At 45.2% G+C, this 71,200-nt stretch overlaps 2 protein-coding genes across 3 annotated transcripts in view; both read right to left on the bottom strand.

Annotated features, from left to right (window-relative positions):
- Window positions 1–26,554, bottom strand: part of DAPK3 (death associated protein kinase 3) — a 26,779-nt gene extending 225 nt beyond the window's left edge. The window contains exons 1-9 of one of the 2 annotated variants that reach the window (XM_070944718.1): window positions 26,435–26,554; window positions 23,175–23,292; window positions 11,960–12,320; window positions 9,850–9,979; window positions 8,503–8,551; window positions 7,203–7,229; window positions 3,653–3,805; window positions 2,692–2,737; window positions 1–1,917 (exon numbers count right to left, since the gene is read on the bottom strand). The exon at window positions 1–1,917 is cut by the window's left edge and continues 225 nt beyond it. In XM_070944718.1, the coding sequence (XP_070800819.1) occupies window positions 1,375–1,917; window positions 2,692–2,737; window positions 3,653–3,805; window positions 7,203–7,229; window positions 8,503–8,551; window positions 9,850–9,979; window positions 11,960–12,320; window positions 23,175–23,236 (1,371 nt within the window). In that variant the 5' untranslated portion in view covers window positions 23,237–23,292; window positions 26,435–26,554 and the 3' untranslated portion in view covers window positions 1–1,374. Of the gene's footprint in view, window positions 1,918–2,691; window positions 2,738–3,652; window positions 3,806–7,202; window positions 7,230–8,502; window positions 8,552–9,849; window positions 9,980–11,959; window positions 12,321–23,174; window positions 23,441–26,434 lie in introns of those variants that run through there. The other variant, XM_070944725.1, reaches the window with a different exon arrangement.
- Window positions 26,555–38,148: 11,594 nt separating this feature from the next.
- EEF2 (eukaryotic translation elongation factor 2) lies at window positions 38,149–68,351 on the bottom strand. The gene is made up of 15 exons (XM_070944707.1): window positions 68,235–68,351; window positions 60,749–60,963; window positions 59,438–59,619; window positions 58,290–58,501; window positions 56,312–56,490; window positions 52,268–52,373; window positions 50,718–50,831; window positions 48,595–48,733; window positions 47,683–47,878; window positions 46,128–46,386; window positions 44,090–44,197; window positions 41,923–42,276; window positions 40,732–40,914; window positions 40,511–40,643; window positions 38,149–39,007 (listed from the first exon to the last, which is right to left on the bottom strand). The coding sequence occupies exons 1-15, from the start codon at window positions 68,235–68,237 to the stop codon at window positions 38,814–38,816; spliced, it is 2,577 nt and encodes an 858-aa protein (XP_070800808.1). The 5' UTR covers window positions 68,238–68,351; the 3' UTR covers window positions 38,149–38,813.
- Between the last annotated feature and the right edge of the window lie 2,849 nt (window positions 68,352–71,200).

The following is a 71,200-nucleotide window of genomic DNA, read 5'->3' as shown; positions in this document are numbered from 1 at the left end:
TTGATAAATACATTAAATAAAAATGAAAACCTGGATGGAGAGGATCTCTCCCCTTGGCTCCCCCAGGACTGCCTCAACTACTATCCCCAGTAAGACCAGTGGCTGGCATTAGATTCAGCCCCACCCGAAGAGTAAACCGAGATGAAGCCAAGTTCACTCAAGGAAGCATTGTGAGATGGGCGTTTTTTTTTCTTTTTCTTTTTTTTTTTACAAAAAGTTTACTCGTGGACCACCGAAAAACCACCTGTTCCCCAGCACAGAAATTAAAATACATAAACTTAAGGAAACGGCCTCTTGCGATCCGTCAGAAGTCCAAAACAACAGAGCAGAAGATAGACAGACTCTCCCCCCACCCTCCTGGTGAAAGGTAAAATCTTAACCTGGTTTTAAATAAATCTGGGTTTGTTCTAAAGGCGCTTGGCAGTTCTGCCCCTGCAGCCCAGCTTAATAGCACTTAGCGACAGCACTTAGACTTATATACCGCTTCGTAGTGCTTTTACTCTCTAAGCGGTTTACAGAGTCAGCCTCTTGCCCCTTAAAAATCTGGGTCCTCATTTTACCGACCTTGGAAGGATGGAAGGCTGAGTCGATCTTGAGCCTGGTGAGAATCGAACTGCCAAATTACAGGCAGTCAGCAGACGTAGCCTGCAGTACTGCACTCTAACCACTGCGCCACTGTGGCTCGTAATGGGAGAAGCTCTGCTATTCTTCATTCCTCTGGAGTGCCTTTGGGTGGCCACAATTCAAGAGAGACATCCCCTCCTAAAATCCTTGTAATGTTGGGAAACGTTAAGCTTTTTCTGGAATGCCCCCCTTTCCCTACCTAGCTTGCCTTCTAGACCCCAGGAATCCTGGTTAATTCTCGGCAAAAGGTGGGCTGCCCTGGAGGAGTTGAGTTAGAGAGTCATACCCCTCTGGGGGTTGAGGATCACATTTGCAGAAACTCAACATCCATGAGAATAGATCTTCCCCCTGACCCTCTGTAGCAGGAAATCTGTTTCGGGGAGAACGGTTTCCAGATTATCTCCAAAATTTGGGGTTCTCAAGAAAGCGGTCAGCCAGCAGGGAAAAGGGGGTATCCCTGGTGGCTGACTGACCCTCTGCTGAGTCCTGGCAGGGTCTGCATTTCATACGCATCCCGTCCCACCTTCAGGTGAAGGAACATGAAAGTTGTCCGCATACACAATTTTTTCCTCCATGCGGGGGGTTACGAGCAGAAGCGTTGCATGATGGAATGTGGAATTTTGGAAACGATTCAATGGAGAGAAGGAGCCAGTGGGTTTTCTGGCTCCAGGACGGGTGGGTAGGAGGATCTAAGATGGGTTGAGTTGACCTAAAGGAGATGACCTTCTCCTACTTGGCCAGAAGGTGCCATTAGCGAATTCCACAGTCTTCTTCTCCACCCTGCAGCTTCTCCAGCTCCACCGAACGGACCAGCTCTTGGACAAACTTCATCTCGGAGGCCATCTGCTTGGCGAGGGCCTCGTAGCGGTTCTCCAGCTTCCGGAGGTGTCGTTTCAGCCGGTTGGCCGCCAACGAGGTGCTCTTGGCCTCTTCCTGAGCTTGCCGCTTGAGGGACTCCGTCTTCTGCATCTCCTGCTGGATTTGACGAAGGTCCTGGCTGATAGCCTGGTTCTCCTCCTTGTACCACAACTCCTTCTCCTCGTAGATGGACCGCAGGGCTTCGATGTCCTCCCGGAAGGACTTCTTACTCTGCTGTAGCTCCCGCAGGCTCTCCTCGGCCACCGCCACCTCCTCCATGACCTTGGAGAAGCGTTCGAAGTTGATGTAGGTGTTATTGGGCGGCATACTGGAGTGAGACTTGATGGTGTATTCCTTCAGCCGCGTGGTCTTTAGGCGCCTTCGTTCCGGCTTCTTGCTGTTGTCTTCGTTGCGGACATTCCGCCTTTTGATCACCTGATTAAAAAAAAAGGGGGGGAGAAATCTCAGGATTGGTGGATATGTTCATCTCTCTCTCCTCCCAGACCACCAAAACCTTGTCAGCTGTTTTCTCAGAAGCTCCATTGCAGATAATCCTCGACTTATGACCACAATTGAGCCCTACATTTCTGTTGCTAAGCAAGACTAGGTTGCTAAGTGAATTTTGCCCCATTTTACGACCTTTCTGGCCATGGTTTTAGTGAATCCCTGTAGTTGTTAAGTAAATCACACGGTTGGTAAGTGAATCCGGCTTCCCCGCTGGTCAAAAGGTCGCAAAAGAGAATCAGTCATCATAAATAGGAGTCCATGGCCAAGCATCTGAATTTTGATCACGTGACCATGGGGATGCTACAACGGTCTTAAATGTGAAAAAACATAGACCCATAGAGTTGGAAGGGGCCTTGGAGATCAAAGAGCTGGAAGGGAAGTGGGAGGTTATAGATTCCTCTGGCCAGAAGGGACCTGGGAGATCACAGACTCATAGGGCTGGAAGGGACCTGGAGGGGTAGGAGGGATCACAGACTCCTAGGGCTGGAAGGGACCTGGAGGGGTAGGAGGGATCACAGACTCCTAGGGCTGGAAGGGACCTGGAAGGGGAGGATATCATAGACTCCTAGGGCTGGAAGGGACCTGGAAGGGGGGGATATCATAGACTCATAGGGCTGGAAAGACCTGGGAGGTCATAGAATCATAGATTCATAAGGTGGGGTAAATAAATGTCAAGACTTTTTTGAGCAACTTAGTTTTTACCTTGATCCATGGATGCTCCAAGCTTTGCTCAATTGTCATCCGTTTCCTGCAATCATTAAAAGGAGCAACAATCAATTCTAGGATCGATGCAAAACGTATAGAAAGAAAGGAGAGTGAAATTCACCGGTTGCAGAGAACCTATCCAAATGTCAGCATTGTTCTGGATCACGGACCATCATCTCTTAGGACCTTTTTGGGAATATTGCCTGCGCACAGTCACCTTCTCAGGAGAGAGAGGGAAGAAAACCCAGCCCAAACTTCTGAGTCAGTTGTCAAGCATCTGAACGGTCGTAAGTGTGAAAAATAGTCCTAAGAAAAAGGAGAGTTGCAACCCAGATCCAAAATTCAGAGGGTCCACTTTGGATGTTAAGCAACGCAGCCACGTCGACAGCCATTTGCAGCTTTTCTTGCCACCGTGGTTAAGTGAATCACTGCAGTTGTTTTAATGAATCATTTGGTCATTAAGCAAACTTAACTTCCCCCCCCCTTTGACTTGGCTTGCCAGAAGGTCGCAAAAGAGGATCGCCTGGGACCAGTGGTGGGCTGATGCCGGTTCGGACCGGTTCTTCAAGCCTTTTTGCCACGGTCATTAAGTGAACTTTATGCAGTCATTAAGCGAATCCGGTTGCCTGCAATGTCTTTGCTTATCTAAGAAAAGTTGTAAATGGCAATCACGTGACCCCAGAGACTGCAACCGTCACGAATACCTGCCAGTTGCCAAGCACCTGAAGATTTATCACATGACTGTTGGCGGAACTGAGATGGTCATAAGTGCGAGGCTCTGTCGTAAGTCACTTTATAACTCCAAACAGCTGCAAAACAAATGGCCGTAAATCGAGAACTACCAGTATCTTTTGATATCGGTTCTCCTGCTGGATTCCGAGAAGGTCTCCTTCAAATTAAAAGCCTCCCACCCTTCCTCACCCCGTTTCCCCCCCCCCCACTGCCGCCCGCCTCTTACTTGGGGTCCTTCACAAGCAGCCTCCGAATGAAATCCTTGGCCAGTTCGCTGGTGTTGCTGAAGTATTCCTCGTCAAAGTCGTAATTCACAGCCGAAATGTTGGTCAGGGTCTCCTGCTTCGTTTCCCCCAAGAAGGGAGAGGCACCGCTGAGGCTGAAAAAGGGAGGGTCTCACATCATTCTTAAGCCCAGAGGCGCTTGTGATTTGACAGTAAGAAGCCTTTGAGCAGGGAATGGGACAACTCGCCATGGCCAACTCACCGCGAACCACTCACCGCGGACAACTCGCCTGTCGAACCCGAAATTGACATATGTGTAGCCATTTTATTTATTTATTTTATTATTCATATTTCTATGCCACCCACTCTCCAAGGACTCTGGGCGGCTTACACCAAAGACAGTATACTAAATAGCATATTGCCCTGAACAATAAAAAAAAAAATTTTTTTTTAAATTTTTTTTAAATTTTTAAATTTTAAACTTGTCTTATGAATTTGGGGTGTTTTAAATTTCGTTTTCCGGGCCAATTATTTAATTGTATTTTAATGGTTTTTTAACATTTATATTATATGTATTTTATTTGGCTGTTCACTGCCCTGAGTCCTTCTCAATAAATAATAATAATAACAACAACAACAACAACAATCTGGGTCCTCATTTTACCCACCTCGGAAGGATGGAAGGCTGAGTCAACCTTGAGCCGGTGAGATTTGATCCGCTGATCTGATGAACTAGCAGTCAGCTGAAGTAGCTGCAGTACTGCACCCTTACCACTGCGCCACCTCGGCTCATTTTAGTTGCCATATTTTTCGGAGTTTAAGACGCACCTACCTTTTTTGGTGAGGAAAAGAAGAAAAAGAAATCTCCCTCTGCCTCTGAGCAATTTTGCCTCCTTGCAGCAAACAGCCTGCTTTACTTTCATTTTCGTTTTCAGCATAGCTTGATTAGCACAAGGAAAAAAAACAAATCTGCTCCCAGCAATTTACCTCTTTGCAGCAAGCAGCAGAGCCCTGCGCAAAACAGCGGAGAGCAAATCAGCGGAGAGTCGGGAGGCCGATCCAATCAACTTGTGCTAATTAGGCTGTGCTGAAGCTGAAAGGAGCTGTTTTTTTCTTGCTGCTTGCTGCAAGGAGGTAAACTGCTGCGAGGCAGAGGCCAAAGGGTGGGGGCCAGTGGGTGGGCAGGGCTACATTCGGTGTAAAAGACGCACCTAAATTTTCACCCCCTTTTAGGGGGGAAAAGGGTGCGTCTTATACTCCGAAACATATGGTAGCTTTATATTATACTCACTTATTCCTTCTCTTTCTCCCTGTTTTGTAATATGGGGGGGGGGGGGTTTCAGGCTCGCCACATTCTTAAGGTGGGAATAGATAGTGAGCATTGTTTTGGCTAGGTGATCTTCTTTCCCGTGGGAACGGCGGCTGTCCTTACAGAGAGCTGGAGGTGGAGTTTGAAGACACCGGGCAATGTTGATTTTGCTTTTATTGGGGAAGGGGCTTTTGTGGGATGTTTCTACATTTCAATTCCGGTTTGTGTCAGATCCGGAATTACAACAGTCTTTGCCAATTCGATGCCTACCTAAATAAAAGAAATTTGTTTTGGAAGACGGACTTTGCCTATTTCTTTTTTTGAATGATGTTAAGAAACGGCTATTGTCTAACTAGTTGGTCAGGCAATATATAAACTATCAATACATATTTGTCAAAAGGTATTACATTGCTTTAAGACTATATTGCATCATCCTGTATCCTGATTGGCGAAACTCTGTAGCCAATGTACTTAAGGGGAAGCCTGAATCATGGCTTGTGGACACAACACCATTTTATCTGCTTATTTGCTGTTACTCTCTACCTGTTCTCTCTGTATGACTACTGTTTGATCATTGCTACTTGTTGCTTTCTACCATTTATTGAATGTTTTAATACTGAACTTGTTCCTGTTTGAAACTCAAGAAGAACTGTTTTATTGCATAATGACAACAACTGGTAAGAAGACTTTGTACTTGGAATATTCCCTGAATTGATATTTTAACTATCGCCTTATCTATGTATGATTTGGATTGTTATTGGACTTTGCTTTACTTTTTTCTAAAAAGTAAAAGACTACCACAACTCAGTGTGTCAGTATATTAACTGTGGTTATTCACTCTCAGCCGCTTTCATGTGCATACTCAAGGGGTACTCTGCTCAATAACCCATAACATCGGTTATGAGCCAAGAATATCCTTAACAAATGGGTTTCATCACTTGGAAACCTGACATCGCCATGGACAACTCACCATGGACAATCGCCACAGGACAACTCACTGATTCAAAATAAATAAAAAATGATTTTAAGTTTGGCCATTCACATTTCATTCTGTCTCTCCTTTTGCATCCTTTCTTTAATGGTTTTATTCCACCATTTCTTTGATAGTAGTATAATTGTCCTGCAGCGAGTTGGCCATGGTAAGTTGGCCATGGTGAGTTGGCCATGGTGAATTGGCCAAGGTGAGATGACCATGGTGTGTTGGCCATGGTGAGTTGGCCATGGTGAGATGGCCATGGTAGATGGCCATGGTGAGTTGGCCATGGTAGATGGCCATGGTGAGATGGCCAAGGTGAGATGGCCATGGTGTGTTGGCCATGGTGAGATTACCATGGTGAGTTGGCCAAGGTGAGATGACCATGGTGAGTTGGCCATGGTGAGATGGCCATGGTGAGTTGGCCAAGGTGAGATGACCATGGTGAGTTGGCCATGTTGAGATGGCCATGGTGTGTTGGCCATGGTGAGTTGGCCATGGTGAGATGGCCATGGTGAGATGGCCATGGTGTGTTGGCCAAGGTGAGATGACCATGGTGAGTTGGCCATGGTGAGTTGGCCATGGTAGATGGCCATGGTGAGATAGCCATGGTGAGTTGGCCAAGGTGAGATGACCATGGTGAGTTGGCCATGGTGAGATGACCATGGTGAGATGGCCATGGTGTGTTGGCCATGGTGAGATGGCCATGGTGAGTTGGCCATGGTGAGATGGCCAAGGTGAGTTGGCCATGGTGAGATGGCCATGGTGTGTTGGCCATGGTGTGTTGGCCAAGGTGAGATGACCATGGTGAGTTGGCCATGGTGAGTTGGCCATGGTGAGATAGCCATGGTGAAATGTCATAGACCCCTTTGAACAAGCCAACCCCCAAGGCCAGCATCTTGACGAAGATCAGGAGCCAAGAAGCATCAAACAAGGGGTAGATTCTTCCGATATGTGAAGGGTTCTAATCATGCTAACTAGATTGCAGAATTATGGAGATGAAAGAGAGTTTGGCCTAGTCTAACATTTCTCAATCCTGGCAAATTTAAGATGGGTGGCCTTCAACTCCCAGAATTCCAGAGTGCCTTTCAATCTGAAGAAGCCAAGGGAGAAACTTCCATCTCTAGGACCAAGGCTTTAGGAACACCTTCCGATCGCCAGCAGCTTTTTGGGGGAAGAATCTTGAACAAGTAAAGGAAGCTGCCCCCACCCCCACCCCCACCCCCCACCCGAACACTGGCAAACAAGTCACTTAGTTCAAAATACTCACAGGATGTAAGTGATGACACCGATGCTCCTAGAGGAGAAAAAAAACTTTTATTACACTGAAGAACCTAAACTGCTCCAAACTCTCTGCTTTAGACTGGAGCAACATTCAACTTCTCTCTCCTCCCTCTCTCCCTCCCTCTCTCTCTTTGATCTCTATATCAGGGGTCTCCAACCTTGGCAACTTTACGACTTGTGGACTTCAACTCCCAGAATTCCTCAGCCAGCACATGCTGGCTGAGGAATTCTGGGAGTTGAAGTCCACAAGTCGTAAAGTTGTCAAGGTTGGAGACCCCTGCTCTATATCATCTCTATTTCTCTATCATCTCTATCATTAGCTATCTCTCTCATCTCTATTTATCATCTCTATCGCTCTATCATCTATCATCTCTCTCATCCCTATCTATCAATCATCTCTATATCATCTCTATCTCTATCATCATCTCTCATCTCTCTCGCTCTATCTCTATCATCTCTCTCTACCATTATCTCTATACCTATCATCTCTATCTCTATCATCTCATCTCATCTCTATCATCTATCATCTCTTTCTCTATCATCTCTATTTACCTATCATATCTATCTGTCTGTTGTCTGTCTATCATCTGTATCTATCATATCTATCATCTCTATCTCTATCATCTCTATCATTATCTCTCTACCTATCATCTCTATCTCTATCATCTCATCTCTATCATCTATCATCTCTTTCTCTATCATCTCTATTTACCTATCATATCTATCTGTCTGTTGTCTGTCTATCATCTGTATCTATCATCTCTATCATCTCTATCTCTATCATCTCTATCATTATCTCTCTACCTATCATCTCTATCTCTATCATCTCATCTCTATCATCTATCATCTCTTTCTCTATCATCTCTATTTACCTATCATATCTATCTGTCTGTTGTCTGTCTATCATCTGTATCTATCATCTGTATCATCTCTATCGATCGATCTGTATCTGTCTAATTCAGGCACTGCCCATCTCACTCTCGGAACGACTCAGGGCCTTTTCAGCTAAAGTTATAATCCATCCATCAACCGTCACAACGCCGGACTTCTTTTCACAGAAGCTGAAACCAAAGCTAAGCATCCAAGAAACCAAGCAAGGATTGCTGAACTTGGCCAATGGCGATCTAGTCCATTCCCAACATGCACCCGACACTAGATGGGAGTTCAGAAAAGACGATTTTGGCTACCGGTGGTCAAATGGAAACTGCGCAGTGGCTTTCACACATGGGGCCTAGATATTACTTTCCTTATGAGCCAGATAAGAAATAGAAGCTTATTTCACTCACCACATATCAGCCTCAAGGCCCAAAGGTTCGTAATTCACTATTTCTGGAGCTGAGGGAGGGAGGGAGGGAGGGAGGGAGAGAGGGAAGGAAGGAAGGAGGAAGGGAGGAAAGAAAGGATATTATTATTATTATTATTATTATTATTATTATTATTATTATTATTATTATTATTATTATTAATTTTGTATACCGCCCTTCTCCCGAAGGACTCGGGGCGGTGAACAGCCAGCAGATAAAATACAGAAAATACAAAAATTAAAACAATATTAAAAACCAATTAAATTAATTTGGCCCACAAACACCCCCATATTAAAAAACCCATAATTTAGCAATTATGGATGAGAAGGAAGGGATGGATGAGAATAAGTGAGGGAGGGAGGAAAGAAGGGATAGATGGATGAGAAGAAAGGGAGGAAGAAAAGAAGGAAGGGAGGGAGGAAGGAAGGATAGATGGATGAGAAGGAAGGGATGGATGAGAATGAGGGAGAGAGGGAGGAAAGAAGGGATAGATGGATGAGAAGAAAGGAAGGAAGGGATAGATGGATGAGAAAGAAAGAAAGAAAGAAAGAAAGAAAGAAAGAAAGAAAGAAAGAAAGAAAGAAAGAAAGAAAGAAAGAAAGAAAGAAAGAAAGAAAGAAAAAGAAAGGGAAGGGAAGGGAAGGGAAGGGAAGGGAAGGGAAGGGAGGGAAGGGAAGGAAGGAAGGAAGGAGAATGAATGAATAAATGAATGAGGGAGGGAGGGAGGGAGGGTGGGAGGGAGTAAAGAAGGGATAGATGATGAGAAGAAAGGAAGGAAGGAAAGAAGGAAGGAAGGGATAGATGGATGGATGAGAATGAATGAATGAAGGTGGGAGGGAGGGAGGTATAGATGGATAAGAAAGAAACAAGGAAGGAAGGAAGGGAAAGAAAGAAAGAAAGAAAGAAAGAAAGAAAGAAAGAAAGAAAGAAAGAAAGAAAGAAAGAAAGAAAGAAAGAAAGAAAGAAAGAAAAGGGAGGGAGGGATGAGAATGAATGAGGGAAGGTGGGAGGGAGGGAAGAAAGGATAGATGGATGAGAAGAAAGGAAGGAAGGAAAGAAGGAAGGGATAGATGGATGAGAATAAATGAATTAATGAATTAAGGTGGAAGGGAGGGAGGAAGGAAAGAAAGTATAGATGGATGAGAAAGAAAGAAAAAAGAAAGAAAGAAGGAAAGAAAGAAAGAAAGAAAAAAAGAGAAGGGAGGGAGGGAGGGAGGGAGACTTTATTAATCATTTTCTTCCACCTGTAAAAATTGTTCCATAAACCTCCCACACGTCAGCCTTCCCATTCCCAACCTTGCAGTTGGGCAACCCTTCCTCTGCACCTACCTACAAATTCTGGAGTGCCAAAGATGTTTTTGAATTCATTTCCCGTCTCAATCTTGTGAGCGATGCCAAAATCAATCAGTTTGATTCGGGGACTGGGGACGTTCTTGTCCAGGAGCATGATGTTTTCGGGCTGAAAGGGCAGGAAGAAAAAGAGAACCGTTGAGTCCATCCAGCAATGGAAGATCGGACGTTTCATCAAGAGGTTTAACGTTCTTGAGAATTTTGAGAGGGCAAAATCGGCAGCGGTGGCGGGAAGTGTGATTTTTCTCCTTGATTCGGCTGCCATTCAGTGTTTGATTGTTTGTCTGAATTGGTATTCCCCAATTCTGACAAAGGCCCCCCTCTAACAGTGGTGGGGCAAGCCACTTATATACTGTATAAACAGAGAGCAAACTCTACTCTTCTAGTACTGAGGATGTTACCCAGTTGGGTTACAAAATGTCTGCAAGAAAACTACCAAGCTCAGAGAGCACCAGGGACCCCACAATCCTTTTCTTCCTCTTCATCCTCCTTCTCTTTCTCTTCCTCCTCCTCCTCCTCCTCTCACAAACCCCATTCCCTTCTAACACTGATGATGTTACCAAGTTGGGTCGTGAAACATCTGCAAGAAAACAAGTAAGTTCAGAAAGCACTAAGGATCTCAGAATCCTCCTCCTCTCCGCAAACCCCACTCATGTCTATAGCACTGGTGAGGTTACCTAATTGGGTCACGAAACGCCTGCAAGGAAACCAGGAACTCAGCACCGAAGACTCCACAATCTCCCCCTTCCCCCCTTCCCCTCCACAAACCCCATTCCCTTCTAGCACTGATGACATCACCTAGTTGGGTCACGAAATATTTGCAAGAAAACTACCAAGCTCAGAGAGCACCAGGGACCCCACAATTCTTTTTTTCCTCTTCCTCCTCCTCCTCTTCTTCTTCCTTCTCGTCCTCCTCTCCACAAACCCCATTCCCTTCTAACACTGATGATGTTACCTATTTGGGTCACGAAAGGTCTTCAAGAAAAACACCAAGCTCAGAGAGCACCAAGGACCGCACAGACCAGCAGATAAAAACATAGAAAACTGACGGTAGAAAAAGACCTAGAGATCCATCAAGTCTACTCTTGAAGGGTTTTTATTTTTTATTTTACTTTTTGAAATTTTTGTCGGATGATGAACAATGGACGTGTATCCATCCCAAGCATGTTTAAACTCGGTTACTGATGACTGACCCATTCCCTCCGCTGGATGTTACTTCCAAGCTTCCACTATGTTGTGGAAGCAGAGCTGGCAGCAGAGTCTGACAGTGAGGAGGTTGGGGAGGAACTTGGGCCAGTCCTGGGGGCTGGGGAAAGCTCGGATGTGGGCTCTGCATCGGAGGCAGAGAGGGAGCCAAGGCCATCTGATAGTTATGTGCAGCCTCCAGAGTCTGACAGCAGCGAGGCAGAAGAACAGTGGGAGCCTGTTCCTAGTGTGCACATGCGTAGAGCTGCCAGACGACAAGAACAATTAAGAAAACAGGGTCGACTTGGGAGTAAGGCTTGGAGACGATTGGCCCCTCCCATAAGACATAAAAGAAGAGCGAACCGGGACGTGAGCTTTTGCAGGAAGCCATTAGTTCATCTGGCCGATTCAAGATTTGAAAATTCTGTTTGTGACTCTGTGCCAAGTTTGGCCTTGCCCTGCGTCTGGCAATTAGCTCTCTGGCAGCGTTCCACGAGAGATAAGGTGGGTGTTGATAACCTTCCTCTGAAAGACTGTTTATTAAGCCTTGCGGACTGTAAATGAAAGTTATTTACAGTCCTATAAATAAAAGAGGTTTTGTGGGACTAAGATCGTGCTTTATACTTTCTAAGGAAGCCTAGGTCAGAACACATTACTCTTCCTGGGAAGTCTTACTTTCTGACATTATTTTTCAACTCTCCTCATTCTCCCCCATTTCCCAGTGACAATTCTCATCATGACCTTAAGAGGTCTTCTCTAGAATTCAGAAAGTGCCTTTGCTGACCCCTTTCCAGAAAGAGACTGAGATCCTCCAGATGAAACGACACTGGAGATTTTGCTACGAAGCCCCCTGTTTTTTTAGTCGTTCGATTATTTATTATCATTATTATTCGGAGGGTCTCACCTTCAGGTCGAAATGGGCGATGTGTTTGGAGTGGAGGTAATGGACCCCGTCCAGGATCTGTTTCAGGAACTGGGTGGCCTCTTCCTCCGTCAGGGATTCCTTCTCTGCCAGGAAATCAAACAGCTCCCCGCCGGAGACCAATTCCAGAATCAGCACCACGTCCGTCTTGTTTTCGAAAATGTCGTGGAGGGTGATGATGTTGGGGTGTTGGATCTCCCGGAGGATGTTGACTTCCCGCTGGATCTCCTCGCGGCTCACCCCTCGGCGGCTTGACGACAGGCGCCGTTTCTTGATGAACTTCGCCGCGTATTCCAGGCCGGTTTTTTTCTCGCGGCACTTCCGCACGATTGCGAACTGGCCGCTGGAGGCCAAAGGAAGAAGAAAAAGCTTGTAAAAATCATCCTTGATTTACGGCCTGTCAGCTATCATATGCTTGGTTGTGCTTCGCAATGCGGTGACAGATTACCATGAACTGTGGGGAAAGAGGGAACGCTTGGGGAAGTGAAAGTAAGCACTGCATCTCCTTGAGAAGCTGCCTCAAGGTCATCCAATTGGAAGAAGAAAGGGGCCACATAGCAAACTACACTTGGACTGACTGACCATTAGGAAAACTTCTTGCCTGAATCTGATTGGTTACACGGGGCTGGACAATGAGAGATAGTTGAGAGAAAAGTAGAAATTAAGGATTTTAGCACGATCTACAGGAGGTATGCTAATAAAATGCAAATATTTAAGTTTAAGTTTACTCTGTCATTGCACCTTATGCAATGAAATTAAATGCCAACTTCGGTGTATATTATACATTAAAAAAATAAAACAAAACACACACCCTTCACATTCTTGGGCATACAAGTCCAACAAATAGAGATAGATAGATAGATAGATAGATAGATAGATAGATAGATAGATAGATAGACAGACAGATAGATATAAATAAATAAATAAATAAATAAATAAATAAATAAATAAATAAATAAATAAATAAATAAATAAATAAATAAATAAATAAATAAATAAAAATAAATTCTATACAATTGAATTGAAAACCCCTGATATTGCATTAATATTGCACAATACAGTAGAATTCAATATAGTTACTGCTCTGGGATAGAAGCTGTTTTTCAGCCTATTTGTCCTTGTTTTTATCATCTTGTACCGTCTGCCAGAGGGTAATAGTTCAAAAAAAAAAAGGGTGCCCAGGATGAGATGGATCCTTAAGAATGTTTTGAGCTTTCTTAAGGCAGCAGGAGCTATAAAGCTCTTCCGAGGAGGGGAGAGGGCAACCCATGATCCTCTGGGCAATGAGGTTGACCCTCTGGAGTGCTGTCCTATCTGCCACTGTGCAATTGGCAAACCATACAAAGGTAAAGGTTCCCCTTGCACATTTGTGCTAGTCGTTCCTGACTCTAGGGGGCGTTGCTCATCTCCGTTTCAAAGCCGAAGAGCCAGCACTGTCCGAAGACGTCTCCGTGGTCATGTGGTCGGCATGACTCAACGCCGAAGGCGCACGGAACGCTGTTACCTTCCCACCAAAGGTGGTCCCTATTTTTCTACTTGCATTTTTTACCTGCTTTCGAACTGCTAGATTGGCAGAAGCTGGGACAAGTAACGGGAGCTCACCCCGTTACACGGCACTATTATTTTATTTTATTTTATTTTATTTTATTTTATTTTATTTTATTTTATTTTATTTTATTTTATTTTATTTTATTTTATTATTTTATTTTATTTTATTATTTTATTTTATTTTATTTTATTATTTTATTTATTTTATTTATTTTATTTATTTTATTTATTTTATTTTATTATTTTATATTTTATTATATTGTATTATATTATATTATATTATATTATATTATATTATATTATATTATATTTTTATATTTTATTATTTTATTTTATTATTTTATTTTATTTTATTTTATTATATTTTATTTTATTATATTATATTATATTTATTTTATTTTATTATATTTTATTATATTTTATTATATTTTATTTTATTTATTTTATTTATTTTATTTATTTTATTTTATTTTATTTATTATTTTATTTATTATTTTATTTTATTTTATTTCTATACTATACCGCCCTACTCCCGAAGGACTCAGGGCGGTGAACAACCAACAGTAAAATCCATACATACAAAATTTAAAAGCAGAATTAAAATCAAATTAAATATCAAATTAAACTAGGGATTCGAACCGCTGAACTGCCAACTTATCAATCGACAAGCTCGGCGTCTTAGCCACTGAGCCACCGCGTCACACAGGTGCAGTAACTTAAAATACTGGTGCAACGGTAGAAGGTCACCAGCAGTTTTTCATTCAGTTGTTGTTTCCTGAGAAGTCTCAGGTAGCATAATCTCTGCTGGGCCCTTTTGACCAGTGCTGCAATTTGTAGCTCTGTAAGGTTTACATCCACCTCAGCTCTGAAATTAAGTGTTCAAATCACTTCCTGCTCATTCTGGTCTTTTTCTCTTGAGCTTGCAAAGTGAGACTTACCTTAAGGGAGGATTGCTGTAAGAGCATCTATACAACGGAGGCTAAATATTCACAGCATTTAACATACATTATCTAAGTAAAAGTTACAACAGCCTTTAGAAAAAGACTCAAAGGTGCTATTTTTTTTTAATCAAGAGGCAACCGGACTTTCTGGTTTTTCTTTGAAGACGTTTCACTTCTCATCCAAGAAGCTTCTTCGGCTCTGACTGGATGGTGGGGAACGGAAGGATTTATACTCCTTGTAGACAGCTGGTCATTTGCACCCTTTTAGAGAGTCATTGAGGCTACTTGGAGGTTTATCTGTGTCTTTAGGATCACCTGAGTAGTGCAAATGGGTGTGGAGCCTTCTTGGAACTGTTGAAAGGACTGTGTTGTAGACTGGAGATAGATGATGTCTTATCCCTTCCCCTCTGTTGAGGTTCTCCAAGTGGCCTCAAGGACTCTCTAAAAAGGATGCAAATGACCAGCTGTCTGCAAGGAGTATAAATCCTTCCATTCCCCACCATCCAGTCAGAGCTAAAGAAGCTTCTTTGATGAGAAGCGAAACGTCTTCAAAGAAAAAGAAGAAAATCCAGTTGCCTCTTGAAAAAGCACCTTTGGGACAACCATGACCTGCATGACTGAGAATCTCCATAGACTTTTAGATATAAATTATATCATCTCCTCTAGTATAATATCTTTCATCAGGTTCTTTCATCAGGTTCACCTGATCCGCCAGTTGTGTCCCTTTCTGGATCGGGACTCCCTACACACAGTCACTCATGCCCTCGTTACCTCCCGCCTGGACTATTGTAACGCTCTCTACATGGGGCTCCCCTTGAGGAGCACCCGGAGGCTCCAACTGGCGCAGAGTGCGGCCGCACGGGTGGTTATGGGAGCAACATGGCGCTCCCGTGTGACACCTCTCCTACGCGAGCTGCACTGGCTCCCGGTGGTCTTCCGGGTGCGCTTCAAGGTTTTGGTTACCACCTTTAGAGCGCTCCATGGCTTAGGACCTGGCTACTTACGGGACCGCCTACTACCACAAACAGCCTCCCACCGGCCGGTACGCTCTCATAGAGAGGGGCTCCTCCGGGTGCCGTCAGCCAAACTATGTCGACTGGCGGCCCCTAGGGAGAGGGCCTTCTCTGTGGGGGCACCTACTATCTGGAACGAGCTCCCCCCGGAGATATGGAGGATCCCGGATCTGCGCACTTTCCGCCGTGCTTTGAAGACACTCCTATTCCAGCAGGCCGGCCTGGCCTAATTTTTTCCCCTTCTTTTAAATTTTTAAACTCAAATTTTAATTCGTTTTAAATTATTGGGAGTTTTAAATTGTCTCGGGCAAAAATTATTTAATTGGGTTTTAATCATGTTTTAACTTTCGTATTTATGTGTTTTATTTCATTGCCTGTTCACCGCCCTGAGTCCTTCGGGAGTAGGGCGGTATACAAATTTAATAAAATGAAAAAAAAAAAGAAAAATAATATACTAGCACATGATATAAATTATATTATCTCCCCTAGTATAATATACTAGCACATGATACTCAAAACACCAAGCCCGTTTCTCTCACAAGGCAAGAACCGAACATCTAATTAATTATGGCTTGTTCAAATGCCACGTAGTCCTCGGTTTACGACCATTCATTAAATGACGGTTTGAATTTACGACAGCCTCAGACAAAGCAGTTGCAGAATCACCCTCAAAGAAACCATCTCAAATGCCGACCATTGGTGGACAACAACAGAGCAGCTAAGGAAGATTGTAGGGAGTCCTCGACTTATGACCACTATTATTATTATTATTATTATTATTATTATTATTATTATTATTTATTCAATTTATATACCGCCCTTCTCCTATTGGACTCAGGGCGGTGCACATCCAAGGATAAAAAACATACCAATACAAAATTTAAAATCAATTGAGCCCAAAATTTCTGTTGCTAAGCAAGACAGTTGTTAAACGTGTTTTCCCCCATTTTACGCCCTTTCTTGCCCCTTGTTAAGTGAATCACCGCAGTTCTTAAGTTAGTAACATGGTTGCTAAGTGAATCTGGCTTCCCCATTGACTTTGCTTGTCAGAAAGTCGCAAAAGGGAATCACATGACTCCGGGACACTGCAACCGTCATAACTATGAGTCATTGACAAGCACCTGAATTCTGATCACACGACCACAAAGATGCTGCAACGGTCGTAGGTATGAAATACAGCTGTAAGTCACCATTATAACTTCAAACAGTCACTAAAACAACTGTTGTAAGTTGAGGACTACCTAAGTTTCCTTCCAACTCTTCTATTATTCTGTATTTGGGGAACTTGCAAATTCTTTGATATATTTTCCCGTCAGGATTCCGAGGGATCCATTAGCTTTTCAATTAATTTCCCTTTTTAGCTCTAGAGGCGAGGATCCCATCAACCTCATTGTCGAAAGTTTTGTGACAAGGAAACGGACATATTGTAAAACTGTTTTCTACAATATTTTTGTGACATGGAAACTGACATTGTAAAATGGTTTTACAATAGTTTTGTGACAAGAAAACTGTCATATTGTACAACGGTTTTACAATAGTTTTGTGACAAGAAAATTGACATATTGTATAATAGTTTTACAATAGTTTTGAGACAAGAAAACTGACATATTGTAAAACGGTTTTACAATAGTTTTGTGACAAGAAAACTGACATATTGCAAAATGGTTTTGCAATAGTTTTGTGACAAAAAAACGGACATATTGTAAAACAGTTTTACAATAGTTTTGAGACAAGAAAACTGACATATTGTAAAATTGTTTTCTACAATAGTTTTGTGACAAGAAAACCGACATATTGCAAAACAGTTTTCTACAATTGTTTTGTGACAAGAAAACGGACATATTGTACTACAGTTTTACTATAGTTTTGAGACAAGAAAACTGACATATTGTAAAATTGTTTTCTACAATAGTTTTGTGACAAGAAAACTGATATATTTTAAAACAGTTTTACAATAGTTTTGGGACAAGAAAATTGACATATTGTATAATAGTTTTACAATAGTTTTGGGACAAGAAAATTGACATATTGTATAATAGTTTTACAATAGTTTTGTGACAAGAAAACTGACATATTGTCAAACGGTTTTACAATAGTTTTGAGACAAGAAAACTGACATATTGCAAAACAGTTTTCTACAATTGTTTTGTGACAAGAAAACGGACATATTGTAAAACGCTTTTCTACAATAGTTTTGTGACAAGAAAATGGACATATTGTAAAACGCTTTTCTACAATAGTTTTGAGACAAGAAAACTGACATATTGTAAAATGGGCAAATCCTTTGAAGCAAGCCCCAGGCATGGAGACATTTAAAGATGGGTTGTTATTTACATTTTTCGACAGTGAGATCATGCCGGCTGGCTGCGGGGGTTTCCATATAAGGTTGTAGCTACACAACCCCCTCCAAATAGAAATTCCACACTCCTTCCAGCTCGGTAACCAGCAGAAAATAGAAATAACTCAACGCCACTAATTTTCAATTCCTTCATTTTTAAGGAAAAGAATTTACGGGTTGTGCTAGACTTATTACAACTGAGGCCAGAATTTCTGTCGCTAAGCGAGACAGTTGTTAAGTCCCATTTTACGACCTTTCTTGCTATATTGGTTAAGGGAATTGCCTCAGTTGTAAAGTGAGTCACACGGTTGTTAAGCGAATCGGGCTCCCCCGTTGACGCTGCTTGTCGGGTGGTCGGCAAAGGTGTTCGTGTAACCTCAGGACACGTCATAAATATGAATCAGTTGCCAAGCGTCTGAATTTTGATCACATGACCACAGGGATGATGCCGCTGGCTCTTCCTTCAATCATAGGATACAGGTAGTCCTTGACTTATAACCACAACTGAACCCAAAATATATGTTGCTAAGCGAGCCAACGGTTAAGTGAGTTTTGCCCCATTTTACGAACTTTCTTGCCACTGTTGGGATGGTACAATGGTCGTAAAAGTGAATCATGGTCGTAAGTCACTTTTATGGGTACCATAAAAGTGTAACATCGAACGGTCACTAAACGAACGGACGTAAATCGAGGACTGTCTGTAATTCAGAATTTATTTCTCCTAATCTGGAGAAAGATTTCGCAGCCTCTTGAACCCGAAATTGTGACAGTGATGGGCGCTCACAACAGGAAGAAGGACAAAATCTCAGCCCCAGCAAACTTTCTTTCCACACAATTCAGGAAAGAGCATCTTACCCCACCGGGTGACACAAAGATTACTCACACAGGATGTGCACGTCATACAATTTTGCCCGCTGTGAACTACAGGCTAAAATAGCTACTTCCCTCAGTGCCGAGCCTTTTAACTTAAGAAATTTTTATTAGGAAATTATAGCTGGCAAAAGCTTGTTTACTGTGATCTCAGAGAAGTATATATAGGCCAAGGGTCAGCAACCTGCAGCTCCGGAGCCAAATGCAGCTCTTTGGGCCCTCTGCTGTGGCTCCCTCCCTCTCTCACCATTGGCTGGCCCCGCCCCTCGCTCTCCCCTCCTAGTCATTCCTTGCCTGGCCTGAGAAGGTAAGGGTGACAGCGGGGGATGGAGAAGTGACCAGGGCAGAGACAGTGAGATACAGAGAGAGAGGGAGAGAGACACACATAGAGAGATACAGAGAGAGAGGGAGAGAGGGAGGGAGGGGAGAGAGAGATATGTCAAAAGGATTGTGTGGTTCCCGGTGTTTTTTAACAACTGGTTCTCTGCCCTAATGACCGGCTGGGTAGGCATGGCTAGGAGGTGGTCATGTGACTGGTGGAAGTGAGTGACATTGAGTTGGCCACGCCCACCCAGGTTTTGAGGCTCCCGGTGTTTTCTTTTCTGTGGGAAACGGGTCCAAATGGCTCTTTGAGTATTTAAGGTTGCAGACCCCCGATATAGGCTGTCCTCGACTTACAACTGTTCGTTTAGTGGCCAGTTGTGAAGTGACAACGGCACGGAGAAAAATGTGACTTCTGATGGAGTTTTGACCGTCCTCATGGTCGCGTGATCAAAATTGGGATGTTTGGCATGTATTTATGATCTGTCCTGAAGTGGTGGGTTTCACTTACCTTTGCTACCGCTTCGCTCGTGCATGCGCAGAAGCTTCTGCACATGTGCAGAGCATATTTGATGACGTCCGGGTGGGTGGGCGGAGCTTCCCGCCACCGCTACTACCAGTTTGCCCGAACCGGGGCGATCTGGTAGCAACCCACCACTGCTGCTGTCCTGAGGTCATGGATTCGCCATTTGTTACCACCTTCCTAGCTGATAAAAGTCAAAGGAGGGGAGCCAGATTCGCTTAATGACCAAATGATTCACTTAACAAGCGATTCACTTAACAACTGTGATCATAAATTGGGGCAAAACTCACGGAGAAACGGTCTTGCTTAGCAATGGAGATTTTGTGCCGAGACTGTCACTGGTCATGGGGTCTCCTTGCTTGAGCAGGGGGATGGACCATCCCCCTTCCAGCTCTGATTCCGATTCTGCTTAATTGAGGTTGTATGTTGAGGACTACTTTGTCAATGAAACCACAGCCAGCAATTTCAGTTTATCCCCCCAAAAATCTCTTTTTAAGATTCATAACCTGCATCCAATCCTTTTCCCCACACAGTAAAACCATTTATCATCCATTTGGAGTTATAACTCCAACTGGCGACCCCCAGGGGAAGAGCCTTCTCTGTGGGGGCACCTGCCCTCTGGAATGAATTGCCCCCGGAGATACGGATGATCTTCATGGTGGGTGTCAGTTTGCTTCATGTATGGATTGGAGGGGTTTAAAGTGGCTATTGATGCAGCTGTGGTCTGGCTTCTCGTTTGTGGTCGTGCCTCATCATCAGTGTGGGTTTGAGTTTGCTTTCTGCGTGGATGTGTGGTGGTGGATGTGTGGTGCTGACACCCACCATGAAGACGTGGCACGACCACGAACGTGAAGCCAAACAACAGCAACGCAGCTCACCAGCTCAAATCCCCCTGCAACTCAGACTAACCCGAGCACAATCAAGCCCCCACCCAAACAGAACACACCCCCAGCCAATCAGAACACAGCCAACCCCCCATTCAATCAGAGCACAGCCAAGCCCCCAACCAATCAGAACACACCTCCACCCAATCAGAACACAACCAAGCTCCCACCCAATCAGTTCACACCCCCACTGGCAGTTAAAAGGAAGAAACAGCTGCGATCACACATTGCTCGGCTGCCCATTGGGAGACTAAGGAGACTAAGATAGAGTTGGAAGGGACCTTGTAGGTCATCTAGTCCAACCCCCCCAGCCCAATCTCATCTTGAAAGGAACTGACAGCCAAAAGTTCATGTTTAACATCTGATGAATTTAAGAGTCCACAAAGGTTTTTGGTCTTCTTGTTAAAAAGCTAGCAGAAAAAAAACAGCATTTTTCAAGATCTGCCCTATAATTCAATGGCCCAACAATTCATTTGCTTCCATGAGCTTATGTTTAAAACCAGAGAAAATGAGATTACACGCATTAAATACCTAGGTATATATATCCACACCCCAAAAGTCTGATTTTTGATGACTACACATGGATGTGTAGTTCTTGGTATAAATCAGGTGTGGTTTTATCACTCCCAATCCGGTACATCCGGTTTAGCAGTCCTGGAAATCCCAGATAATATCCAAGAATATCCAGAAGTAACCCTCTTTTAAGTTTTCCAGAAATTAATTAAGATCAAATCAAATTCACCAAGATCAAATCTTGTTGAGATCGCTTTTGACATTAGCACCGCTTCGTCAAGCCTCAGTAAGGCCACACATGGAATATTGCATCCGGTTTTGGTCACCACAACACAAAAAAAAAATATGTTGAGACTTTGGAAAAAGTGCAGAGAAATGCAACTAAGATGATTAGTCTTAGGCCTCTGGAGAGTAAAACATACTGTACGAAGAATGGTTGGAGGATTTGAGTATGGCCAATCTAGAGACAAGAAGGATTAGGGAGGTGACATGATAGCATCTTCCAAAATTTGAGGGGTCGTCACGAAGAAGAAGATTCAATTTATTTTTCAAAACACCAGAAGACAGGACAAGAAACAATGGATGGAAACTAATCAAGGAGAGAAGCAACCTGGAATTAAGGAGAAACTTTAAAATAGAATAGAATAGAATAGAATAGAATAGAATAGAATAGAATAGAATAGAATAGAATAGAATAGAATAGAATAGAATAGAATAGAATAGAATAGAATTACAGAGTAGACTAGAATTACAGAATAGAATAGAAATAGAATAGAATAGAATTACAGAATAGAATAGAAATAGAAATAGAATAGAATAGAATTACAGAATAGAATAGAAATAGAAATAGAATAGAATAGAATAGAATTACAGAATAGAATAGAATAGAATAGAATAGAATAGAATAGAATAGAATAGAATAGAATAGAATAGAATAGAATAGAATTACAGAGTAGAATAGAAATAGGAATAGAATAGAATTACAGAATAGAATAGAAATAGAAATAGGGATAGAATAGAATAGAATTACAGAATAGAATAGAATAGAATAGAATAGAATAGAATAGAATAGAATAGAATAGAATAGAATAGAATAGAATTACAGAATAGAATAGGAATAGGAATAGGAATAGGAATAGGAATAGGAATAGGAATAGGAATAGGAATAGAAATAGAATAGAATAGAATTACAGAATAGAATAGAATAGAATAGAATAGAATAGAATAGAATAGAATAGAATAGAATAGAATAGAATTACAGAGTAGAATAGAATAGAATTACAGAATAGAATAGAAATAGAAATAGAAATAGGGATAGAATAGAATAGAATTACAGAATAGAATAGAATAGTATAGTATAGTATAGTATAGTATAGTATAGTATAGTATAGAATAGAATAGAATAGAATAGAATAGAATAGAATAGAATAGAATAGAATAGAATAGAATAGGAATAGGAATAGGAATAGAAATAGAAATAGAAATAGAAATAGAAATAATAGAATAGAATAGAATTCTTTATTGGCCAAGTGTGATTGGACACACAAGGAATTTGTCTTAGGTGTAAATGTACATAAGAATAAAATACATTCATCAAGAATGAAAAGATACAACACTTAGCGATAGTCAAGGTTACTAATAAGCTATCAAGTCGTACTAGGAAACAAATAAAAACAATTGAAAGATACAAGCAACATGGTTATAGTAATAAGTGGGAAGAGATAGATACTAGTAAGGAAGAGAAGAATAATAGTAATACAGTCTTAGTAAGGACAATTAACCAGTGGAACTGCTTGCCACCAGAAGTTCTGGGTGCTCCAACACTGAAGGTTTTTAAGAAAAGACTAGATAGCCACTTGTCTGAAACGGTTTAGGGCAGGGGTGGGCAACTGTGGCCCTTTTACAACCTGTGGACTTCAACTCCCAGAATTCCTGAGACAGCCAAGCTGGCTTAGGAATTCTGGGAGTTGAAGTCCACAGGTCACAAAGGGGCCATATTTGCCCACCCCTGGTTTAGGGTCTCCTGCTTGTGGAAGGGGTTGGACTAGAAGACCTCCAAGGTCCCTTCCAGCTCTATTCTGAATGAGCGGCTCCTGGAGATTCCATGCACACGTCGCGTGTGGTTCTTATGACTCCGGGAGAGAAGGGGCGTTCCGTTTCTTTGGTGGCTTTCAAAAAAAAACAAAAACGTGGTCTTCCAGACTAGGTTAGAACCTGTGACCCCATAGGCTAAACATATAACTCACCTGCCCAATTCTTCCTCCATGTCATAGTGGTCTTCTACCCTTTCCTGACGGAAAGTGGACATCCTTGCTTGAAGGGCTCCCCCACCTCAATTCTGGTGTTCCTGCTGTCGTACCAAACCTGGGATAGAGATAAGGTGGTAGACCGTTCATATGTTTGTTCTCCTTTCGCAGCCTGTTCTTAGAAGCTGTCCTCCTCTCCTGCCAGGGGTGGTGAGAAGATATGGCCCACAGGGTCAAGGAGGAGGTGCGATCAAAGGTCTACCTGTTGTTTATGACCAGGAAAACCTTCAATCACCACATTGTGGCGGCCATCTTGATTCCGTTGACCGTAGCTGACCTACCCTTGGCTGTTGAGATTGTCCTGGGTCTCCCAAGATGTCCCCAAACATCTTCATGACACCTCCTCCTAGCTTCTTCTACTCCAGTGATTTCTCAACCTTGGATGCTTTTTAGATAGCTGGACTTCAACTCCCAGAATTCACTTCCGGCTGGGGAATTCTGGGAGTTGAAGTCCACATGTCTTAAAAGTTGCCTAGGTTGGAGACCCCTGCCCTAGAGGACGCCTCCCCCCCACCCCCACTGCTCTTTCTAGGACAAAGCCTCCTTTGGCTCAAATCAATCATCCCCTCGCCTGAATTTCCTGCCATTATCTTTTAATCCCCCCTGTGGACAAGATAACAAGATAATCAGCTTCTGATTATATGATGCATTTGTCCAGATCTTAGCAAATGACCCCCTCCTCAAATAGCCATCGTCTCCTTCCGGACTCCCTGCTCTTCCTTCAACAATCCGAAGGCCCTTCCTTCCTTCTTTCCTTCCTTCCTTCCTTCCTTCCTTCCTTCCTTCCTTCCTTCCTTCCTTCCTTCCTTCCTTTCTCTTTCTTTCTTTCTTTCTTTCTTTCTTTCTCCTTTCTTTCTCTCTCCTTTCTTTCTTTCTTTCTCCTCTTTCCTTCCTTCCTTCCTTTCTCTCTCTTCCTTTCTCCTTTCTCTTTTTTCTTTCTTTCTTTCTTTCTCTTTCTTTCTTTCTCCTTTCTTTCTTTCTTTCTTTCTCTCTCCTTTCTTTCTTTCTTTCCCCTTTCTTTCCTTCCTTCCTTCCTCTCTCTTCCTTTCTCCTTTCTCTTCTTTCTTTCTTTCTTTCTCCTTTCTTTCTCTCTCCTTTCTTTCTTTCTCCTCTTTCCTTCTTTCCTTCCATTCTCTCTCTTCCTTTCTCCTTTCTTTTTTCTTTCTTTCTTTTTCTTTCTTTCTCCTTTCTTTCTTTCTTTCTTTCTTTCCTTCCTTCCTTCCTTTCTCTCTTCCTTTCTCCTTTCTTTTTTCTTTTTCTTTTTTTCTTTCTCCTTTCTTTCTTTCTCTTTTCTTTCCTTCCTTTCTCTCTTCCTTTCTCCTTTCTCTTTTTTCTCTTTCTTTCTTTCTCTTTATTTCTTTCTTTCTTTCCTTCCTTCCTTCTCCATCTATCAATCCCTCCCTCCCTCCCTTCTACTCCAGTGCCCCCTCCCCATATTCTGCCCTGCCTTCCTCCCTACCGCATTTCCGCTCCCTTCCCCTCTCCCAGGCCTAAAGTGCCCCTCCCTCACATACACACATTACAATTTCATAATTAGCAAGCCACATTAGCAAGGACACAAACCTGCAATCCGCCTCTTGTATTGCCCAGACAGTGGCCTCCAATGGATCCCCCTTTCCTCTCCTGCCCCCACACTTTTTCCTCTCTTCCCCACACCCCCTTTTCTTTCCTCTTCTTGCCCCTCCCTTCACACAACCAGTATTTTTGCTAGAGGCTAATTCTGGCCCCAAATCAGCTCCCTCCCACCCTTGCGTACCCCATTATGGCTCCTGACCCCCCCCAATTCCCCCCTCCCTTTTGTCTTCACCCACTGGTTCCCTTCAAGTTCCCCCAAGCCCCCTTCCCACTAAATCCCCCTTCCCAATTGCCAGGCCGCTCCATTGGCCGCATAGGCCAGCCCTACTACCCCTTTCCCATCCCCGGCTCCCAACCCCGCTTTCTCCCTTCCCCCTCCTCTCCCCCCTTCCTTCCCCTTCTGTTTCGCCCCCACCCCAGGTTTTATTAGAGTCCAATTCTGGTCCCAGGTCAGCTCCCTCCCACCCTTCTCTCTACCCACCCCCCCTTCTCCAATTGCCATGCCCCTCCATTGGCCCCATACGCCAGCCCTATGAGCCCTTCCCCCACCATTTTCTCCCTTCTCCCCACTCTCCCCTCTTCCTTCTCCTTCTGTCTCTCACCCACCCCCACTCCAGGTTTTGCTAGAGTCCAATTCTGGCCCCAAACCTGATCCCTCCCACCCTTCCTTCTAGCCCCCCTCCCCAATTGCTAGGTCCCTCCGTTGGCCCCATAGGCCAGCCTTACCACCCCTTCCCCATCCCTGACCCCTAACCCCCTGCTTTCTCCTTTCCTCACCCTCTCCCCCTTCTGCCTTGCCCCCCACCCAGCCCCAATTTTTGCTAGAGCCCCCAAGTCAGCTCCCACCTTTCCCACCCTTCCTTCTAGCCCCCCCCCCCATTGCCAGGCCCCTCCGTTGGCCCCATAGACCGGCCCTACCACCCCTTCCCCCACCTCCAACCCCATTTTCTCCTTCTCTTCCCCACCCTCTTCCCCTCTTCCTACCCCCTTCCATCTCTGTGTCCCCCCACCCCAATTGCCAGGCCTCTCCTTTGGCCCCGTAGACCACCCCTACCGCCCCTTCCCCATCCATGACCCCTAACCCCCTGCTTTCTCCTTTCCTCACCCTCTCCCCCCCTTCTGTCTTGTCCCCCCCCCGCCCCAATTTTTGCTAGGGTCCAAGTCTGTCCCCAAGTCAGCTCCCTCCCACCCTTTCCCTCTACTAGCCCCCTGCCCCAATTCCAAGAGGCTTCTATTAGCCCCATAGACCGGCCCTACCACCCCTTCCCCCACCTCCAACCCCATTTTCTCCCTTCTCTTCCCCACCCTCTCCCCCTCTTCCTCCCCCCTTCCATCTCTGCCCCCCCCCGCCCCAATTGCCAGGCTCCTCCTTTGGCCCCATAGACCAGCCCTTCCCCCACCTCCACCCTCCTGTTTTCTCCCTTCTCTTCCCCACCCTCTCCCCCTCTTCCGTCTCTCCACCCCCCCCGCCCCAATTTAGCCCCGCTACTCCCGCCTTGGCCACCCCCTCCCCTCCAAAGCCGCCCTTCCCCGCCCCCCACACAACTCCCCCACCCCCTTTTCCCCGGGGTCCCCCCCCCTTACCTGCCCGCCTCCCCTTGAAAGCCCCGACGCCCCTGACCCACCTGGCAGGCGGGAGCGCGCCTGGACGGGGAAGAGAGCGAGAGCGAGAGCGAGAGCAGGAGGCGCGTTCCCGAGAGCGCAACTTGCCGCCGCCGCCGCCGCTCCTCGCATTCCAGCAGACAACCTTCCGCCCCGTCCTGGGGAAGGCGGAGCAGCGCCGCTTCCCCATTGGCTAAAGCGCGGAGGTGACGTCACCGGCGGGCTCTGCCGCAACGTTCCACGGCTGTTCCCGGGGCCTCTGAAGTCCGCGTGACGTCACGGGAGCCTCTTTTTCTTTTTTTATCAATGGGGACTTCGCGAAGGGTGTCGGGGGCTCTCTCCGGCCTTGCGCGAAAGGAGGAAACCCCTCCCCATGCAGGAATAAGGCCCACCCAAGAAGAGGAAACCCCCCCCCACATAGAAAGGAAGGGGGCCCACCCAAAAGGAGGAAGCCCACCCACCCCATATGCAGGAATCGAACCAGTGGTGAAATCCAATTTATTTTACTATCGGCTGTGTGGGCGTGGCTTGGTGGGCGTGGTGTGGCTTGGTGGGCGTGGCAGGGGAAGGATACTGCAAAATCGCCATTCCCTCCTCACTCCAGGGGAAGGATATTGCAAAATCCCCATTCCCTCCTCACTCCAGGGGAAGGATATTGCAAAATCCCCATTCCCACACCACTCCAGGGGGAAGGATACTGCAAAATTTATTAGTTCAATTTATTATTATTATTATTATTTATTAGTTCAATTTATATGCCGCCTTTCTCCGGAGACTCAGGGCGGCTTACAATGCATTTAAAAAAAATCCATTATAAAAACATTTAAAAATTAAAATATTAAAACCCATTCACACCATTTATGGCCGGATCTCACAAGATCACAACAGTGAGATCCCCATTCCCTCCCCACTCCAGGGGAAGGATATTGCAAAATCCCCATTCCCACCCCACTCTTGGGGGAAGGATATTGCAAAATCCCCATTCCTACCCCACTCCAGGGGAAGGATATTGCAAAATCCCCATTCCCACCCCACTCCTGGGGGAAGGATATTGCAAAATCCCCATTCCTACCCCACTCCAGGGGAAGGATATTGCAAAATCCCCATTCCCACCCCACTCCTGGGGGAAGGATATTGCAAAATCCCCATTCCTACCCCACTCCTGGGGCCAGCCAGAGGTGGTCTATGCCAGTTCTCCGAACTATTCAAAATTTCCGCTACCGGTTCTCCAGAACCTGTCAGAACCTGCTGGATTTCACCCCTGAATCGAACCCATCCCAGAGGAGGACACCCCCACCCCCCAAACATGCAGGAATCAGGCACACCCAAAATGGGGATCCTCCCACATTAAGGAATGGGGGCTCACCCAAAAGGAAGAACTCCTACCGGTACCTATACAAATGGGGGCCATCCCCCCCAAAAAAGGAACCCCCACCCCCTATGCAGAAATCGGGCCCACCCTGGAGGAGGACACCCCCCCATACACATATTTAGTAATTGGGCCCATTGAAGAGGAGCCCCCCTACATGCAGAAATTGGAGCGACCAAAGAGGATAAACATCCGCCCCCCCAATGCAAGAATTGGGGCCATTCAAAGGAAGGAGCCCCCACCCCCATGCAGGAATTGGACATAACACGAAAGCCCTAGTAAGACCACACCTAGTAGGACCACACCAGGGGTGAAATTTAAATTTTGTTGCTACCGGTTCTGTGGGCGTGGCTTAATTAGTGGGCGGGGCTTGGTGGTAAGGTGACTGGGAGGGCGTGGCTTGTTGGTCAGGTGGGCGTGGCCAAGTCAATGTCACTTCTTTGCCCTTTTTTAACCTACAAAACACAACACAACACAACTGGCTCACTCACAATGTAAAAGCAGCTGTGCTAGACCCAAAATGGCCCCTGCAAGAAGCAGGAACCTCACACAGCCACAAAAAGCCCAAAAAACCAACTTTCATACGTTACACACACAAAATTCCACATACAGCTTTGTGAGATTTTGTGTGATTGTGTAGTTAGAGTGAAACACTACAGAAACACACTAAATCTCACAAAGCTGCACAAATATTATTTTAATTTATTTTTATTTTTATATAAAAGCAGCTAAATTTAAAACTTCCTAAACTTTAAATGGCTAGGTCTAAAAAAAGAACAACTAAAAAAAAAACCCAATTAACTATTTTTTTTAAAGCTCCCAAAGGGGAAAAAAACTTACCCGATAGAACAGGGGTCTCCAACTCTGGCAACTTTAAGACTTGTAGACTTCAACTCCCAGAATTCCTCAGCCAGCTTTGCTTTGCTGGCTGAGGAGTTCTGGGAGTTGAAGTCCACAACTCCCTGCCTGCTTGATTGCAGGCAGGGAGATTCAGTTGCTTGCTGATGCAATGGATTGCAGGAATTACAGCAAGGCGTTGCAACCAGCAGCTAAAGTAAGCAAGCTGAGGGGGGGAGGGGGAGGGATTTTTGCTACCGATTAGCAGGCAACTCAGCTGGGGTCATCAGAGCTTGGATCGTCAGAGCCATTTAAAAGAAAAAAAAGGCTCTGATGATCACGTGGCTCAGCTGGGCATGGGGAGCAGGGCCAGGGATTTTTGCTACCGGTTCTCCAAACTGCCCGCCGCCATCGCTACCTACTCACCTGAGCCGGTCCGAACCGGGAGCATTTCACCCCTGGACCACACCTAAGAGTACTGCATCCAGTTTCGGTCACCACGCTATAAAAAAAGATGTTGAGACTCTAGAAAAAGTGCAGAGAAGAGCCACCAGGATGATGAGGGGACTGGAGACTAAAACATACGATGAACAGTTGCAGGAACAGGACCTGGCTAGTCTAGTGAAGAGAAGGACCAGGGGAGACAGGATAATGGTCTTCCAATACTTGAGGGGCTGCTACAGAGACGAGGAAGGGGGTCAAGCTGTTTTCCAAGGCACCTGAAGGCCAGACAAGGAATAACGGATGGAAACTGACCAAGGAGAGAGAGAGAGAGAGATTCAACCTAGACATTTTCTAGGGCCAGATGGAGAACCGGAGACCCATTTCTGTGGTTCTCTGGGAACCATGGGTGGTTGCTACGAACTGATGGGAACTTGACGGAATATAATCACTCGGTCAATATTGGAGAAGGCTCAGAGCAGGAATGAAATCCAGCAGGTTCTGACAGATTCTGGAGAACTGGTAGCGGAAATTTTGAGCAGTTTGGAGAACCAGTAGTGTAAATTTTGAGTAGTACTCGGAGAACTACTCAAAATTTACACTACTGGTTCTCCGAACTGCTCAAAATTTCTGGCTGGTCCCAGAATGGGGTGGGAATGGGGATTTTGCAATATCCTTCCCCCAGGAGTTAGGAGTGCATGGGGATTTTGCAGTATCCTTTCCCTGGAGTGGGGTGGGAAGGGAGATTTTTTTTTTTAATATAATTTATATGCCGCCCTTCTCCGGAGACTCAGGGCGGCTTACAATGCGCTAAGCAATAGCCTTCATCCTTTTGTATATTTATACATTGCCCCCACAACTGGGTCCTCAATTTACCTACCTTAGAAAGGATGGAAGGCTGAGTCAACCTTGAGCCTTGGCGAGATTCGAACCTGCAGTAATTGCAGGCAGCTGTTCTTAATAACAGGGTGCTTTAGACCACTGTACTACCAAGGCTCTTTTTGCGGTATCCTTCCCCTGGAGTGGGGTGGGAATGGGGATTTTGCAGTATTCTTCCCCTGCCATGCCCACCGAGCCACCGCCACACCACGCCCACCAAGCCACGCCCACAGCACCGGTAGTAAAAAAAAAATTGGATTTCACCACTGGCTCAGAGGCTGGGAATGGTGGAAAGGCAGGGAAGAGGAGGACATTCAGCAAAGAGCTGGATAGGCTCGGTTAAAATGGTGATGGGAAAACACCAATGGAAGTTCTGAAGGACCAGTTTGGGTTACTGCAGCGGCCTTCAAAACTTTGGGCACCACAGACTGGTTCCATGTAGAAAGGTTTGTCTGCGGACCGGAGGGGCCGTGGTTTCTGGTGCTTCCTGCACCCCGCGGATGGGGCTTCAACCGTTTTTTTGCATGTTGCAGATCGGTGCCACTCCTCGGACTAGGAGTTGGGGACACCTGGTTTACTGATCTCCTGAAGAGAATCTACACATAGACTTTAAACCAGAGATATTTTTATTAGGGATTTTACCAGAAATATATAACAAAGAGCTGCTGTATTTAATTGTGAACTTTCTAACAGCAGCTAGAATTGTATTTGCTAAAAATTGGAAAGTAGAAATGATACCTACAGATGAAGAAGTTATTAGGAAAATGTTGGACTGTGCCGAAATGTGTAAACTGACATTAGAAATAAGAGAGCAGGAAAAAAAAAACCAATATTATTTGATATGAGATTTATTTTACCATTGGGTCGATAATAAAAAATGGTGATATATAAGTAAATGCTGAAATACTTTAAATGATGATACGACTGATATATTTTATATAAGAATAAGTTTTGGATATGTAGTGATATTGTGAAGAGAGGAAAGGGCACTAGGGATGCAAACCGGCCGATGTACTGTCTGTACTTGATTGAATGAATGATGGTTGTATGGTTTTTTTTCTTTTTTAAATAAAAAATGATTTGGCAAAAAAAAAAAAGAGAGAGAGAGAGAGAATCTACCTCCATTAACTTGGGTCAAAGATGCCCTTAGCTGTGCCTTCAGAGGTTTGGCAATGTTTGAAAAATCCTAGTTTATAAATAAAAATACTTCTGGATCCCAGTGTAGGATAGCTACATTTCTATTTTCAACCAGGGACACAGACCTTGATCCAAATCTGAACTGAGAATCAACAAGAGTGTTTTGTTCATTTTTTTTCAGCGGCACTGCTTTGGGCTGTGGAGGTTTCACTAACTAACTGGCGGGAAAGGAGATGGAATTTTTTCTTCTTTCGTGGCCGATGACAGAATTCACTCCCTTCTCAATTCTCACCTTGCGACAACACCCTGTAGCTCACTTTAAGCCACAGTTGGACAAACCCTCAGTTTTCCAAGCTGTGTGGTAAAGCATGACGGGAAATCGGAGGTAGAGCTACCTTTGATCGTCGTTCTATTTAATTAACGTCGCTTTAATTAATTTCCCTTGCAGCCATTTCATTAAAAACGTTGCTGGATTAACCGAGGCCAATTATTGTTTCGCTTCTCACGGTGGCCAACTAAATTAAAAAAAAAAAATATGTGGAAGAAGGAAGCACAGGAGTTAATTAATTTTGACCTTGTTGTGAAGCAGAAAACCTGATATCAGACATTCAAGTAGATCATGTCAATCTTGGTGAGGTGAAGATGGATGGACTTCAACTCCCAGAATTCCCTAGCCAGATATTTCTGGCTAAGGAATTCTGGGAGTTGAAGTCCACGTATGTTCCGGTGGCCAAACACTGACTCAGACCGTTGAAAATTCTAGAAAATTCTAGAATGTGTATTGAGTTTGTCCCAAAGGTGCTTTTTCTGGAGGCAACTGGACTTTCTTGTTTTTTCTTTTGAAGACGTTTCGCTTCTCATCCAAGAAGCTTCTTCGGCTCTGACAGGATAGTGGGGAATGGAAGGATTTACATTCCTTGCAGGAATATATTATAATATATATAATGTATAATAATATATTATTCGAATCATCTTTGTTGCTCTTCTCTGCAATGTTTCTGGAGTCTCAACGTCTTTTTTTATATTGTGGTGAGCGAAACTGGATAATATATATAATATATTATAATATATTATTCTAATAGTCTTTCTTGTTCTTCTCTGCGGTCTTTCTAGAGTCTCAACGTCTTTTTTTATATCGTGGTGACCAAAACTGGATGCAATATACTAAGTCTTAACAAGGAATTATATAAAGCGGGACTAACACTTCACGTGATCTTGATTCTATAATTTGTTAATCTCAAAGGTGTTTTTTTCAAGAGACAACTGGATTTTCTGGTTTTTCTTTGAAGGCGTTTCGCTTCTCATCCCAGAAGCTTCTTCAGCTCTGACTGGATGGTGGGGGAGGGAAAGATACTGTCAACTCTGAAGTAAATCTGGCTGAAGCCATCTTGTGCTGCCTCATAGTTGCCACAAATTCTGAGGGAGAAGTGGTGGGGGAATAGATCGGCTTGCTAATAGTCAAAACAAAAAGTTTTCTTGTGGGAACCAAGGTTATCCCAACAGGCGGCAGTGAGCAAGCACCCTGCCAGCTATTCACATTGGACAATGTGACCGGTGACATCTGGTGAGGGAAATATTTTGGTCTTTTAACTAGGGAAAAACCGTGGGAACATTCAGAGTTGGTTTTCACTAGCTGTGTCGATATGATGTATCCAATAAACATGTTCTTTGAGGAATCTACCTGCCTCAGAGTTCTGATTTTAGCTAATACGTTACTCGGAACGCTGACAAGATACCTTTTAACGCAGTTTAGGATTGTATTGGATTTTTTGGCAGCTGCAGCACACTGCTGGCTCATATTTAAGTGATTATCCACTAGGGCTCCAAGATCCCTCTCAAAATAATCCAAGAATAATCTGAAATAGCTGGTGAGGTTATCTGACCCAATAATATTCATGCTGAAACAGGGACTCGAATTTGGGAATCTCCACTCTGTCATTTTCCAAAACTATCCTATGAGTCAGACCAAGGGACTTGATGGCGCCGAGTTAATGAGACAGCTTCTACATCTGAGGGTAAGGTGAACGGTCTCCTCAGTCTAATATCCATAACGCTGGGAAAGATGGAAAATCAGAAATGAGGAGGAGATAAGCCGCCTGGGGAAGCCAAGGGAAATCATCAAAGCCATAAAAAAGCGAGTTATAAATATTTTGGACATGTGATACAATAGTGCCGTGTTGGCACACGGTGGCACACGAAGCCATATCTGTGGGCACATGAGCCTTGCCCTAGCTCAGCTCCAGTCCTGATTTTCGGGCCTTCCGGTCCCACCAGAAGTCGGGAAACGGGCTGTTTCCAGCCTCCAGAGGGCCTCCGGGGGAATAGGGAAGGCTGTTTTCACCCTCCCCAGACTCCTGGGGAGGGCAAAAAATAGGCCTATCGGGCCCACCGTGCTATCATGTGCCAAAAGCATGGGGAGCATGAGGGGTCACATGTACATGCGCGGGGGGGCAGGGCGCAGGGGGCATTGAATTATGGGTGTGGGCACGTGCTCGCGTGATCCCCCCGTGCTCCCCCTGCTTTTGGCACACGACAGCAAAAAGGTTAGCCATCACTGCAATAGTGGGTTGCAAAACCTATTGCTACCGGTTCGCTGGTGCGTACACGCACGCAATACTTGTCCATGCGCAAAAGCATCCGGCGCGGGTGGACGGAGCTTCCTGCCGCCGCCGCTACCGGTTCGCCAATCTGGGTAGAACCGATAGCAACCCAGCAATGTAATGCGACACCCGGAAAAATACGGCATACTTCACTTAATCCTCCAAAGAAAGATTGAAGGCAAACGAGGTCCAGGCAGAAGAACATCATGGCTTCATAATCTAAGGAACTGGTTTGGACAAAACTCAACGGCGCTTTTTCATGCGGTTGTTGATAAAAAATAGAATCGCCAACATGATTGCCAACGTCCAATGACGGATATGGCACAAGGAGGGAAAGATGGAAGGAAGGAAACAGGACCAGTGGATGGACTTGAATGGCCATGGATGGATATTTGGAAATCTTGAAAGTTAGTAGAATCAACCCCAACTAGATGGCACTTCAACATCCGTCAAATAACCAAAGAATGAAACTCTCTTGGCTTCGTTCATCTCATTGCAAAATTGAGTTGACATGCAATCCTGGTGTTTTGTTGACGATGTTGTTGCAAAAGACACCAGGACTTTAATGAGCCAAACAGCGTCACAAGTTTGTTTTGTATTTTTGTACTGAAAATCAAACAAGATTTGTTTCCTGCATTAAGGCAAGGCTTACCTAAGAGATCTCTAAATTAACCACGATTAATTGCATTCACACAACTGTGCTTTTAACGTATCACAAGCCAAGAGCAATCAAATCACATTATGTCTACATGTGACGTGTGAATCCATTGCTTTTACCGTGACTTCTTTGCACAGCCCAGATAGAATCCTTAATGGAGAATTTCTGGAATAGACGTGGGAGGCGAACGCAACTGGAATTAGCATGAAATATATGGATATTAGGGGACGCAGTGGCTAAGACGCTGACCTTGTCGATCGAAAGGTCGGCAGTTCAGCGGTTCGAATCCCTAGTGCCCCATAATGGGGCGAGCTCCCATTATTTGTCCCAGCTTCTGCCAACCTAGCAGTTCGAAAGCACTTAAAAAATGCAAGTAGAAAAAGAGGGACTACCTTTGACGGGAAGATAACAGCGTTCCGTGCGCCTTTGGCATTTAGTCATGCTGGCCACATGACCATGGAGACAACTTCGGACAGCGCTGGCTCTTCAGCTTTGAAACAGATGAGCACTGCCCCCTAGAGTCGGGAACGACTAGCATATATGTGCAAGGGGAACCTTTACCTTTACCTGGATATTAAACTTTCCTCTGACAAGTGTGTGAACAGGAAACTTAGAAACATGTCAAGTTGTGATTTTTTTTTTTCCTAGTGGGTGTACGTTATTAAATTGGAACAAAACATTGCTTCAGTATTTGCGGCTTTTTGAACCAGTTATTTATAGAGGGGCCGCAATTTTGTGGGTGTTAAAAGCAGTGCTGGCGGGAACCCCAATTACACACACACAGTGCTTATTTTTGTCTTTCCTTTACTAGCTGGTAGTCTTTTTAACTTGCTTTAACTGCCAATTAGTCATAAATCATGACGATTGTAAAGCAGGCCATCACAACTGACCTGATTTTACAAGTTTGGTGTCAGTTAAGTGAATAGGATGGTTGAATTGTGAACCCCTTGTTGACTGGGGGCAGTTTTTGTCAAAAAGTGGAACCAAACGCCCATTTTGACAAAAATAAGAAATAGCAGTTCAGACTTATATACTACTTCACAGTGCTTTAAAGCCAGTGGTTAAATCTAAATTTTTTTACTACTGGTTCTGTGGGTGTGGTTTGGTGGCCATGGCAGGGGAAGGATATTGCAAAATCTCCATTCCCACCCCACTCTGAGGCCAGCCAGAGGTGGCATTTGCCAGTTCTCCGAACTACTCAAAATTTCCGCTACCGGTTCTCCAGAACCTGCTGGATTTCACCCGTTTACAGCCCTCTCTAAGCGACTTACGTCAGCCTATTGCCTCTAACAATCTGGGTCCTCATTTTACCGACCTTGGAAGGATGGAATAGAACAGAGCTGGAAGGGACCTTGGAGGTCTTCTAGTCCAGCCCCCTGCTCAAGCAGGAGCAGAAGGCTCAAGCGGAAGGCGGAGTCAATCTTGAGCCGGTCAGGATCGAACTCCTGACAGTGGGCAGTCAGTTTACAATACTGGTGTCAACCCTGAAGCTGACCTGACAGAAGCCATCTTGGAGTTTCAGTGTTGCCACACAGGAATGGAGGGGTAGGGAGGGGGGGGGATTACCGATGACCTCCCATCGACCCGTGCGCTCCCACAGAGAGGGCCTCCTCAGGGTGCCATCAGCCAAACAATGTAGGCTGGTGACCCCCTAGGGGGAGGGTCTTCTCTGTGGGGGCACCCACCCTCTGGAATCAGTTGCCCCCAGAGATAAGGAGAATCCAAGACCTCTGTGCCTTCTGCCGTGCCCTTAAAACCCACTTTTTCCAGCAAGCCGGGCTGGCTTAGGAAGAAATTTTTTAAAATTTTTAAATGTTTAATTGGTTTGTGGTTTTTTAAATTTTGGGCCAAATTTATATAGATTTTAATTGTTTTTAATATTTGTATTTCATGTTTTTAATTCTGGCTGTACACCGCCCTGAGTCCTCAGGGAGAAGGGCGGTATATTTATTATTTATTTATTTATTTATTAAATTTATATACCGCCCTATTCCTGAGGGACTCAGGGCGGTGAACAGCGAACGATAAAAAATACATGTAATACAAATGTTAATTAAACAAAAACCAATTAAAATATACTAAACACTCTGGTCCTAGATAATTCAAGACATCCCAGTTTAAAATAAAATCGAAAGCAATATAAAGGGAAAGTTAGGCCAGGCCGGCCTGCTGAAACAGGAATGTTTTGAGGGCACGGCGGAAAGTGCGCAGATCCGGAATCTTCTGTATCTCTGGGGGGAGCTCGTTCCAGATGGTGGGTGCCCCCACAGAAAAGGCTCTCCCCCTGGGGGCCGCCAGTTGACACTGTTTGGCTGACGGCACCCTGAGAAGTCCCCTCTATGGGAGCGTACTGGGCGGTGAGAGGCTAATGGTGGCAGAAGGCGGTCTCGTAAGTACCCCGGTCCTAAGCCATGGAGCGCTCTAAAGGTGGTAACTAAGACCTTGAAGCGCACCCGGAAGACCACAGGGAGCCAGTACAGCTTGCGCAGGAGGGGAGCCACATGGGAGCGCCATGCTGCTCCCATAACTACCCGCACGGCCGCATTCTGGACCAGCTGGAGCCTCCGGGTGCTCCTCAAGGGGAGCCCCATGTAGAGAGCATTACAGTAGTCCAGGCGTGAAGTGACGAGGGCATGAGTGACCGTATTTAACGAGTCCCGATCCAGAAAGGGACGCAACTGGCGAATCAGGCGAAAATTGGAAATAAAATAAAAAATAAATAAAATTAGAGATAGCTGGGGTTTTGTAGCCAAAATAAAATACTTTCTCTTGGGAACAAAGGAGATTCTCACACCTGGCCAGAGGAAGGAGTGATGACACCAGGCAATCAACCAGACAGCGCCTTGATTGGACCATGTGACTGATTGTTTGGTGTTGAGGGAATACTTTTAATTGCGTGAAAACGGCGGGAAACCTTCAGAGTCGGTTTTCACCAGCTTGTGCCATGTATCAAATAAAACTATTCTTTTGAGGAATCTACCTGCCTTGGAGATTAGCTTACTATGGATGTTACTTGAAACCCCGACAACTGGATTCTAACCCCTGCACCAGAGATCAAGAGAATAGACATACAGTGATAGAGAGAAGATATATAGATATATGGTAGATGATAGTCACTAAGTTTATATACTGTTTCACAGCCCCTCTCTAAGCAATTTAGAGTCAGCCTATTGCCCACTGACAATCTGGATCCTCATTTTACCGACCTCGGAAGGATGGAAGGCCGAGTCAACCCTGAACCGGTCAGGATCGAACTCCTGGCAGTGGGCAGAGTCAGCCTGCAATGCTGTATTCTAACCACGGCTCTTCACAAAAATGTCACAAATTGTGTCGTGATCACAGCAGGATGCTGTAAACTGGCATAAATGCAGGCCAGTTGCCGAGGGCCCAGAATGGCATCATGTGCCTACAAGGTGATACCAGCCTTTGGAACAAGAGTTCTAAATAACTTTTGGTGGGGGATCCAGAAGTGGTATTCAGCTGGTTCGGCCGAACCAGTAGTAGTGACCTGCAGGAGGGCCTTGCCCATTCACCCGGGCGCAATCCCATCCTATATTGCTGTGATTTTGATGCCGCACACAGGTGCAGATGGCACGCGCGAGCTCAATTCCCGTGTTGTTTTGACATCGCACGCATGCCGATGGTGCACACGCTCACATTTCCTGTCCTGGCCGAACAGGTGGTGACCTCTAGTGTGATCGGCGGATGCTAAGTAACGAGTCGTAACTCAAGGACTATCTGTATTGTACTCCCCCCACAACTTCGCTCCTCCTAACACAAGCTCTCGAGACGTTTCAACATAAACAGGAAGCCCGATCAGATATTCTTATATTTATTATTCCAGTGGTTCTAAATACATTGATTTGCACAACGATAACCTATTAGCGAAGAGGCTGTCCGGCTAGAAAGCCTCCGTCTCTCAAATCCCCAGATAAATGACTTTTGTTGATCATCCTTCCGCGTCTCGTCCAACCTTTCAAGAGAGCAAAACAGATTTCCCACATCTCGCCCCTCCCCCCTCAAAAAAACCCCTCTTCTTCCTCCTTTCCAAAATTTCTCCAAAGGAAAGAAAACCTGGCCATCTTTTTCCCCCCCTCACTTGCCTCCGTGATGTCAGATAAATATGGAGATGAGCCGTGTTTCGGGTGCGTTAAAATGGAAGCGTATTTTCTCAAGTTAACAACGGGCCGAGTGGGTTTTTCTGGCGTGTTGTGTGAAAAGAAACCCCTTCATCAAGGCTGAAAAAGTAGGCGTGGGAGACCTCTTTTTCTGATGATTGGAAAGGGGGAAGGAAAGAAGGGGGGGGGGAAAAGGAAACAGCCGCCATTCTCAGCCACAAGCACATCTAACCACCATGTTTCTGTTCTGTTGTTGTTGTTTTTTACACTAGTTAAAAGTTCATTTCGAGTCCCACAACAGCCATTTTTAAAATTTATTCTTTTTTTGTAAGATCTGGTGCGGTATTATTTCATTTGACCGGTTTACAATTTATCCAGGAAGTTATCCAGCGCGGGGATGCCTTCTTTCAGCCCTTTCCGCTTGCGTGTCTCGCTGACCACTTGGCAAGGACGGCTGGTGCTGTCGAAGGGATCCCCGGGGAGAATCTGCCAGTGATCGAAGACGCACTGCGGGAAAGCCTGGCCTCCGGTGTTGGATCTCAAGTCAGCCGTGAAACCTAAAGGCAGAAAAAGGTGTGGTGTGAAAGCAAGAAGAGAGTTCAAATGTTAAGAAAGGCGGAAGGTTTCCCTCCCCCCAGGACGAGGGCCATATTTGGTGTTGCCAACTCAAGTCCTGGACTTACGACCACCATTGAGCCCAAAATTTCTATTGCCAAATAAAGCAGTTACTAAGTGAGTTGTGCCACGACTGCAGGACATGGCAACTGTCACAAATACATGCCTGGTGGCCAAGTGCCCAAATTTTAATTACGTGGACCATGGTGGGAATGCTGCAATGGTCGTTAAGGGTGAAACCCAGTCGTAAGTCCCTTTTTTCAGTGCTTGGAATGGTCATTAAACAAATGGTTGTAAGTCGAGAACTATCTATATTTGCCTCTACCTGAAGTATCGTAGCTAAAGAGCACAAGGAAACGTCTCCCGTCATGGCTGCCAGTCTGCTAAGCTACGCATCTCAAGCTGTATATATATATATAATAGCAGCGATTTCGAGAGGGATCTTGGAGTCTTAGTGGACAATCAATTAAAATATGAGCCAGCCGTGTGCAGCGGCAGCCAAAAAAGCCAATGCAATCCTAAAATGCATTGAGGGATACATTCAAGATCAAGGGAGGTACTAATACCGCTCTATAAAGCCTTAGTAAGACCACACTTGGAATCCTAAATCCAGTTTTGGTCACCACACTATAAAAAAGATGTTGAGACGCCAGAAAAAGTGCAGAGAAGAGCAACTAGGATGATGAGGGGACTGGAGGCTAAAACACGAAGAACAGTTGCAGGAACAAGGCATGGCTAGTCTAATGAAGAGAAGGACCAGGGGTGACGTGATAGCAGTGTTCCAATATCTCAGGAGCTGCCATAGAGAGGAGGGGGGTCAAGCTATTCTCCAAAGCACCTGAAGGACAAAGCAGGAATAATGGATGGTAACTGATCAAGGAGAGCTTCAACCTAGAAATAAGGAGGAATTTTCTGACAGTGAGACCAATCAACCCATGGAACAGAAGTTGCCTTCGGAAGTTGTGGGAGCTTCATCACTGGAGGCTTTCAGGAAGAGATTGGACTGCCATTTGTCAAAAATGGTGTAGGGTTTCCTGCTTTTTGGGGGTGTTGGACTAGATGACCTCGAAGGTCCCTTCAAACTCTGTTATTCTATGCTGACAGCCTGACATCAGTAATTTGGGGGGAGGGAGCAGTGGGAGGTAGGGACGTAGAGAGGGAACTCAGGAATCAAAACTAATCAGCACCCTCTCATGGAGCCCACAAGGACTTGTTAACACCTGACTGGACATGGATAACCAGGGGGGGACTGTCCGGGACCAAGGGAAAGTTAATGGGATGTTTTGCGCCCGCAAATTTCAGATCTAGCTTTGCCTCTTCCGTAACCCCCTTGGCTTTAGTAAAGTATACATTTGACTAATCCCGAGCCAGGAGTCTTTCTTTTCTAACTGACCAAGTTGGGACGGTTGACATTCTGAGCCTAGAGGGAAAAGATCTATACTTACCAAAAGATTCGTTCACAGGCAGGTAGGCCTTGACCACAAACATGGGGGTTCCAGCCACCTGGGACTCTTCAAAAACGTGGCCTCGTTTCCTGTTCAGCACTCCATAAATGCCACCCACTACTTGTTCAGGGCACTGGGAGAAAACAAAGGTCTCCAGTAAGATTGGGGAAAAAACCTCTGGGCAGTTCCTAACTCATCCGGTCTCCTCCCTCCACACCTACCTGGATCTCCACCAGATAGATTGGCTCCATGAGGCGGGGCTGAGCTGTCAGCATGCAGGCGTAGAGGCACCGCCGGGCTGTGGGGATGATCTGGCCGCCGCCACGGTGGATGGCATCGGCGTGCAGGGTGACGTCGTGCACGTCAAAGCGTACTCCTCGCAGGTTCTCCTCGCAGAGGGCCCCCTGAAGAGAGCAGAAGAGGGGTGTCGAGACTCACAATCAAGACAATCAAGACAGCAAGGCTCTTACACATTTGCAGCGAAGAAAATGGGAGCGCGGTGGCTCACGGGGTTAGAACGCTGGGCTGATAATCAGCAGCCCATGTTCGAGACCCAAGTGCTCCTGTTTGAAGGGGTGAGCTCCCGTCCTTCGCTCCAGCTCCTGCACACATAGCAGCTCGAAAGCAGGAGACCACACATTGATAGATGGATACCACTTCTAGTAAACTATACCTTTCTCAATAAATGGAGTTAAGGATCGTTCTTATTTTTTTTATTAATCATATTTCTATGCCGCCCACTCTCCTAGGACTCTGGGCAGCTTACAATAATCGACAGTCGACTCTAAAAGTAGCAAATTTAGCAGAGATGGCTAAAATTTCAGCATATTTGAAGGACCACTCAAATGAGAGATATATTTTGGAATGGAGAAGATGGATTGACTATATTCAAATATCGGACTAAAAAGTTTCAAATAGCTTATGAATGAATAAAGAGATCTTCGAAAAGTAATTAAATTTAGTCATGTAAAAGGGGAGTTAAAGTACAAGAGGGAGATAGGATTCTATAGTTAGTTAGCATATGTTTGTATATGATTGTTAAATGCTATACCCTGTATTTTGCTCTGGGAAGTGGGGGGGGAGAGAGTTGGGGAGGGAGCAGGGAGGTGGGATGGGAAAATGTTTGTAAAACTTTTTAAAACTTTTCAATTAAAAAAAAAAAAAACAATCGACAGTATACTAAATAGCATATTGCCCCCTAACAATCTGGGTCCTCATTTTACCCACCTCGGAAGGATGGAAGGCTGAGTCAACCTTGAGCCGGTCAGATTTGATCCGCTGATCTAGCAGTCAGCTGAAGTAGCTGCAGTACAGCACTCTAACCACTGCGCCACCTCGGCTCTTACTTAGAGGTTCAAGCTGAGGCAGGCCTGACACTCATTTTACGGCTTAGCCACGAGGACTAGACTCACCTCCTTTGTGGCCCACTGGAAGCCGGCCACCACGCTGTCCTTGATCTCGTTGAGGTACTGCACCCCCTTGGTGATATCAGTTAAGATGTTGGGACCAGTGCCGTCTGGGCCGAAGCACCAGATCTTACGGGCTTCAGCCACGTCCCACTCATATTTCTCAGCCAGGTATCTGGCCCGCAGCTTCAGCTCCTGGCGGGCCGAGACATCCCCCTTGTCGATGTCTTCGGCCAGGCCATCCGGGAAGGGGCGGGCTTTCATGTACAGGCGGTTGTGTTTGTTGGGCGATTTGGAAAGGCACAACGTTCCCGACTCCTCGCTAACAGTCTCCCGGTAAGACACGACTGGATCGGATTTCTGCCAAGAACAATCGAAGCCATGAGAGAACAGACATTTTGAAAAGGAGTTATCTCGTTTGCAACACCCAGCAAGCAACTCGGGGCTCTTTCCTCAGCTGTTTCTGTCTGTCTCTTGATGTCCAACAGGTGTCAACTCTGAACTGTGGTTATGGGAGCGACGAGGCGCTCCCATGTGACCCCCCCCCCATCCTGCGCGAGCTGCACTGGCTCCCGGTGGTCTTCCGGGTGCGCTTCAAGGTTTTGGTTACCACCTTTAGAGCGCTCCATGGCTTAGGACCAGGGTATCTACGAGACCACCTTCTGCCACCAGTGGCCTCTCACCGACCAGTACGCTCCCATAGAGAGGGGCTCCTCAGGGTGCCGTCGGCCAAACAGTCGACTGGCGGCCTCCAGGGGGAGAGCCTTCTCTGTTGGGGCACCCGCCATCTGGAACGAGCTCCCCCCGGATATACGGAGGATCCCGGACCTGTGCGCTTTCCACCGTGCCATTAAAACATTTCTTTTCCAGCAGGCTGACCTGGCCTAACCTCTCTTTTAAACTTTTTAAACTTTTTAAAATTTCTAAATTTTAAATTTTGTCTTATGAATTTGGGGTTTTTAAATTTCGTTCTCTGAGCCAATTATTTAATTGTATTTTAACGGTTTTTTAACATTTCTATTATATGTATTTTATCTGGCTATTCACCGCCCTGAGTCCTTCGGGAGTAGGGCGGTATACAAACTTAATAAAAAATAATAAAAAATAATAAAATAAAAACTGAGCCTGGCTGAAGCCATCTTTGCTGCTTCATAGTTGCCACATAGTTTGGAAGGGGAGAAGTGCTCTCCCGTGGGAACCAAGGTCATCCCAACAGGTGGCAGCTGATAAGAGGAGAAGGCGTGACCAAGGAGCCCGCCAGCTGCTTTAATTGGACAGTGTGACTTGTGACACCCAGGGAGGGAAACTTTTATTATTTTAATTATGCAGAAACCGCAGGAAACTTTTTTAGAGTTGCGTTTTCCCTAGCTGTGCCGATATGATGCATCCAATAAATACGAGGACCGTTCCTGCCTTGGAGTTCTGATTTCTTCGGATGAATTACTCGGAACCCTGACAATACGAGAGACACACTCTGGGTCCCATCAATTAAAAGAGTGTCATCTTATGGGACCTAGGAAATGTGTCTTTGGTTCCAGCACCTGCCCTCTGGAACACCACAATCCTAAGATCAGGTCGCTTGCAACCCTTCTGGCCTTTGATCAAGTGCTAAAGACCTGGATATAAGATGAGCCACTGAGAGATTTCTTGGGTTTTTAAAAAATTCTTTGCTAATATTAATAAAACACTCAAGAGTCACGTTCAGAAGATGGGCAGGTGTATAAACCAAAGGCATACGAGATAATAAACAAGATCTACATATCATTCAACAGAGACAATACAAAGGAAACAAGAAACCACTTCTTCACCAGCAATCCAATCCAGATGAGCAGAGATTAACACCAAGATTAAGATTAGACCAACGATCAAAATGCAAACAATACACCAACTGCAAAACAAACAGTAAACAACAGTCTAATCAAGGAACTCCACTTCCCCCCCCGAAGAATACTCCCACTTAACAGGGCAAACCATTTGAATATAAATAGCATAACGAACCCCACTGCCTTCTAGCACTGATGATGTTACCTAGTTGGGTCAGGAAACGTTTGCAAGAAAACCACCAAGTTCAGAGAGCATTAAAAGACCCCACAGTTCAACCCTGAGCTATAAATATTCCCATCCTCTATTGGTATCGATTTCATAAATAGAGAGACCGGATGCAAATAGCTACCTTGATGGGAATGCAGGCGTGGTCCTCTTCCAGATCCTTCAGGCAGATCTCCAAATGCAGTTCTCCGGCTCCAGCTATGATGTGCTCTCCAGATTCCTCAATGATACACTAACGATCAGAAAAAGGAGGTAGAAAATGGAGATGCATCCATACCCTTTCCTAACGCAAGTACCCCACTTCCCAGTCACCAGACTAGGCCAGGAAGAGGGAACCAGGCTGCTGATCTTAAGTTCCTTTTTGTATTGTAGATTTTAGAAAGACCCGGCATGATCATACTCCACTCAGTATCAAGGATGCAGCTGTAGAGGTGGCCAACAGTATTAAGTATCTTGGTGTGCAAATATCTAACAATCTGACTGCACTAACAATCTCTCCACACATCATCCTTAAGTGTCCAAACAGCATATGCTTTTCCTGCATCAGATGAGGAGAGCACATCTTTCTCCTTTTTTTTTTTTTAGTTAGTTTATTGACTTTATATACATAAAAATATAGTAACATTTCTATTTAACATCGGATATGCAGTGTTTATACATAAATACATGATATGTACCTGGTGTCATTTGATGGAGTGTGTTTTAACAAACTGCATCCCTGTTTGGTTTTGTGGCAGCAGTGCCTCAGATAGAAAGTCCATACAGAGAGTGGTGAGGACAATGGAGAAGAACACAGGATACTACACCTGATCTTAGCCAAAAGGCCGAGAAGCGATGAACATAGAAAGCTCACTTCCCATTATTCAGGATGCTGCTTATAAGCCAGTGGTGGGATTCAAGTAATTTAACAACCGGTTCTCTGCCCTAATGATTTCCTCCAACAACCAGTTTACTAAACTGCTCAGAAAATTAACAACCGGTTCTCCCGAAGTGGTGCGAACTGGCTGAATCCCACCACTGTTATAAGCGCGATGTGCTTCAAGCTCAAAGCATTGTTAGAGACCCCACACACCCACTTCAGAGTCTGTTTCTCTTGCTCCCCTCCGGGAGGAGGCTTCGAAGTATTTCTAGCAGGACTACCAGATTCTGTAACAGCTTCCCTATGCCATCCGTCTGGTAAACTTGCAAGATTTGCTTCTCTCGCCATGTACATGTATACATCCGAACTAGATTGTGTTGTTTCTGTGTCTCATATATGTGGGTATATGCATAATTTTGTATATTTATTTATTTCGTCATGTTTACGTAGTGTATATTGGAGGTGGAGACCCTTTGAGAGCTGTATGCAAAAAATTTTTGTTTTAATGTATGTTGATTAGTGTACATTCAAACTGACAATAAAGTTATTCTATTCTATTTCTATTCTATTCCTATTCTCTCTATTCTATTCTATTCTATCCTATCCTTATTATCTATTTTTCTCTTCTCTCTTCTTCTCTTCTCTTCTTATTCTATTCTATGATTGTTAAGTTGAGGACTAATCGAGCAAACTTGCTTGGTTCAAAGATGCCCATGAAGAATAAGTAATATTTCTTGTGATAAAACTGTGTAATAAGTGGGATATTAAATTGGAAAGTTTAAAATACTGTGATTTGATAAAAAGGGTCAAATAATTAAGATATTGATAAAATTGTGTTTTATAAATTTTAACAAAATGGAGTTGTATTGAAATTGAACTTGATAATTCTGGTGATAAAACTGTTAAGGTATATAATTAGAATAAGAGACTAGAATATTGTTAACAATTGGATATTGATGAGATATAGATACAAAGATAATGAGTTAAAATTTAATTTGAAGCTAAAACTGTATTGATATATTAGATTTGTTTAGATGAAAATGTTAGAATTTTATGTTTAAATTTGTTTTTTGTTTTTTTTCTGTTTTAAACTTTTAAAAGATGTAATGGAAAAGTGGAATAGAGCGTGTTAAAAGAATGTAAGCATGTTAACCATCTATGACCGGATCGAAACTCTGTTCTTGAAAGTTATATTTTGTTTATGTTTGGAAAAAAATAAAAAAAAATATTTACAAAAAAAAAAAAAAGATGCCCATGCTAAGATGCTGCAAACCATCTCCAGGTGGATCCACCCCCACCTCACCTGCACCATGGGGTCAGACTTGGCCAATCTCTTCAAGCCCTCGACCAGTTTGGGCAGGTCAGCCGGGTTCTTGGCCTCCACGGCCACACGCACGACGGGGCTGACGCTGAACTTCATGACACGCATGTTGTGGGCGTGTTCGAAGGTGGTGATGGTGCCCGTCTTGACCAGGAACTGGTCGACGCCAACCAGGCCTACGATGTTACCGCAAGGCACGTCTTCAATGGGCTCCACGTAGCGGCCCATCATGAGGATGGTTCTGGAGGGAGAGAAGAGCAGGAGAGATAGGGTGAGCCACAGCCCGGGTGTTGGAGAAAGCTAAGGACCAGCGGTTTCTGGCAGAAGAGGCCAGAAGTTGGGGGTTTTCTGAAATTTCCCCCAATTTTTAAATACTGACCAATTCCCTATTTACCATGTAAAATTGGGTTTCCTTCTCTTTTCCCCACAACCCTGCGAGGTGGGACAAGCCAAGAGTGACTGGTTCCCAGCTAGGGAGCAACTAGAACTCAGTGTCTCCTGGTGATTGATCTAGTCACCCAGCCAGGTCTCTTGGCTAAGGCAGGACTAGAACTCACCGTCTTCTGGTGATTGGCCCAGTTACCCAGCCAACTAGAACTCCTCGTCTCCTGGTGATTGGCCCAAAGTCACCCAGCCAGTTTCCTCAGCTAAGGCAGGACTAGAACTCACTGTCTTCTGGTGATTGGCCGTTACCCAACCAGCTTTCATGCCTAAGGCAGGACTAGAACTCCTCGTCTCCTGGTGATTGGCCCAGTCATGCAGCCAGTTTTCTCGGCTAAGGCAGGACTAGAACTCACCGTCTTCTGGTGATTGGCCGTTACCCAGCCAGCTTTCATGCCTAAGGCATAACTAGAACTCCTCGTCTCCTAGTGATTGGCCCAAAGTCACCCAGCCAGCTTTCATGATTAAGGCGGGACCAGAACTCACCGTCTTCTGGTGATTGGCCCAGTTACCCAGCCAACTAGAACTCCTCGTCTCCTGGTGATTGGCCCAGTTACCCAACCAGCTTTCATGCCTAAGGCAGGACTAGAACTCCTCGTCTCCTGGTGATTGGCCCAGTCATCCAGCCAGTTTTCTTGGCTAAGGCAGGACTAGAACTCAACATCTCCTGGTGATTGGCCCAAAGTCAACCAGCCGATTTTGATACCTAAGGAAGGACTAGAACTCACTGTCACCTGCTGACTGGCCGGAGTCACCCAGCCGGCTTTCATGCCTACTAAGGTGGGACTAGAGCTCATTGTCTCCTAGCTTCCGTCCCACTGCCTTAACCACTAGGCCAGAGGTGGGCAATTGTGGCTCTTTTACAACCTGTGGACTTCAACTCCCAGAATTCCTGAGACAGCCAAGCTGTCTCAGGAATTCTGGGAGTTGAAGTCCACAGGTTGTAAAAGAGCCACAATTGCCCACCCCTGCACTAGGCCAACCTCCTAACCCACCCAAGAGTATGCCGATTTCACAGAGAAGGAAAAGAGGGAATAAAGGCCATTTCCCCCCCCACACAGCCGGCACCCGACCCCTTCCCCGCTCCAAGACTGACCTCTGGATGGGCTTCAGGTAGAGATCTTCTTTCTTTCCTGGCGTGTAGTTTGGTCCCATGATTCTGCATTTGAGGCCAGTGGACACAACTCCCGAAAACACTCGGCCGAAGGCGTAGAAACGGCCCTTGTCAGAGGTGGGTACCATCTTGGAGATGTACATCATCAGGGGTCCTTTGGGGTCACAATTCTTAATGCCTAAAAGAAGGGGGGAGGGAAAAGACGTGCTTGATGCTCCTGTGGAGAACTGTTGTGGTCCACCAGCGGCCTAAGGAGCTGGCAGCAGAGTCGGACAGTGAGGAGGTTGGCGAGGAACATGGGCCAGTCCTGGAGTCTGGGGAAGGCTCGGACGATGGGCTCTGCGTCGGAGGCAGAGATGGGGCCAGGGCCATCTGGGAGTTATGTGCAGCCTCCAGAGTCTGATATCAGCGAGGAACAGGGGGAGCCTGTTCCCAGTGCGCACATGCACAGAGCTGCCATAAGGCAAGAACAGTTAAGACAAAAAGGGTGACTCAGGAGTAAGGCTTGGAGATGTTTGGCCCCTCCAAAAGACATAAAGGAAGAGCAAAGAGACATGAGCCTTTGCAGGAAGCAACTGTTGTTTAAAATTCTGCAGCTCCATTTTTTACTCTGTGTGTCCTTGCGAAGCTAATTGCCAATTAGGTCTTTGGCAGCGTGTCAAGGGAGATAAAGATGGGTGCTTATCAGCCTTATCCTGAAGGATTGTGGCAGACTTCTGTCGGACTCTACAACTATTTGTGACTCGTCTGTGAATGAACAGAATTCACAGCCGTTGAAATAAAAAGAGGGTTTGGGGGACTAACTGTGTGCTTTTTACTGTCTCAGGAAGCCTAGGTCAGAACAAGAATTTCTCTTGGGGGGGGGGAGAGAGGACGGGGAGAAGGACCACCTACCCATGGCAGCCTCATCATCGGGGGGACCTTCATAGAGCAGCTCGCAGCGGTATTTCTGAGCGGTGACCGGAGAAGGCAGATGGATGGTGATCATTTGCAGCAAAGCTTCTCCTGCAGGGAGCCAGCGTCGCATCACAGCCTACCAGGGGAAACCATGGAGTCAAAAGTTGTGGGGGGAAAAAAGGCCCCAGGCCCATCAGCTGCCTACATCAGGAAGGTTCAAGCCCCTCCCACCCTCCAAGGGATCCTCAAACAATCAGAATAGAGCTGGAAGGGACTTTGGAGGTCATCTAGTCCAACCTCCCCCCCACCAACCCAAGTAGGAGACCCTGCATCATTTCCGACAGATGGCAGTCCAATCTCTTCTTGAAAATTTCCACGGATGAAGCTGCCACAACTTCCGAAGGCAACTTCTGTTGTTCTCACTGTCAGGGAATTTCTCCTTATTTCTAGGTTGAATCTCTCTCCTTGTTGAGTTTCCATCCATTGTTCCTTGTCTGATTTTCGGGTGCTTTGGAGAATAGCTTGACTCCTTCCTCTCTGTGGCAGCCCCCCAAATATTGGAACGCTGCTATCGTGTCTCCCCTGGTCCTTCTCTTCACTAGACTAGCCATGCTCAGTTCCTGCAACCGTTCATCGTATGTTTTAGCCTTCAGTCCCCTAATCATCCTGACTGCTCTTCTCTGCACTCTTTCTAGTCTCAACATCTTTTTTTATAGCGTGGTGACCGAAACTGGATGCAGTACTCTTAGGTGTAGTCCTACTATTAGTTGTGTCTGACTACTAATGACCCCATGGACCACAGCACATCAAGGCCCCCCCCCCCCCCCCGTGCTCCAAATTCATGTTCAATATACATGAATGACACTATCTATCCATTTCATCTTCTGCTGTCCCTTTCTCCTTTTGCCTTCCCTCTTTTCCCAACATCAGGGGCTTCTCCAAGGAGATTTCTCTTCTCATTAGGTGGCCGAATTATTTGAGCTTCAGCTTCAGGATCTGTCCTTCCAAAGGACGGTCAGGGTTGATTTCCTTTAGGATCGACCGATCGGATCTCCTTGCAGTCCAAGAGTGCTCTCAAGAGTCTTCTCTAACAAAGGCAGCACAACGACTGGGTGTGGTGCCCAGTCAGTTTCAATCAGAATAGAAGGGACCTGGAAGGGACCTTGGAGGTCTTCTAGTCCAACCCCCTGCTCAAACAAGAGACGCTCTACCATTTCAGACAGGTGACTGTCCAGTCTCTTCTTAAAAACCTCCAGTGATGAAGCATCCACAACTTCTGGTGGCAAGCTGTTCCACTGATTAATTGTCCTCACTGTTAGGCAGTTTCTCCTTAATTCCAGATTGCTTCTCTCCTTGATTAGTTTCCATCCGTTGCTTCTTCTCCTGCCTTCAGGTGCTTTGGAGAATAAATTGACCCCCTCTTCTTTGGGGAAGACTGCTATCACGCCCCCCCAAAGTCCTTTTTTTTCCTAGACTAGCCTAACCCAAATCCTCCAATCGTTTTTCATGTTTCAGTCTCCATCATCTTAGTTGCTTTTCTTCGCACTTTTTCCCAAAGCCTCAACATCTTTCTTGTGATGTGTTGACCAAAACTGGATGCAATTATTCCAGATGTGGCCTTACTAAAGCTTTATAAAGCGGTAGTAAGACTTCATGTGATTTTGATTCTATGCCTCTGTTTATACCACCAAGGATTGTATTAGGTTTTTTTTTTGCTGAAGCAGTTTGTTAAGCCATGTCTCTTTTTTTCAGTCAGGGGGTGAGCTGCAGGGAACGTGAAGGAAGAATTCTTCCTAGAAGGGGAGGGGGAACAAAAGGTGGCAACCCCAGTCCCCAACCTTGTCGTGTTCAGGTTCTCCTGACTGGGGAGGAGGGAAGGGGGGGTGGACTAGAAGACCTTCAAGTCCCCTTACAGCTTTATTCTATTCTTTAAAAAAAAAAATTCTAAATCTCATTAAATCACACCCTGGGGTCCCTGCGCGTTTTCCTTTAAAACGTGGCCCATTCTGAACAGAACTGGCGGATTTGTTTCAGACTCTTTAAAAAAAATTGCTTCCTTTCCCACCTCTCCCCGCCCCGCCAAAATCATACGTCGTCACGAGGCGCCCGTTTTGCCTCACCTTCAGCAGAGGCTTGCCTTCCTTTCCTTTGTCTTCGCTGTCCAGCTTAATGTCCAGCTTCTCGATCAGTTTGCCCGTTTCTTCCTTCTTGAAGTTCATGATTGCATCGAATACCTTCGGAGACAAAGGTCGTGTGACAGAAAGGTCAAATCTCCAGCAGGGGCAGCGAGCAAATAAGGGAGGGGGTGATCTGCTGGCAGTCTTGCTTCTTCTAACTGAGGGTGGTCCCCAATAGCCCCCCCCATCCTTGGCCCCGGTACCAGGCCGCAGCCTGTTGGGAACTGGCCCACACAAGCAGCTGTTCTGACCCAACTCCCCATATATGACAAATCCTCTGAAGTGAACTCAAAAGATTCCTTTATTAGGAGCGCCAGCAGCCCCAGCAAAAAGTTCCTCTCTCACCGCAAGCTAACAAGTCCGTCCGTCTGGGAGATATAGTATAGTTGTCTGCCACATCTATTCATCTCCCCCATCCTGCGTTTTATCCCCAGAGCTAGGATGGGGCTTTCCTAGCAGCGGTGGCTCTTCCATCCCAAGGACCAGCCCATAGATTTCCACTGCTCTCCTCTCCTCTGCCTATCAGTGCGCCAGGCACTGGACCCAGCTGTTCCTCCTCTTCCTCATCAGCTACCTCCAGGCCTGGGGGCTGTTGATTCTCCATCTGAGAGCTGACGGACGGGCCAGGCTCCATCTCCATCTCTTTCTCTCTGCCAGTTCCATTCCCACTTCCCCCTCGGAGCTCTCAGGTTGCCTTGTTGCTGACCATGACTCCCACACCTTCTCCTCCGATTCTGCTGCTGGAGGGGCTGGTGGACAACAGGCCACAACAGCGGCAGGCAAGTGCATAAAGCAGATATGTATGTACACTTTCCGAAAGGCCCTGAAGACTTATTTATTCCAACAAGCTGGCCTAGCTTAAATGGTTTTAATGGGGTTTTAAAATTTTCGATTTTATTGATTCGGGTTTTAAATTGGGAACTTTTCGATTTTGCAGATTTGGGATTTTAAATTGGAAATGCCGATGATTTAATTTATTTTAGTTTTTTCTTAACTTTTGTACTATATGTGTTTTAAGTTTGGCTGTCCACCGCCCTGAGTCCCCTTGGGGAGAAGGGCGGTATATAAATTGAATTAAAATAAATAAAATAAAATAAAATACACAAAGCAGCCCTCCTGAGCTCCTTTTTCGCTGGAAGAGGCACTGGGGCTCGGTCCTTCACTGTTTCCAGGGCAGCCCCCTCCCCACCCCCCCGGGCCAGATCAAAGCACCCTGCGGGCCAGATGCGCCCCCCACTTGGAGTCCAAAGGGCTCAATTCAGCCAAGAGAGACATTCCGCTTCCCCCCACCCCCAACCTGAGTATCTTTCTAGACTCATTCTACTTTGTGTCAGATATTGCAAAATTTCTTCAAGCATAAAAACGTCAGGTCAAAGTGAAGAAATATTTTCGTCATCATGCACAGGTAGCAGAGGCAAGGCATCTTGAGCATCGGAGTGGGGTCTAATTTGGGGTTGGCCGAGAAAACTACGGGAGGGAGCGGGGGTGCTTACCTTGAAGATGGGGTCTAGGATCAGCTGGCAGAAAGTCCTTGGCAGTTTCTTTCCATCGGGGTTGGTTGCAGACTTGCTGAACTTGCCAGTCGCCGGGTCAAAATACCTGTTTGAAAGGAGAGGGGAAAAAAAATAAGAGACAGAAGGTTTACGTTTTGTCAAGACTCCCCCGTTTTAAGTAAGCTCCTCAAGGAGGAAGAGTGGCAGAACCTGGGGGCGGTGTAAAGATTTATTTAATATTGTTAACGCACCTCGTGCAACAAAATTAAATGCCATCTTCACTGTAGATTATACAGTAGTGGCCAAAATTGTGGAAACCTTTTGGGAAGAGTGTATTTTTTGAGGTTTGATGGCTAATAACACTACTTTTTTTTGGAGTAGTACCATAAAAATTACCGTATTTTTCGGAATATAAGACGCACCTTTTTCCCCTCTAAAAGAGGGTGAAAATTTAGGTGCATCTTATACACCGAATGCAGCCCCGCCCGCCCACTGTCCCCCATCCTTTGGCCTCTGCATCGCAGCAGGCACCTCCTTGCAAGCAAACAGAAAAAAATTGGTGGAAACTTAACCGAAGGTGGCATTTCTAAATTTTTGAAGAGGTATAAGGAGACTCAGTCACTACAAAACCACACTGGTAAAGGCAGGAAAAGGTGCACAACAGCAAGTGATGATAGAAGAATTAAGAGACTGGGCCTAGGTGACAGAAGAAAATCATCTGGGTGGATACAAGATGAAATGGTACAATGCAATGTCAAGTTGAGTGCAAGGACTGTTCGGCACAGGCTGCAGGAATTTGGCCTAAAATCTCGAATTCCATGAAAAAAAGCCACTTTTCTCTCTCAAACAAAGGTTGAAACACATTACATTCTTGATTAAATTATCTTTCCATTGATAATTTTTAGTATTACTCCAAAAATTATTGCTGAGCACATTGTAAGCCGCCCTGAGTCTTCGGAGAAGGGCGGCATATAAATCAAATTAAAAAAAAGAAAGAAAGAAAAGTGCTGTAATTAGCCATCAAACTTCAAAAATACACTTTTCCCAAAAGGTTTCCACAATTTTGGAATGTGTGAAAACACACTTCCTTCACATTCCATACAATGGAATTGAAAACCCCCCGATATTGCATTAATATTGCACAATGCAGTAGAATTCAATATAGTTACTACTCTGGGATAGAAGCTGTTTTTCAGCCTATTTGTCTTTGTTTTTATTGTCCTGTACCGTCTGCCAGATGGTAATAGTTCAAAAAAAAAAAAAAAAAAAAAAGGATGCCCAGGATGAGATGGATCCTTAAGAATGTTTTGAACTTTCTTAAGGCAGCGGGAGCTATAAAGCTCTTCCGAGGAGGGGAGAGGGCAAGCAATGATCCTCTAAGCAATAATGTTAACCCTCTGGAGCATTGTCCTATCTGCCACTGTGCAATTGGCAAACCATACAAAGGTAAAGGTTCCCCTCGCAAATATGTGCTAGTCGTTCCCAACTCTAGGGGGCGTTGCTCATCTCCGTTTCAAAGCCAAAGAGCCAGCGCTGTCCGAAGACGTCTCCGTGGTCATGTGGCCGGCATGACTAAACGCCAAAGGCGCACGGAACGCTGTTCCCTTCCCACCAAAGGTGGTCCCTATTTTTCTACTTGCATTTTTTACCTGCTTTTGAACTGCTAGGTTGGCAGAAGCTGGGACAAGTAACGGGAGCTCACCCCATTACGCGGCACTAGGGATTCGAACCGCCAAACTGCCGAACTTTCGATCGACAAGCTCAGCGTCTTAGCCACTGTGTCACACGGGTGCAGTAAATTAGAATACTGATGCAACGGTAGAAGGTCACCAGCAGTTTTTCATTCAGTTGTTTCCTGAGAAGTCTCAGGTAGTATAATCTCTGCTGGGTCCTTTTGACCAGTGCTGCAATGTGAGCGCCCCAGGGGATCCCAAGAGGGATCTGCCTCGAATCCCTCTGTAGCTACAAGTGAAAGAAGTCCCAACCTCCCCTGAATGCTGTTGACCCTTATTTAATTCTAATGGGGTGCTGTCTTGAACTGAGAAGATTGCTATGCCTGGGCTGTTTTAGCAATACATCAGCTTAATTGAATCTTCAGTGGTCTTTCAGACATGACATTGCAGAGAAGAGCAACGAAGATGGTTAGGGGACTGGAGGCTAAAACATATGAAGAACAGTTGCTGGAACTGGGTCTGTCTAGTTTAATGAAAAGGATCAGGGCATGATAGCAGTCTTCCAGTATTTGAGGGGCTGCCACAAAGAAGAGGGAGTCAAACTATTCTCCAAAGCACGAGAAGGCAGGACAAGAAACAACCGATGGAAACTAATGAAGAAGAGAAGCAACTTAGAACTAAGGGGAAATTGAGTTTAACTAAAGAGTGATAAAGCCAATCAGAAAACAACAGAATAGCACAATTGGGACCTTAGAGATCTTCTAGTCAAACCCCATGCTCAGGCAGGAAACCCTACACCACTTCAGACAAATGGTTGTCCGATCTCTTCTTAAAAACATCCAGTGTTGGAGCATTCACAACTTCTGGAGACAAGTTGTTCCACTGATAAATTGTTCTGTTAGGAAATTTCTCAGTAACAATGAATTGTACATCGTACTTTCCCAACCTTGTGGTCCTTTCAACTCCCAGAATTCCCCAGTCAGCCATGCAGGCTAGAGAATTCTGGGAGTTGAGGTTCACATGTCTTAAAAGTTGCAAAATCCCTGAAACAAAAGAGAATAATCCAGTTCTTTAATGATACATTTTCATTTGCGGCATCTTTGCAGTTAATAAAAGGATTCCCTTCCTCTAGTTCCTTAATGCACCGAGAAAACCTTGAGGTCAAACCCTAAAGGGGCTTTTGAGAGGAAACTGGACTTTCTGGTTTTTCTATGAAGACATTTTGAGTTTTGCTTCTCATCCTAGAAGCTTCTTCAGCTCTGACTGGATGGCGGGGAACAGGAAGGATTTATAACAGCTGGTCATTTGCATTATTTTTGGAGAATCGATGAGAAAATTGGAGGTTTGTCTGTGTCCTCAGGGTCACCTGACTGGTGCAAATGGGTGCAAATGGGTGGGGAGCCTTCTTGGAAGTGCTGAAAGGACTGTGTTGTAGACTGGAGATAGATTTATTTATTTATTTATTGGTTTGATTTATATGCCGCCCTTTTCCGGAGACTCAGGGTGGTTTACAATGCGTTAAGCAATAGCCTTCATATTTTGGATATACCTGCTTAGTAGGGCTTTCGCCCCCCCCCAAGCGGTGTTCTTTTTTATACAAAGTCATCTTATTGCCCCCACAATCTGGGTCCTCATTTTACCTACCTAGGAAGGATGGAAGGCTGAGTCAACCTGGAGCGTTGTGAGATTTGAACTTGCAGTAATTGCAGGCAGCTGGTGTTACTTAACAGTGCTTTAATCTGCTGCGCTACCAAGGCTCATGATGTCTTTTTTTTTTTTTAAATTTGATTTATATGCCGCCCTTCTCCGGAGACTCAGGGCGGCTTACAATGTGCTAAGCAATAGCCTTCATATTTTTGTATATTTATATAAAGCCAGCTTATTGCCCCCACAACTGGGTCCTCAATTTACCTACTTTAGAAAGGATGGAAGGCTGAGTCAACCTTGAGCCTGGCGAGATTCGAACCTGCAGTAATTGCAGGCAGCTGGTGTTAATAACAGGGTGCTTTAGACCACTGTACTACCAAGGCTCTTGTCTTATCATGAGGGTTCTCCAAGTGGCCTAAAGGACTCTAAAATAATGCAAATGACCAGCTGTCTGCAAGGAGTATAAATCCTTCCATTCCCCACCATCCAGTCAGAGATGAAGAAGCTTCTTGGATGAGAAGTGAAACGTCTTCAAAGAAAAAACAGTTGCCTCTTGAAAAAAAGCACCTTTGGGACAACCATGGCCTGGATGACGGAGAATCTCCACAGACTTGAAGTCAAATGTGGGCGTTCTCATCTCCTGCACGAACGCAGCCGGTCAACAATGAAGTCTTCTAGCCGTGTTACGTGGAGATCCTCATTTGCACAATCCTAAATTACCCACCTGTCGCCCCAGAGTTTCTTCATCATGTCCTCCACCTTTTTGGCACGGTCGGCGGAGTTCAGCTGCCCTTCGCCTTTGGCTGCAAACTTGGCCACGTACATCTCGGCAAACTGCTTCAGCGTGAAAGCCCAGCCGTGCAGGCCGGAGCCAAAGCCGACTGTGCCGAGGACTGGATCGATCTAGGGGAGGAAGAACAGGCAAGAGAATTTAATCCACCTGAGACTCTGTGGTGTGTTCCCTAGAAGGGCACGATTTGTAGGGTCCCTCCTCCCTCTGGGGGGAGCTCGTTCCACTATCTGGAACGAGCTCCCCCCAGAGATACGGAGGATCCCGGATCTGCGCACTTTCCGCCGTGCTTTTAAGACTCTCCTATTCCAGCAAGCCGGCCTGGCCTAATTTTCTCCCGTTTTAAAATTCTTTTAAATTGAAATTTTAATCTGTTTTAAATTATTGGGATTTTTAATTGTCTCGGGCTAAATTATTTAATCTGGTTTTAATTATGTTTTTTAACTTTTGTATCTAGGTATTTTATTTTGTGCCTGTTCACCGCCCTGAGTCCTTCGGGAGTAGGGCGGTATATAAATCTAATAAAACTGAAACTGAAACTGGGGCTCTCTCAACTTCATTGTTTTCTTGCAGGCGTTTCATTACCCACCTAGGTAACAGCATCAGTGTTAGTCAGAAGTTCAGAGAGCACCAAGGACCCCCAATCTCAACTCTACGCTACAAATATTCTCCTTTATTTTCATGATTTCCTTTGCTGTTCTCTAAGAGGAAAGACTATGTTAGTGAGGCAGTTGCCAAGTGTCCAGAATGCAGAGGTGACTGCATTTTGCAAATGGTGACTACAGAGATCACCATTGAAACTTTGGAACTGAGCTGCCACTACCATTTCAGGGGGTCATCCTGACTCTGAACAGTTGCTAAGCAACCTGTCGTAAATTAAGGAATACCCGTGGAGTGACTTCTAAACACGTACACCCCGATACCCTCCAGATAGACTGGGCTAAAAATTGCTGATGGTGTGCACAAACATCTGTTCCACCACCTAGTAGAAATTATGTCCCTTGTAAGCAGCCTAAATTATTTGAATCCATCTAGGGCCGTGATAGCGAACCTGTGGCACACGGAGCCAGATTAGTGGGCACACCAGCTCAGCTCTGGGGCGCATGCGCATGCCGGCCAGCTGATTTTCGGGCCTTCTGGGCCCACCAGAAGTAGGGAAACAGGCTGTTTCCTGCCTCTGGAGGGCCTGGGGGCGGGGTGGGGAAGGCCCGTTTTTCTTTCTTGCCTGGTTCCAGATCCTCTCTGTGTATCTGGGAAGGGCGAAAACAGCCTTTCCCACTCCCTTGGAGGCCCTACAGAGGCTGAAAGGGCCCATTTCCCGACTCCCGGTGGGACAGGAAGTGATGTTTTTTCCTGTCCCCAGCCTCCAGAGACTCCTAGAGAGGCTCCTAGAGACTCCTAGAGAGGTTCTGGAGGCTGCGGACAGCAAAAAATGTCACTTCTTGTCCCACCGAGACTTGGGAAATGGGCCCTTTCAGCCTCCGTAGGGCCTCCAAGGGAGTGGGAAAGGCTGTTTTCGCCCTTCCCAGATACACAGAGAGGATCTGGAACCAGGCAAGAAAGAAAAACGGGCCTACCAGGGCATCATGTGCCAGGAGCGGGGGGAGGGGGTTGCGCACGCATGCGCATAGGCACGTGCGCATGCGACCCTCCCCCACCCACCCCTCTCCTGGCACGCGATGGCAAAAAGGTTAGCCATCACTGATCTAGGGTAAGGATGGGGAACAATGGCCCCTTTATGACTTGGAGACTGCTGGCTGAGGAATTCTGGGAGTTGAAGTCCACAAGCCATAAAGGGACCATGGTCCCCTACCCTCTGATCTTGGGAAAGAAAAATTTTGCACTGCCTTCCGATATCAACATGTCCATTCAGATTTTCTTCAAAATGTCACTGCTCGTTGGAAACTCTTACCATGATGTTGCCCATGGGGCCGGTCTCGCCCTCCCCGTAGGTGGAGATGATGACGTTGACGTTCTCCACAATGCGCTGGAAGGTCTGGTACAGCTCCTCGGGCTGCAGTTGCAGCTCCAGCAGAGCCCGGTCCATCTTGTTCATCATCAAAACGGGCTTGATCCTCTCAGCAATAGCCTGGCGCAGGACAGTCTCGGTCTGGACACACACCCCTGTAGAGGAAAAAGAGGAAGCTCAGTTTGTCTTCCATAAGTGTTGTCACTTCTATCACTTTGGCAGAGCCATATAGAGAATAGGAACATTCTACATTAGGGGTGTCCAACTTCGGCAATTTTAAGATCTGTCGACTTCAACTTCCAGAATTCTTGGCGTTGAAGTCCACAAGTCTTAAACTGGGAACTTAGAATTCTGGGAGTTAGCCCAGAAGTCTTAAAGCCTTTTGGATTTGAAGTCCACAAATCTTAAAGTAGGAATTCAGAATTCGGGGAGTTGGAGTCCAGAAGTCTTTAAAGTCATGAGGAGTTGAAGTCCACAGGTCTTAAAGTGGGAATTTAGAATTCAGGAAGTTGAAGTCCAGAAGTCTCAAAGTCTTGTGGATTTGAAGTCCAGAAGCCTTAAAATCCACAAAGTGGGAATTTATTTATTTATAAAATTTGTATGCCGCCCTATCTCCAAGGACTCAGGGCAGCTCACACAACAATCGACCAACAACTGTTAAAATCAACAAATATACACAAAAAATATAAAAAGTTTTTAATTTTTTTTTTTTTAATTTAAAATATACTACTCCATCAGTCCAGGCTGGGGGACATAAATAGCCAGGTTTTCAATTCACGGTGGAAGGTGCGAAGGTCAGGGGCCAACCGGAGCCCCAAGGGAAGTTGATTCCAAAGGGTGGGGGCGCTCACAGAGAAAGTTCTACTCCTGGGGGTCGCCAGCCAACATTGTCTAGCCGACGGCACCCTGAGTAGGCCCTCTCTGTGAGAGCGCACTGGGCGATGGGAAGTTGACGCTGAATTTAGAATTCTGGGAGTTGCGGTCCACAAGTCTTAAACTTATCAAGGTTGGCTACCCCTGCCGTACCTCCTTAGCACTGCCCACTGGACAAACGCATCAAGAAAGCTCAGAGCGGGGAGCCAGTTTCTTACCGGAAACACAATCCACAACAACCAAGGCACCATCGGTGACCCGTAGGGCAGCTGTAACTTCTGAAGAAAAATCCACGTGGCCAGGGGAATCGATTAGGTTGATCAAGAACCCGCAGCCATCTTTGCTCTGCTTGATGAAGGCCAAGTCGTTCTCTGAGAGCTCGTAGAAGAGGGAAATGGCCCTAAGGGAAGACGCAGAAGAAAGTTTACAGACATTCCAGATTCTTAAAAGTGAATGTAAAGATAAAACCGAAAACTTTTCTTTTGGGTTTAATGGAAAAAGACTGGGGGGTGGGGCGGATTGGAACTTTGATGTTATACATACATACATACATACATACATACATACATACATACATATATATACACATATGTGTGTGTGTGTGTGTGTGTGTGTGTTGACGGTGGGAAGACTACGCACAAAAACGGAAGGACATTTCGATCCTCACAAAAGACAAATGGCTGCAAAAGTTGAGTTGGCAGAGATGGCTAAATTGACTGCTTTGATAAAAGAAAGGGGAAAAAAAACCTTAAGTACTTTCGTTTCTACTTGGAAACCGCTTCTGGACTTTGTGCTTGGGGTGGGGGAAAAAAATGAAACTTTGATTTTGGGTTTCACCGATTAGATTTCTTGTTGTAGAAATGGCTAGTTTATACTATGTAAAAGTAATAAGTTGAGGTTTGATGTAGGATCTTATTTTATTGCATCAAAGGGAGTCGGAAGCCAACGCCTTCTCTTTCTTTTTCCCTTCTTTCTTGCACTCTTCCCTTCCCCTTCCCTATTTGTTTTTGTATTTTTTTACATTATAAACAAATTTTAAAAATTAAAAAGAAAAAAAGACATTCCATCGTTCATCTGCCCACATCAAAGCAAGCAGCACAAAAGGACTTCCATACTGGTTAGTCCTCGGTTTACAACCACAATCGAGCCCAATTTCTAGTCAAGTGACACTTAAGCTAGTTTTGCCCCATTTTATGACCTTTGTTGCCACTGTTAAGTGAAACACTGCAGTTGATAAGCTAGTAGCCCAGTTGCTAAGTGAATTTGGCATCACATTTGACTTTTACTTGTCAGGAGGTCATAAAAAGGGACCACATGACCTTGGGACACAGCAACTGTCGTAAATATGAGCCAGTTGCCAAGCGTCTGAATTTTGATCATCTGTGAAAAACGATCAGAAGTCCCTTTTTTTCCAGTGTCGTCGTAACTTTGAGCGGTCACTAAACGAACTGCTGTGTAAGGCAACCAACTTAGCTCCTTCTCTCTCATCCCACCCACCTGCCTCAAAAGATTCAACCAAAGGGACCTACGTCGACTTGATGGTGATGCATCTCTCTTGCTCGTCTTTTCTTGTGTCGGTGAAACGGGTCTCCCCGGCACGGGACGAGGCGATAATCCCCGCTTTGCATACCAGCGAGTCGGTCAGAGTGGATTTCCCATGATCCACGTGGGCAATCACTGACATGTTCCGGATGTTGGCCTTTTTATCCATGATGGCCCGGATCTGGTCTACTGTGAAGTTCACCTGGAAAACAGGAGAAAGAAGGTGACCGTGTGTTGTGGCCCGCCAGTGGCCTGCGCAGATCGTGGCTGATCCTGACGAGGAGGAGGCTGGTGTGGTGTCGCGCCAGCAGCCTGTGCAGCCAGCGCTCAAGTCAGACAGCGAGGAGGCTGAAGAGGATGTGGTGCCAGAGGCAGAGACTCAGCCAGGGCCTTCAGAATCTCCAGAGGCTCCTTCAAGTGAAGAGAGTGAAGTGGAGGAGCCTCTCCTCAATGCTCGAGCACGCAGGGCTGCCAAAAGGCAGGAGTGGCTACTCAGGAGGAGGTCTCCTCGAGAGTAAGGCTTGGGGCTAATTGGCCACTCCCTTAGCCTATTTAAGTTCGCACACAGCTGGCAAATGTTGCTGGAAACAATGCTATGCAGAGCATTTTGAGAGTGAGTTTTTTGTTACAACTTGGTTTCTGGGCTGATTGCCAACCCTTGTCGGACTTTGTTTAATTTCTGTAATTCATAGCAGGCTGATAAAGGCATTGGTGGTTAAAGCCTGCATTTTGAAAGGGGTCTGTTTGTATTAAACAGAGTTTTTGGAGCTCTGTGTGTGCGCTACATTTCTTGGGACCCGTACTGGGGCAGAACACCATGTTGGACCAACAAGCCACCAGTTTCCTTCTCAAAGGAGATGGAAACCCCACCGGGACAGAATAACACGAGTTGGAAGGGAGCTTGGAGGTCTTCTAGTCCAACCCCGTTAGGCAGGAGGTCCTATACCAGTGATGGCTTACCTTCCGGACTGAGTGCCCAATGCACGCGCGCACCCGAACCCCCAAAATGCAATGCGCACACGGGCCCCTCCATGCACCCCGCCCCCGTGCATGCAGCTCCCCTTACATGCACAGCAGAGACCCAATGAGCAGCTGGCTGCCGGGAGGCACGCACACGCAGCAGAACTAAACTGGGATGACGGCTCGTGTGCCCACAGAGAGGGCGCTGTGCACCACCTGTGGCACGTGTGCCATAGATCCGCCGTCATGGTCCTATACTATTTCAGAACAATGGTTGTTCTCTCTCTTCTTAAGAACTTCCAATGTTGGAGCACCCACAACTTCTGGATGGAAGCCATTCCACGGATTAATTGTTCTGTCAGGAAATTAGTCCTTAATTGTAGACGGGATCTCTATTTGATATGCTTTCAACTGTTACTCCTTTGCTCTGCCTTCGGGTGTTTTGGAAAATAGCTTGAACCCCCTCTTCTATGGGGTAGCCCCTCAAATATTGGAAGGCTGCTATCATGTCTCCCCTCGTCCTTCTTTTTATCTACCTACCCAAGTCCAGTTCATATGTTTTAGCCTCCAGCAGGGTGGATTTGATTTGAATCGAGTCGATCACTAGTAAAAAGGCTTGATTTAAATCAACTCGATTTAAATCATAATTTTTCAAGAGCAACTGTCATCTCTGCTACTCCTTTGACCCACTGTTGACTCACCGATAGTCCCAGGGCTGCAGAATATACAGCATCATGCTACATAACTAAGCTCCATTTCATGCTGAATAAACTAAATTATGTATGTATCTTAAATAAAAAAACTATCTTATGATAGATTTTTACCCCAAAAGTTTTTTTATTAAAAATAAATTCAATAAAAATAAAAAAAAAATCTGATTTAAAAAAAAATCCGATTTAAATCAAAAAAATCTGATTTTTTTTATTTTTTTAAAAAAAATCATTGATTTTTATCCACCTCCAGTCCCCTAATCCTCTTTGTTGCTCTTCTCTGCACTGTCTCTAAAATCCTATTTTCACCTCCAATTATTACATTTAAAATTATTTAATCTGCCTGCCTCCCGGGGACCCAGACCCTTTCCACTGACTATTCACACAGCCTAAAATGATACAGTAAGAACAAAATTCAGAAGGCGAGGAAGCAAAAAGCATGGTCAGCAACGGCAGACCAGAAAATCCTGAGCTGGCCAGAAATGTTTTTAAAACAATGTCACGGTGTTTCCATGACAGAATCCATTATGTAAGCAAGGCAATATGCCAACAGTATCTTTCATTCCCTCTTAGGTTGGGGGGGTTGGGTTTGAACCGGTAGTATGTTTGAATTACAGGTAGTCCTCGTCTTATGACCAGAATTCAGCCCAAAATTTGTTGTCAAGGGAAACATTTAAGTGAGTTCAGGGTGGATAAAAATCAATGATTTTTTTTTAAAAATCGGATTTTTTTTTATTTAAATTGAATTTATTTTAATAAAAAACTTTTGGGGTAAAAATCTATCGTAAGATAGTTTTCTATTTAAGATACATAAATAATTTAGCTTATTCAGGATGAAATGGAGCTTAGTTATGTAGCATGAGGCTGTATATTCTGCAACCCTGGGACTATCGGTGAGTCAACAGTGGGTCAAAGGAGTAGCAGAGATGACAGTTGCTCTTTAAAAATTATGATTTAAATCGAGTTGATTTAAATCAAGTCTTTTTACTAGTGAGTTAAATCATGATTTTAAATCGACTCGATTTAAATCAAACCCACCCTGAGTGAGTTAGCCCCATTTTATGAACTTTCCTGCCACAGTTAGGTGAGTCTGACTTCCCCAATGACTTTGCTCGTCAGAAAGTCGCAAAGGGGGACAGCTCAACCGTCATAAATCTGGGTCAATTGCCAAGTGTGTCTGAATTTTGATCACATGACCATGGGGATGCTACAATCGTCGCGCACACTTTTCAGTGCTGTTGTAACTCTGAACGGTCACTAAACGAACTGTTGTAGGTCGAGGACTACCTATACAAGTTAACAGAAAAGTCGATTTATTAAGGTTTTTTTTTTTTTTTTGAACCAGGGTTTTGTGTTATACTGAATTACAAATTATCAGATCAGTCGATTTGTTGGGTTTTTAAGCAGGGGTCTGGGACTTCTGGTCTCGTCTTAGCCATGAAAGCCAGCTGGATGCCTTTGGTCCAGTCCCTTTCTCTCAGCCCTATCCCCCCCTCACAGGGTTGTTGTTGTTGTGGGAGGAAGGAAGGAACATTAGGTATGCTCACCAGCTTGAGTTAAACTTATAAACAATAAATAAAAAGCCTGGATAAAAAGCAAAATACAAAAATACAAAAATTCCATGGCTTGGTGCCTTACAAGGTAAAATAAAAGAATGTCCCAAAGGTGCTTTTTTCCCCCAAGAGGCAACTGGACTTTCTGGTTTTTCTTTGAAGATGTTTCGCTTCTCCTCCAAGACGCTTCTTCAGTTCTGACTGGATGGTGGGGAACGGAAAGATTTATATTCCTTGCAATCATCTGGTTATTAGCACTCGGAATGCACCAACTCGGAGGAATATAAATCCTTCCTTTGCTCACCATCCAGTCACAGCTTCTGGGATGGAAAAGTGAAAGGCCTTCAAAGAAAACCCAGAAAATCCAGTTGCCTCTTGAAAGAAAAGCACCTTTGGGAAAACTGTGAGCTGGATGACTGAGAATCTCCTTAAAGCCAACCGTGTGGTAGAATAAAGTGGCACTTTGACAGCCAAAATGCCCTGTGGAGGAATTGGCTTTGCCTTCTGCCAAAGGTGGCAGGGAAGGCATTAAGGTATCTCAAGGAGGACACCATCCTAGACAGCTGATGTTGTTCCCCCAAAATCTGGAAGGACCATTTCTCCCCCCCCCCCCCACTTCCTTCATCAGTCTTCCTCATCTGTGGACTTTGGGGAAAAAGGGAAGGAGGGAGGGAGGGATGGAAGGGAGGGATAGATGGATAAGAAGGAAGGAGGGAGAGATAGATAGATGAGTAGATGATGAGAAGGATGGATGGAAAGGAGGGAAGGATAGATGGAGAAGGAAGGAGGGAAGGAAGAAAGATAAATGGATGAGAAGGAAGGAAGGGATAGATGAAGGAAGGAAGAAGGGAGGGATAGATGGATGGGATGGATGGAAGGAAGGGATAGATGGATGAAAAGGAAGAAAGGAGAGATGGATGGATGGGATGGATGGAAGGAAGGAAAGAAGGGAGGGATAGATAGATGAGAAGGAAGGAGGGAAGGAAGATAAATGGATGAGAAGGAAGGAGGGAAAAATAGGTGGATGGGTAGGATGAGAAGGAAGGAAGGAAAGAAGGGAGGGATAGATGGATGAGAAGAAAGGAGGGAAGGAAGATAAATGGATGAGAAGAAAGGGATAGATGGATGGGATGAAAGAAAGGAGGGATAGATGGAAGGGATGGATGGATGAGAGGAAGGAAGGAGGGATAGATGGATGAGAAGGAAGGAGGGAGGGATAGATGGATGGGTAGATGGATGAGAAGGATGGATGGAAAGAAGGGAAGGATAGATGGAGAAGGAAGGAGGGAAGGAAGATAAATGGATGAGAAGGAAGGGATAGATGGATGGGAAGGAAGGAAGGAGGGATAAATGGATGAGAAGGAAGGGATAGATGGATGGGATGGAAGAAAGAAGGGATAGATGGAAGGGATGGATGGATGAGAGGAAGGAGGGATAGATGGATGAGAAGGAAGGAGGGAGGGATAGATGGATGGGTAGATGGATGAGAAGGATGGATGGAAAGGAGGGAGGGATAGATGGAGAAGGAAGGAGGGAAGGAAGATAAATGGATGAGAAGGAAGGGATAGATGGATGGGATGGAAGGAAGGAAGGAAGGAAGGAAGGAAGATAAATGGATGAGAAGGAAGGGATAGATGGATGAGAAGGAAGGAAGGAGGGATAAATGGATGAGAAGGAAAGGATAGATGGATGGGATGGAAGAAAGAAGGGATAGATGGAAGGGATGGATGGATGAGAGGAAGGAGGGATAGATGGATGAGAAGGAAGGAGGGAGAAATAGATGGATGGGTAGATGGATGAGAAGGAAGGAAGGAAGATAAATGGATAATAAGGAAGGGATAGATGGATGAGAAGGAAGGAAGGGCAGGAGGGAAGGGCAGGGAAGGAGACGAGACAGAAGTGAGATAAGATAAACCACAACAGCCGGTCGGATTCCATTAAGGAGATGCAGGCAAGCCGGAAAATATTTTCCAGGTTAACGTCAGCACTTTTAACGGCGCAGCGAGAAAGTAACCAGCTGCAGGTCCCGCAATACAGGTGTGACACCCTCCCTATGCCTCCCTGCCACGTTCCACACACCTCCACCCCCAGCCACTTCTCGCCAAATACGTTTTTAGACAAGATGTGGGGGAAAAAACACAACCTTCCTCCCCTTTGGCAAGCAGGGACCGGCTGGAGCTGGCCCAAATCCTTTGCTGGCCACGGGTGTTGTTGTTTTGCCACATCACGTCCCCCGCGGACATCTTGAATGGTTATTTCGGCACATAAGGTTAGGGCAGCAACTATCAAACACCCCCCCTCCCCAAAAAAAGAGGGAGGCTGGGAAACCAGGCTTGGATGGAAGAGAAGCTACAGAAAATGTATTAAAGCTGAATAAAAAAAAATGTTTTTTTTTTAAATCAGAGAAACTGAATGGCGCACTGGAAAAGCAGCCAGCCCTCCTCAAAGTAAGTTTTTAACCGAAGAATAAAGTGGTTTTATCAGCAAACACCCCCCTCCCCACCTAATAATCTTCAGGAAGCTGGCAAAGTAGGAGTTACATCACCCCCTTTACTTTCTCCTGCCTTGAATCCGTGGAGGAGGAGAGCAAAAAAAAATCTGAGTCATCCCACAATGAGGTCAGGGTTTTGTTTTTTTATTTTATTATTATTACAACCAGGCCCTGCTGCGCAGAAATAAAAAAAGAGAAGCCGGCCAAGGCGAAGTATTTTAAGAGGAAATCGTTCCAAGAAATTAATAAGACGGGTAGCCCTCGACTTATAACGGTTTGTTTAGTGGCCGTTCGAAGGGACAACAGCCCTGGAAAAAGTGATTGATGACCCCAACGGTCACATGATCAAAATTCAGATGCTTGACTCGTATTTATGACCTGTGTCGGGGGGGGGGGGGGGGGGGGAAATCACACGATCCCCTTTTTGCGACCTTCTGACAAGCCGTGTCCATGGGGAATCCAAATTCATTTAACAACTACTTTAAGAAGCACAATGATTTGTCATAAAAAAATGAGGCACTCAACAGATGTTTCACTTAGCAACATAAATTTGGGGCTCAATTGTGGCCGTAAATCAAGGACTGCCTGCAATCCTTGGGAGAGGAAGGTTAAGTATTAAGCCCCCTTTCAAAAAAAACAAAGGGAAATATAAATTTGGGGCCGTCTATGATTCACTGCCCCTTAAAGCTTTCTTCCTGCTTCGAAAATAAAGGGGGGAAAAAATAGCGACCATCTATTAGTCAATATAGATATTTCTGCTGGGAAGGAGAAAGGAGTAGTAGACAGGAGGGCTTCACTTGTTAAATTTCTGCCTATTTTTATATATACATACATACATACATACATATACATACATACATATACATACATACATACATATACACATATATATATATATATATTTCTGCCTATTATAACAAGTGAAGCCCTCCTTCTGTCTACTTCTCCTTTCTCCTTCCCTGCAGAAATATCTATATTGACTAATAGATGGTTGCTATTTTTATAGATGGTCACTATATATTTTTATAGATGGTCTATATATATATATATAAATATGGGGTTGGACTAGATGACCTATCAGGTCCCGTCCAACTCTGTTAAGATTGCTTATATATATCAGAATCAATCCCATCTATCTATACACACACACACATAGTTACATAAACTACATATACCAAAAGCTGTTTTTAATAATATTGGGTCTCAAGATGCTTTAACAGCATCCACACTAGGCATTTTTGATTGGCAGATCTCCAGAGGCGCTGGACTACAACTCCCGTCACCCTCAGCATGGCGAAAGGGCGTTTTTCCCCCCCACCCCAATCTATTCCATTGGGTCTCAAGGTGCTTTAATAGCATCCACACCAGGCATTTTTTTTATTATTGGAGGCTCTCCAGAGGCGCTGGACTACAACTCCCGTCATCCTCAGCCCGGCCCAGGGGAGAAGCACCCCCTAAAAAAGGGGGGGGATCCATAGCCTAACACTGGTCCACGTAACTCCAGAGTCGCCACGTTCACAAATTACCCCCCCCCACTCCTTCTCGCGTATTGTCTTGCGTTGCTAACCCCCCCCCTTCCGGGGCTCTTCCAGACGGCGGGCTGTTCCAGGCCGCGGCCTTCCCTCCCCCCCCTCAAGCCCCGCAGGCCTCCAACCCGGGGCCTATCCCCTTCGTTCCGAACCCGGCCTTATCCAACGCCTCCCTAGGCCTCGGGTCCCCGAGGTTCCCCCCAAGTCGCTCCCGGTTTCGGATGGCTCACCATGTTGGCGGATGGCTTCGGATTCTCCGCAGGAGCGGGGGGGTAAGAAAGGGAAAAAAAATACCGGCAACAATGGCGGCGGCTCGAACTGCCCTGTCTCGTTGGCAGGGGTCGAGCGGGCGGAAGAGGACGCTGACGTCAACCGGCCGCCTTTTATATGAGGGACGCCGGAGTGGGCGGGGAGAGCCAGAGGGAAGAGGCGGGGCCGAGCGAAGAAACCCGGGGCGCACGCGCCTCATCCGAAAGGCCCTCTCTATGGTCCGAAGGCGGGAAAGAAAGGAAGGAAGAAAAGAAAGGGAGAGGGAGGAGGCTCTTAACTTGACGCCTGCGCAGTTTCTTCTTCCCACTTTTTTTTTTAAAAAAAACGTTCGATCAACCCGGAAGCGCCTGCTGGCGATTCAACCACGTGCTTGACGCACGAATGGGCAGCAGTGAATTTGAAATAGAGTGGAAAAATAATGCTTGCGTGTAATATGCCTCTGAAGCTGCTTGGTATCACTCCAAAATATATTATTAAAGGAGGATATTTATAAAAATTTGGGGACCCACCCATAGGAGCCCTTCCCAGAAAATTCAATTTAAACTCAATAAAATTCAATGTATTAATTTCAATTAATACAGTATTGTTTTTTTTCCAGGCCACTTTAAGATGAGTGGACTTCAACTCCCAGAATTCCCCAGTCAGCATAGCAACAGGGCTTGGAATGGATGCACCCTAAGAAATGTTTTAAGGATTTTAGTGAGAGTTTTTTCAGTAGTTAAAAGAGTTTTCTCTACTCAGTTGCTTTTTTTTTAAATAATTTTTATTAATATATTCTATACACAAATAAAATATACAATCCTGTCACCATGGTATAATGTGATTACCTTGTCCATAAATATAAAGTCATTCCTTTATACATACATATTTGCCATCAAATATGCTTGGTGACATCCCTGCTTGGTGTTGGAAGAAATATTCATCTGGTTCAGTTCCAAGCTGGGAGAAAGATGCTGGAAACATGGAGGCTGATTGGAAAGATTAACAGAGTTGGAAGGGACCTTGGAGGTCATCTAGTCCAACCCCCCAAGCAGGAGACCCTACACCATTTCTGACAGATGGCAGTCCAATCTCTTCTTGAAAGTCTCAATTTCTTCTTGAAAGTCTCAAGTGATGAAGCTCCCACAACTTCCAAAGGCAACTTCTATTCCATGGGTTGATTATTCTCACTGTCAGAAACTTTCTCCTTATTTACAAGTTAAATCTCTCCTTGATCAGTTCCCATCCATTATTTCTTGTCTGTCCTTCAGATGCTTTAGAAAATAGCTTGTCCCCCTCCTCTCTGTAGCAGCCCCTCAAATATTGGAAGACTGCAATCAGGTCTCCCCTGGTCCTTCTCTTCACTAGACTATCCATGCCCAGTTCCTGTAACCGTTCTTCATGTTTTAGTCTCCAGTCCCCTAATTTATTTATTTATTTATTTATTGGTTCGATTTATATGCCGCCCTTCTCCGGAGATGCAGGGCGGCTTACAGTGCATTAAGCAACAGCCTTCATACTTTTGTATATACCTGCTTAGTAGGGATTTTGGTCCCCTCTAAGCAGTGTTCTTTTTTATACAAAGTCAGCTTATTGCCCCCACAATCTGGGTCCTCATTTTACCTACCTCGAAAGGATGGAAGGCTGAGTCAACCTTGAACCTGGTGAGATTTGAACTTGCAGTAATTGCAGGCAGTTGGTGTTACTTAACAGCGCTTTAGTCTGCTGCGCCACCAGGGCTCTTTTAATCATCCTGGTTGCTCTTTTCTGCACTTTTTCTAGAGTCTCAACATCTTTTTTATAGTGTGGTGACCAAAACTGGATGCAGTACTCTAGGTGTGGTCTTACTAAGGCTTTATAGAGGGGTATTAGTACCACACTTGATCTTGCTTGTATCCCTCTGTTAATGCAATTTAGGATTGCTTTGGCTCTTTTGGCTGCCGCTGCACACGGCTGGCTCATATTTAGCTGGTTGTCCACTAAGACTCCCAAGATCCCTCTCACAGTTACTGCTATTAAACCTGGTTTCACCCAGTTTATATGAGTGCTTTTGGTTTTTCTTACCTAAGTGTAGGACTTTACTTTTCTCTACATTGAATTTCATTTTGTTAGATAGGGCCCAATGTTCAAGTCTGTCAAGATCCATCCATCTGGCAGGAATAAATCCTGCCATTAGTATCATCTGCAAATTTGGAAAGTTCCCCTTCTATTCCCTCATCTAAGTCGTTTATGAAGATATTGAAGCGTACTGGGCCTAAGACAGAAGATGGTTTAATGATGATCCAGGGTTTGTGGTTCTGGTGCAGCTGACCCATTGATTTGAGGAGTACATGGATTTTTATAAGTTTCAGAGATGTTGCCATGGGAGTTGTGCAATGTCTGACATGCCTTTAGGAGATTGTGCAATGTAGTGAGCTCTGTATCTTCTGCTAAATGAGAGTGGATTAATCCAGTTGTGAAATTCAAGTTTTTTTACTACCGGTTCTGTGGGCGTGGCTTGGTGGGAGTGGTGTGGCATGGTAGGGGAAGGATACTGCAAAATCTCCATTCCCACCCCACTCCAGGGAAAGGATACTGCAAAATCCCCATTCCCACTCCAGGGAAAGGATACTGCAAAATCTCCATTCCCACCGCACTCCAGGGAAAGGATACTGAAAAATCTCCATTCCCACCCCACTCCAGGGAAAGGATACTGCAAAATCTCTGTGGGATCCCGACCCTCTGGAATGGATTGCCCACCGAGCTCAGGACAGCCCCCGACCTTCTTTCCTTCCGTCGTGAGCTGAAGACGTGGCTCTTTCGTCAACTCAACTGATCCGTTTGGGGGTACACTGTCATAATTTTAAACTGTTTTTAATAGGGTTGCTGATTTTAATTTTATTTCATTGTGATTTGTATTGGAATTTGTCATTTTGTAAGCCGTCTTGAGTCCCCAGGGAGAAAGGCG

This window comes from Pituophis catenifer, unplaced genomic scaffold (genome assembly GCF_029215685.1).
Source record: "Pituophis catenifer annectens isolate HBS135680 unplaced genomic scaffold, rPitCat1.0.hap2 SCAF_1, whole genome shotgun sequence".
In the NCBI taxonomy this organism is placed as follows: domain Eukaryota; kingdom Metazoa; phylum Chordata; class Lepidosauria; order Squamata; family Colubridae; genus Pituophis; species Pituophis catenifer.
Note: the sequence above shows the minus strand (reverse complement) of the source record. Positions and strands in the feature narration are given on the sequence as shown.

Coding starts and splice junctions, on each gene's coding strand:
- EEF2 (XM_070944707.1), bottom strand. Junction 42,277..44,089: donor ACGCCTGCATTCCCATCAAG/GTAGCTATTTGC, acceptor TGTTCTTGGCAG/AAATCCGATCCAGTCGTGTC. Junction 39,008..40,510: donor GCCTGTGAACGAATCTTTTG/GTAAGTATAGAT, acceptor TTCTGCCTTTAG/GTTTCACGGCTGACTTGAGA.